Source organism: Mercurialis annua, linkage group LG1-X (assembly GCF_937616625.2).
Source record: "Mercurialis annua linkage group LG1-X, ddMerAnnu1.2, whole genome shotgun sequence".
In the NCBI taxonomy this organism is placed as follows: Eukaryota; Viridiplantae; Streptophyta; class Magnoliopsida; order Malpighiales; family Euphorbiaceae; genus Mercurialis; species Mercurialis annua.
This window is the reverse complement of record NC_065570.1, coordinates 52140569-52211960: the sequence shown is the minus strand read 5'-3', so window position 1 is coordinate 52211960 and position 71392 is coordinate 52140569. Positions and strand designations below refer to the sequence as shown.

The 71392-nt window shown below is 33.2% G+C and overlaps 8 protein-coding genes across 9 annotated transcripts; 7 read left to right on the top strand and 1 right to left on the bottom strand.

Moving 5' to 3' along the window:
- Positions 1-16700: 16700 nt before the first annotated feature.
- Positions 16701-18482, bottom strand: LOC126672925 (7-deoxyloganetin glucosyltransferase-like). Its single transcript, XM_050366877.2, has 2 exons — positions 17975-18482; positions 16701-17669 (listed from the first exon to the last, which is right to left on the bottom strand). The coding sequence occupies exons 1-2, from the start codon at positions 18480-18482 to the stop codon at positions 16732-16734; spliced, it is 1446 nt and encodes a 481-aa protein (XP_050222834.1). The 3' UTR covers positions 16701-16731.
- A 3913-nt stretch (positions 18483-22395) lies between these two features.
- On the top strand, positions 22396-22875 carry LOC126672917 (uncharacterized). Its single transcript, XM_050366868.1, has one exon. The coding sequence runs from the start codon at positions 22396-22398 to the stop codon at positions 22873-22875; it is 480 nt and encodes a 159-aa protein (XP_050222825.1).
- Positions 22876-43761: 20886 nt separating this feature from the next.
- LOC126665368 (7-deoxyloganetin glucosyltransferase-like) lies at positions 43762-46555 on the top strand. The gene is made up of 2 exons (XM_050358145.2): positions 43762-45251; positions 45556-46555. Exons 1-2 carry the CDS (start codon positions 44744-44746, stop codon positions 46491-46493), a joined length of 1446 nt encoding a protein of 481 aa, XP_050214102.1. The 5' UTR covers positions 43762-44743; the 3' UTR covers positions 46494-46555.
- Positions 46556-48832: 2277 nt separating this feature from the next.
- Positions 48833-53106, top strand: LOC126665706 (tRNA (guanine(37)-N1)-methyltransferase 1). Its single transcript, XM_050358583.2, has 11 exons — positions 48833-49158; positions 49241-49338; positions 49485-49589; positions 50066-50128; positions 50362-50435; positions 50694-51204; positions 51279-51398; positions 51540-51698; positions 52209-52315; positions 52482-52556; positions 52678-53106. Exons 1-11 carry the CDS (start codon positions 49049-49051, stop codon positions 52795-52797), a joined length of 1542 nt encoding a protein of 513 aa, XP_050214540.1. The 5' UTR covers positions 48833-49048; the 3' UTR covers positions 52798-53106.
- Positions 53107-54222: 1116 nt separating this feature from the next.
- On the top strand, positions 54223-56769 carry LOC126679595 (glucan endo-1,3-beta-glucosidase 8). The gene is made up of 2 exons (XM_050374656.2): positions 54223-54846; positions 55653-56769. The coding sequence occupies exons 1-2, from the start codon at positions 54500-54502 to the stop codon at positions 56767-56769; spliced, it is 1464 nt and encodes a 487-aa protein (XP_050230613.1). The 5' UTR covers positions 54223-54499.
- A 1853-nt stretch (positions 56770-58622) lies between these two features.
- On the top strand, positions 58623-61806 carry LOC126665929 (syntaxin-32). The gene is made up of 5 exons (XM_050358858.2): positions 58623-59176; positions 60290-60540; positions 60661-60836; positions 61026-61226; positions 61418-61806. Exons 1-5 carry the CDS (start codon positions 58927-58929, stop codon positions 61575-61577), a joined length of 1038 nt encoding a protein of 345 aa, XP_050214815.1. The 5' UTR covers positions 58623-58926; the 3' UTR covers positions 61578-61806.
- A 1277-nt stretch (positions 61807-63083) lies between these two features.
- LOC126666072 (uncharacterized) lies at positions 63084-66260 on the top strand. Its single transcript, XM_050359032.2, has 4 exons — positions 63084-64308; positions 64590-64808; positions 64899-64990; positions 65453-66260. The coding sequence occupies exons 1-4, from the start codon at positions 63217-63219 to the stop codon at positions 66132-66134; spliced, it is 2085 nt and encodes a 694-aa protein (XP_050214989.1). The 5' UTR covers positions 63084-63216; the 3' UTR covers positions 66135-66260.
- A 1809-nt stretch (positions 66261-68069) lies between these two features.
- LOC126665632 (uncharacterized) lies at positions 68070-70726 on the top strand. 2 transcript variants are annotated; one of them, XM_050358476.2, is made up of 3 exons: positions 68070-68652; positions 69317-69575; positions 70066-70726. In XM_050358476.2, exons 1-3 carry the CDS (start codon positions 68353-68355, stop codon positions 70449-70451), a joined length of 945 nt encoding a protein of 314 aa, XP_050214433.1. In that variant the 5' UTR covers positions 68070-68352; the 3' UTR covers positions 70452-70726. The 2 variants fall into 2 exon arrangements, with proteins under 2 accessions (XP_050214433.1, XP_050214434.1); XM_050358477.2 differs by having other exon boundaries at positions 68071-68652; positions 70069-70726.
- The last annotated feature ends 666 nt before the right edge of the window (positions 70727-71392 follow it).

Below are 71392 nucleotides of genomic sequence, written 5' to 3'. Positions count from 1 at the left end.
GTAATTATCTTAAAATATTTTGGGGTATTACATTCACCCCCCCTTAAAATAAATTCGTCCTCGAATTTAAAAGTTAGCCACGTACCTTGCGTAAATAGATATGGGTACTTCTGCCTCATATCCTCTTCTGTCTCCCACGTGCACTCTTCTATAGACTGACTTCTCCAAAGAACTTTCACCATAGGGATTCTCTTCGTTCGCAGTTGTCGTATCTGGGTATCGACAATCTGCACTGGCCGTTCTTCGTACGTTAGCTCTTCGCTCACGTCTACCGCTTGCGGTTGAATTATTCGAGAAGGGTCTGGTACATATTTCCTAAGCATGGAAATATGAAAGACAGGATGAACTTGCGACATCTCCTGTGGCAAGTCTAGCTTATAGGCAACTGAGCCTATACGCTCCACGATCTGATACGGTCCGACATATCTCGGAGCCAATTTACCCTTCTTTCCGAAACGAATTACTCCCTTCATCGGTGACACTTTGAGAAACACGTAGTCTCCGAGCTGAAATTCGATATCCTTCCTCTTGGGGTCCGCGTAACTCTTCTGTCGACTGGAAGCAGTATTCAAACGCTGCTTTATCAACGGAACTTTTTCTGACGTAATCTGGATGATCTCTGCTCCAGTGAGCTTTCGTTCACCGACTTCGTCCCAACAAATAGGAGATCGACATTTTCGCCCATACAATGCTTCGTAAGGAGCCATCTCGATGCTTGAATGATAGCTGTTGTTGTAGGCAAACTCGACTAGGGGTAGGTACGTATCCCAACTACTTCCAAAGTCTAATACGCAAAGTCGAAGCATATCTTCTAACGTTTGAATCGTCCGTTCAGACTGACCGTCTGTCTGAGGGTGAAACGCAGTGCTGAAATTCAATCGCGTTCCCAGCGCGTCTTGTAAGCTCTTCCAGAAATGAGAGGTAAATACGGAACCTCTGTCGGAAACGATTGACACGGGAACTCCGTGTAGGCTCACAATCTTAGTGATATAAATCTCCGCTAACTTTGCTGCAGAATAAGTCGTCTTAATAGGAATGAAGTGCGCTGACTTCGTCAAACGATCCACGATTACCCAAATAGAGTCAAAACCTTTCTGTGTCTTGGGTAGTCCGATTACGAAATCCATCGTGATCTGCTCCCACTTCCACTCCGGAATGGGTAATGGTTGAAGAAATCCGTAAGGCCGTTGATGCTCCAACTTGACTTGTTGACAAGTCGGGCATTTCGCCACGAACTCTGCGATATCCTTCTTCATTCCGCTCCACCAATACGTTGATTTGATGTCATGGTACATCTTCGTGTAACCAGGATGAACGCTATAAATCGTTCCATGAGTCTCTTCCATGATCTTCTGTCTTAAGTCTTCCACATCTGGAACGCACATTCGACTGCCGTATTTCAAGATTCCGTTGACGATACTGAAATCTTGACTTTTTCCTTGTTGAACTTCCTCGATTAGATGCGTCAATTGAGGGTCGTTTGCTTGCAACTCTTTGATCTGATCAATCAACGTCGATCGTACCGTTAACTGAGCCATTAGGTTTCCGAGAGATGAGATCTCGAACTCCACTCCTTGGCTAAACATCGTATGTATCTCGTTGATTAATGGCCTCCGCCATGTCGTTGTAACGTGCGCGAGACTTCCAGCTGACTTCCTGCTTAAGGCATCTGCCACTACGTTGGCCTTGCCTGGATGGTATTGTATCGTGCAGTCGTAATCTTTCAGTAGCTCCATCCATCTCCGCTGTCTGAGGTTTAACTCTCGTTGGTCAAAAATGTACTTGAGACTCTTATGATCTGTAAAGATTTCGCACGTAGCGCCGTACAAATAATGTCTCCAAATCTTTAATGCAAAAATCACCGCTGCTAGCTCTAGATCATGCGTGGGATAGTTCGTTTCGTGCTTCTTGAGCTGTCGCGAAGCGTATGCAATCACTCGACCGTGTTGCATAAGGACACATCCTAGTCCAACTCTTGACGCGTCACAGTAAACTGTGAATCCTTCCGTTCCTTCTGGTAACGTTAGGACTGGTGCCGTCGTTAAACACTCCTTCAATTTCAGAAAACTGAGTTCACACTGGTCCGTCCAGTTGAATTTCACGTTCTTCTGAGTTAACTTCGTCAAAGGTACAGCGATCTTCGAAAAGTCCTGTACAAATCGTCTATAATATCCCGCTAAACCAAGGAAGCTTCTAACTTCCGTAACTGATTCAGGTCGTTTCCATTCTATCACAGCTTCAATCTTCTTTGGGTCAATCTTAATGCCGCTTTGTGAAACCACATGACCTAAGAAAGCCACTTCCGTTAGCCAAAATTCACATTTAGAGAATTTAGCGTAAAGCTGATGCTCTCTTAGCGTCTGTAGTACCATCCGCAAATGTTGTGCGTGCTCTTCTTTTGTACTCGAATAGATTAAAATGTCGTCGATGAACACGATCACGAACTGATCCAAGTACGGTTTGAATATTCTATTCATCAAATCCATGAAGGCTGCTGGGGCGTTCGTCAATCCGAGTGACATAACGAGGAATTCGTAATGTCCATATCGAGTTCGGAAAGCAGTCTTCTGAACATCGTCATCGCGAATCTTTAGCTGATGATAACCTGATCTCAGATCAATCTTGGAAAAGTATTTCGCTCCTTGTAACTGGTCGAACAAATCGTCGATCCTAGGTAACGGATACTTATTCTTAATCGTCACCTTGTTCAGCTGTCGATAATCGATACACAGTCGAAGCGATCCATCCTTCTTTTTCACAAATAGCACTGGTGCACCCCATGGGGATACACTCGGTCTGATGAAACCACGATCAAACAACTCTTCTAGCTGATCCTTAAGTTCCTTGAGCTCTGCTGGCGCCATTCGATAAGGTGGTATCGATATTGGCTTCGTGCCAGGAGCCAATTCGATACAGAACTCAATCTCGCGGTCTGGGGGTAATCCAGGTAATTCTTCTGGAAAAACGTCTGTATACTCTGACACAACTGGCACACCACTTAAATTTATACTTTTCTTCTCTGTGTCTCGTACTATCGCTAAAAATCCTTGACATCCCTTCTTCAACATACTACAAGCTTTAATAGCTGAAATGATACTTGCAGAAGATTCCATTCTATCACCCTGAATTGAAACTGCTTCAATTCCAGGCGTGTTAAACGTCACCGTCTTCTTTCGACAATCCACATTGGCGTAGTGCTGAGCTAGCCAATCCATTCCTAATATGACATCAAAAGCTAATACTTCGAGTAAAATCAAGTCAACTAACAAATCTCGTCCTTGAACTCTCACAGGACAGGACGGATAAACGATACTAACTTCCACACTCTCGCCAACTGGGGTAGCTACAGATAAAGGGTTCCTAAGATACGCTGGTTGCACTCCTAACTTACTAGCAAAACTAGGTGAAACAAACGAATGCGTAGCGCCCGGATCAAATAAAATTAGAGCGTCTTGAGAAGCGATAGAAAAGGTACCTTGCACCACCGCATTGGAAGCCTGAGCCTCCTGAGGATTCAGTGCAAAGACTCTGGCCTGACTCCCGCCAGCCTGCGAAGTCTGACCAGTACCGCGTCCTCCGCCATTTCTTCCTCCACGATTTCCATAGCCACGGCCTCTCTGGCCAGTGAAGGTACTTCCTGTCTGATCGTATCCTGACGCTATCTGCTGCGCAGTTCTCTGCTGTTGATAGGAAGGTTGTACTACAGTAGTCATCGAACCTTGGGGCATCTGCCTTGGACAATCTCTAGCAAAATGGCCCCGTTGACCACAGTTAAAACATGCTCCACTAGCAGTGTAACACGCGCCATAGTGCCTCCTATTACAGTTCAGACATATGGGAACTCCGCCTCCCATGCCACTCATCGATCTGGCACTAAATCCAGTGCCTGAAGTACTGACTCCAGTTCCATATCGAGCTCTCTTATTTCTCTGCTGACGTGATGGAGGTCGAGAATAATTCCCAGCATATGATCGGGTAGGTGCGCTCTGTACGCTACGAAACGTATTATCTCTCACAAGTGCAACATTGGAAGGGTCAGGAATTCTTCCAAAACGAATCAGAGAAACTTCCATTTGCCTAGCACTATCAATCAGTTGCACTAGGGTTCTTCCGATATCAGACGTCAGACTCACAAATTCAGCTCCTAGACCCTCTACAAACCTCGAGTTCACTCTGACTGGGTCTGTAATCAGGTCTGGTGCAAACCTACTCACCCTGGTAAACTCCGTCACATACTCTTGCACAGACCGATTGCCTCTACTCAGGGTCAACCACTGGCTACGATAACTCTCTGTCACTGCATATGGTAAAAAGTATTCCCTAAAGTGGTTTGCAAATTCAGCCCAGGTCATAGTATCCATGGTTGGCTGAATATGCTGCTGAAACCAATCTTTCGCGGGTCCTTTCAATGACATTTCCACCATAATGATGGTCTGTCTCTCATTAGCTTGCAGGCGTCGAGCATTACGTTCTACTTCTTCGAGGAAATCGAGAGCATCACCTGTACTGTCAAATTTAGTTGGCTTAAGGCGCATATAAGCCAAAACGATATCTCGATCAGTGAAAGCCACATTGCGTAACTGTTGCTGCTGTAGCTGCTCACGATGCATATTCTGTACCTCAGCCTGATTGGCTTGCATAGCCACAATTCCCGTAAGAAACTGATTCAGATCAAAACCCACAACATTAGGTTGCTGGGCTTGCGCTTGCACTCCAGGTGCCTGCGCCTGGGCCTCTTGGCCACCACCTCCTCCCTGAACAGAAGACTCATCTTGAGCTTCTGGATGGACGTCATGCGCCCCTTCTATAACGTTACGTGCTGCAGCGGCAGCTCGCTCTACTTCTTGTCGTTGGTCAGACATCCTGACCAAGACAAACAGCGTTATTTAGCCACATAACCGCATAATATTGCAAACGCATACCGTAATAAACGCGCATCTCATCACAAGCGAACACACACGTAAGACAGACTCACATCCTAGAGGGAAAGCTGAAAGTTTGAAAATCAAACGAATACGCAACAAAGACAAGACAAGACTCGAGTCCTATGTGCTGCAGTAGATTCCTAAGGAAATCAATCACTCTTCTGACATAAGCAATGGTAACTGGACCATGCTCTGATACCAACTTTGTCACGACCCAATCTCAGGGCCGAGACCGGCGCTAGGGAATGGGAGTGGTTGCTCCGAAACCCGTAGCAAGCCTAAAAACGTAAAATAATTTTTCGCAATTATAAATGTAAACGTCATGCATGACATAAGCAAACACGTGTCATGCAGAAGCACACATGCCAGGCACACATATCCTCTGGCAGTCACCACATATAAATAACGCAGCAAGCGTAAAACGTTTAAAACTTTAAAACGTTAGAGTAATATTTACAGAAAACTATATATTACAGCTGACTCACAAAATACTTATCTACTGCAGCTCTAAGAGTAAAGTACTGTTTCTTTACATACTCAAAAATACAGACTTCCGGAAGTAGGATAGAAGTCCGTTGCTTCAAAGCGTCTTTATCCTGAAAGGAAATCTGTGAGGGGTCAGTATATTGGGATATACTGAGTGAGTTCATACATTTACTAATAAGTATTCAAATAAAACGTAAAAATCGCAATCAATCATATGCAGCCAAGTACAGGATCCGATTGAAACCTTAATCCTCAAACATACTAATAATCAATCTATCAATCCAATCATAAATATCAATTGCGAGTCCAACTCGCTGGTGGCCCAGCCACTAGATACGGGGACTTCCAGGCTACACCGTAGCCGAGTTCACTCTGCGTATCTAAATCATAACCCAATCGTAAATTTCATATTCATCATCAGCTCCCAGCTGAATCATATCAAAACTGGTGATCACACAGTCCTATTGTCGCCCAATAGGTAGCACGTTCCATCGGATCAATACTGGTTTCAAATCAACCATGTGCAATTCATAAAAAGAATTCGCATATAAAACATGCAATTCAAATATAAAGCAATATATAATAATTGCTTAAATAAATACTTTAAAAGTAAATCGTATAAACTCACAGAAAACGCTTATCCAAAAATACGTCGGGGCTTTAGAACGTCAAGCTTCCCGAACTCCTGGTCCAGCTCCTTCTTGCCTTGCTGGATCTAAAACAAATTTCAAAACATTTGACTGACATCAGAATCCTATTCTAAGATTGACTCTAGACTCAAGACTAGACACACTGAGCTTTATTAATCATCGTGCCTCTCACGTGATTATCCCGATAAACGGTATCAAACTCGTTTATGGATAAAATATCACTTTTAACTTCATTAGGTTAATGTCTCACATTAATCAATTACTAACCCATTTCACGTCTCGATATGCGCGTATAAAATTTCTCGAAGAACTAGGTCGATAGACGAAAACACTGTGCGTGCGCACGTCTGCCTGTGCGATTGCACAGGGGACTGTGCGTCTGCACGGTGTGACTGTGCGTTCGCACAGTCCTAGCAGACTGTGCGTTCGCACAGTCCATGACTGTGCGTTCGCACAGTCACCTGACTGTGCGTTCGCACAGTTGACTGTGCGTTCGCACAGTCCATTGACTGTGCGTTCGCACAGTCCTGCTGTGCGTTCGCACAGCTCGGCTGTGGGACGCACAGCCACGGGCTTTTGCCCGGAAATCGTTTTCCGACATGCTCCATCGTGCCAAAACGCTCAAAACGTAACTAAAACGTTATTTCTAACTTCAAAACACCCAAATACGATCCTATAATCGAATAAACGATAAAATCGTTTCGTGGCATAAAACTTTGAATCGACATAACTCAAAATATAATCAACGAAACGGTAAAACGTCAAGCTTACCGTGATTCGCCTCGTGAATACGATCAATTCGAGTTATTAAACGTCGAAAATGGACGAGAAACGGAATCGAGCGACGGAAACGGCGATGAACTGACGAGCGAAAGGAAATGAAAGGTATGGAGTGTCTGGATCCTTCATCTGAAGGGTTTTTATATATATATCTGGCTAACTTGCACTTTGGTCCTTGAAACTTTTCAAAAGTTTCAATTTAGTCCAAAACCTATTCGCGTCCAAATTTTAAACAGTCTCCGATTGACTTGAAACTTTTACCATAAATACTATAAATTATTTCGCGGACTTTGGCGAAATAAAATTCCTTACGGGATTTATAAATTATTTTATATTAATTTCTGAAGTTAAATCCCCAAATCCCGCTAATTGACTTATTAAAATTTATTCAAATTTCCCGATATAATTAAATTAAATTCTTCTTAATTTAATTTATCGGAAATCACGACACGTGGCACGACGTAATTATCTTAAAATATTTTGGGGTATTACAGTTCACTAAATGTAAGATAAATTAATAATTGATACATGCATAATAGTACATGCATCACGTGCATAGAGATTATTAGGGTTGGATGCAACTCTTTGGGGATGAGAGATGTCATCACCCTGGTGCACAATTATGTAAAATGGATTTTATCGATAAAGTGTTTTGAGAAAGATGTTTTGAAACAAACTCGCGAGTTTCTTTGGGGTAAATGTATTTATAAAGTTGTGAAATTTTAAATGATTTTGAAACTGTTACCGAAAGATAGCTAGACAAATACTCTGTGATGATGGTGATGGATATTGGACGTTTATATTGTGAGATATTGATCTGTAGAATTAGAATCTCGTGGTTATGAGTAAAAATGATTTTCAGGTTGCGCTCGAAATATAGTTGTGCTAAGTGCGGTATAGTGTATTTTAGAATAGAAAGCTTCATGATAATTAAGGATTTGTGGATTAAGAATGTTGGTTATGCTTCATGTGTGCTTATACACTATATATTTTTTTTTAACGAAACTTTATTTTTCCAGATTTGAAACTGTCCAAAGAATTTTGGGTGTATTAATATAAGGAATGTTTATAAACAAGAAATTTACATTACTGATTTTATCTTTCTGAGGAAATGGAGAATTTTTGGTCAAAATTAATTCAAAAGGGATAGTAAATTTTTCGCTTGAGCGATTTCTTCAATTTTGTTTTTGTTTGAGAAAATTTAGAAGCGACTTAAAATTTTGGAATGCTTGAAACATCAATGTGTATTTTGAATACGGAAAATTCTGCCACAGTTGCCTTTTAAAGTACAAATTATTAAAAAGTGTATTAACAAGTTTGAATTAAAAAGAACTTAAATTTTTGTTAATTGAACTGTTTTATAGATTTACAAACTTATTTGAAAGTAAGGTGTAACTGCGAAATCAAAATACGAATGTTTTGAAAATGTTAATGTGTTTACAAAGCTGGAAGTTTTCCAATGGTCAGAGCATTTATGTTTTTGTATGTAAAGAGAGGAATAAGATGCTAATGTCTTTAAAAAATGGAAAATATTAATTCAATGTTTTAGATTTGAAAAATTTTATTTCTTATAAGTTTGATTTTAAGCATAACCAATGAGCCGGTTAGTGTTGAATATGTTCTAAGTGATTTCTTGTTGAATATGAGGTTAGAGTTATATTGATGGAATATTTTTAGAAATTTTAGTTTGGTTTGGATATATGAGTTAGCTGGTTCGAGGATCGAGGAACGTGATTAGTAGGTTTAACAATAAGGGTGGTTAGTCGATACTTTTGATTGAGAATTTAATTGTTAAAAGTTTGGATGTCATTTTGTTCAATTGTGGAATTTTCGTTTTCCTTGTGTGGCCTAAGCTTGGTCTGTGAATCATGGTTGCGATGAATGTTGATGTTTAGTTACCATAGGTAATTACGGGCCGTATTCTTCTTATGGAATGATTAGAGAAGTCTTTGGGGACAAAATTGTTGGCTAAAAATTTGGAGATTTGGTTTCATGGGTTAAGTTTGTATACTCTGTGGAGTGTCAGTCTATCAGTTTCGTGATTCATGGTTTGCGAAGTTTGATGGTATCTTCGAGTTCGGTCCTAGTTGTTTGGACCGGGCGATTCTTGCTGTCTTTAGATTTTGGCTGATGTATTTGTGAGGGTGAATGTAATCGAGATGATTTATTGGATTGATTTATTCGATGTTAGACCAGATTTTATTGAGGGATATTCATAAGGGTTACTTGGTTTTGAGACCAATATAAGTCAAATAGTGCATGAGTGGTAATGAATGTTGAGTTTACTTCGGTCTCCAGATTTCAGTATTTTCGATACTAAGGCATTAGACTTGGGTAAAGTAAGAACGACGATTTGAGCCATAGGCTTGTTCCACACCTCATTAAGATTGTTTTAGAATTCGGTTACACTCGAGTTGTTTTCTGCTTCACCCGATTATATGATGTTTTATATCCTATGGTTATGGTATTTTGAGTTTTAAAAATATTGTTTGATCGAGTGAAATTTTGCGCATATGTGTGTCGTGAGCAATTGAGTTGTTAATTTATATGAGTGGTGGTTTGAGTTATTATTTGAGGTGCAACTTGTCGAGTTGTGGTTACACAAGTGCGTAGATTGATGTTGAGATATGCATATGGGTTCAATTCTTTTTCGGTTATAGTTGGGGAGTATACTTGGGAGACGGAGTCTGATATGCGGAACCGTTACCCTTTCCTCTTTCCTTGAGGTACGTTGGGTTTGTTATTGCTTTTAAGCTATGTTAGTACATTGGATTATATGATTGATTTGTTTTTACGTTTTGAGGTTCGTACCTTGGGATTGTGTTATGTGTTTTACGTGGGATGTTTTGTGCGTTTATATGTGTTTTTGTGTCTAGTTTTATTGTTTTAAAATCGAGGACGATTTTGTTTTTAAGTTGGGTAGAATGTAACACCCCGTATTTTTCCGGCTTGTTCCGAAGAACTTTCCGACGTGATATGTTTAGTTTTGTGTGCCTTATGGTTCATACATCATGTTTGTGTATGTTTGTTACCTTGTTGTTTCAAGCCTTAGAGATAAGAGCTTCTTTAACTCTTGTCTCGATCGAGACAAGGTTGTCTCGATCGAGACAAGAGTAGTTTTTGAGGCAGAGAGTTTCTTTTTACTCTTGTCTCGATCGAGACAAGTCTGTCTCGATCGAGACAAGGCTTTTTCAGCTTTTCTGCAGCTCGTCGTTTTTGCTATTTAAACCCCCTAAACTCGACCTAAACTGATTTTACTCTTTTTCTAAAACCCTAAAACGACACCTACTATCTGAATATCACCTCCTATTGATTCCTAAGCCTATTTTGATCATTGGTAAGTATTTTCCATCAATCTCTTATGGTTTAATCATAGTTTAATTGTTTCTAGTTGTTCTTATTCCTTTAGCTATCGTTTTGATTGATTGTAGGCTGATTTTGGTTATAAAATTTCTGGGTTTTCGTTATTGAACGTTCTTAATCCGTTCCAAGAGGTTAGTGGTTCTAATCTATCGAATTTATGTGTAGAGATTGTTAGGTTATGATTTGATTATATACCTTGGGTGCTTTGGCTTGTGTTTTCTGTGTTGGTTTGAAGTTAAATCTGGAAATTTATTAAATCAATGTTAATTGATCTCTAAACGTTGTTTATACAATGGGTGGTATGGATTTTTTGCCTTATTTGATAAGTATATCAATTTGTTGATGTTTTGGATTTTAAATTATGTTTCTCCTTGAATAAAAATTTGGAAATTTTATATTAGGTGGTTTAGATGCCAATTATACCTTGGGGATATTAGAGGATTTGGTTATAATGAATTGCTATAAAGAATGTGGTTTTAACAAGTCGAATTCACTGTTTTTGAATTATTTTAAGTGGTTGGAAATGTTTCCATAGAATCGTTTTAAAGAGCTAAAACAAGTACTTCGGGTATTAAATTTTGTGGTAATCTATTCGATGACTTAGAGTGTTTTACCTTAGCTATATGGCATGCTTAGGGTGATTTAATTAAATCACTTAGGGCTGGAAAATATTTTAGTAAATACAAGGATGTTAGTTTACCTTGGGTTATTTGGATAACAAGTTGTTGTTATGGCATTTAAGATAGCAATGTTTTACAATGGTTTTAAAGGCTATCTAAATGTATACTTCAGATCTGAGTTCATTGTTTCAATGTGTTTTTGAATCATGTATATCTACACTTAAAGTGTTTTATTTGATGAGTATGAACTCCGGGTGGAATTGTCAAGTGTTGACAATTTATTGACTTATTGTTGTTGTTTATGGTTTTGACTTGCTTTGGATTAAGCTTATAGTGAGTTCTTTGTTTCAAATACATTGGTTTGGTTTTTAAGGATTTAACTTTGGATTTTACTCTGGTTGGGTCGGGTTAGACATGTGTCGCCCGACATGTTGTGTCGAGCATATAGTTGATATATGGCTAACACATTACTCTGGGATTTCTTGAGTTTCGAAAGATGTTGTTTGAATTATATTACTCTGGATTGTTTTTAAAACGAGAACTCACGTAAGCTTAGCTAGCTATTATATTGGTTGGATGCAAGTACACTGGCTTTGAGATTACTGTGTTTTGAATGTTGATCTTTGGTGGTGTTAAGATGCTAGTCCTAAATGATGTCTAGTAATCTTAGAGTTAGGGGTTGTTCAGATTTTAACTTATATATTGTTTTAGACCCGTCGGCTGCTCGTGCTTTGGAGTCTACGCAGGGTTGGCTGTTTGCCAAGATTCACGTGGATAAGCAAGCAGTGAGTTTATATCGCTATTTACCGCTTTATTAAGTAAATTGTATTTTGTATATATGTATATATTGTATAAACAGATTTCGAACTGTTTTCGGCATTATGGATCTGAATTGGAACGGGCTACTCGATGGGCATCATCGAGACTGTGTGCGCACCGGTATGATCATATATGGTAATTGAGGTAGGTTAGAGATACGTCTCACCTAGTGAGGGCGCCGGTGGAAGATACGTCTCCTGGGACTCATATGTTTTATTCAAGTGACAGTCGGGGATCGGTTATTGAGATACGTCTCACCGACACGACAATGGATTTAGTATATTGTGGTTTAGGGTTTCAATGCTTATCCATAATGATAAATTTCTTTACAAATGTTTTAAAAGTGTTTTAAAGGTTTTCACTTAATAAATGTAAATAGTTATATGAACTCATCTCAGTATATCTGACCCCGTTGTTTTCCCAATTTTTTTCCAGGGTTATGATTTTGAGCGAGTCAGCTGGTCTCCGATTCTTTATTTCCTCGGAGGTCTTATTTTTATTAAAGTTATTAAATTGATTTCATTCTTAGACCGCAGTAGTAATTAGAAGTCTTATTTGTCTAATACTTGTCATACAATTATTCAATTGATTTATATATTATTTAGCATTCTTATATTAACTTGGGTCAATATGTATTTATGCCATGTTGGAGACTCGCAGTTGTTCGAGCACTTAATATATAAATGTGATTATTATATACTGCTAGAATTAGGCTGAAGTCTCGGTTTCCCCAGAGCATTGGTTTCTTGCAGGTTTATGTACTTATATGGTTATCCGCAAGGCTTGCTACGGGTTTTGGTACAACCATACCCATACCCTAGCGCCGGTCTCGATCCATGAAATTGGGTCGTGACAGTCCTGATCTTTCAATTTTGTCGATTTTGGCCAAAAATAAATTATTTGGTTTCAGTTGTCGCCAACTCTTAATTTGATTTCAATTTGTCTATGTGGCTCCTATGTGACGCCTATGTGGCATGGTAAATATTAAAAGTTCAGGACTTTTGTGAAATCAAATAACCCATTTTTGGCCAAAATTGACAAAATTGAAAGGTCAGGACTTTTGTGAAACCAAATAATCAGTTTTTGGCCAAAATCGATAAAATTGAAAGGTCAGGACTTTTGTGAAATTTTTGTGAAAGGTTTGGCCTTTTTATAACATTTGGCCATAAAAGTTTTACAAAAATCCTGATTTTTCAATTTTATCGATTTTGTCCAAAAACTGATATTTGGTTTCACAAAAGTTATGACCTTTCAATTTTATCGATTTTGGCCAAAAATGGATTATTTGGTTTCACAAAAATCCTGACTTTTCAACATATGTGCATGCCACGTAGGCGCCACATAGGCAAATTGAAATCAAATTAAGAGTTGGCCACAATTGAAACCAAATAATCTGTTTTTGGCCAAAATCGACAAAATTGAAAGATCGGGACTTTTGTGAAACTTTTATGAAAAGTTTGGCCTTTTTACAACATTTGGCCTTAAAAAAAAAATTTAAATTTTTTTTTTAAAAGAAGTTAAATTTTGTTTTTATGCAAATAAAATGAAAATGCAAACAAACAAACAATCATTAATGGGCTGATAGGACGTAGCATCATCCTCGTAAGCTGCCCCATTATGATTAGGATATGCATCACACACAACATAAAACTAACCAGAAATTCTAATCAGAAAAAACAAAATTTTACATGGACGAATGATATGTATCCGACTACTTTCTTTAGACTAAATAATTATTTTTTAATTCTTTCATACAAAAAAATATCATATTTACTCTATTTTTTTAAAGGCCTAATGTCTTACAAAACCCCGACCTTTTAGCCCCTTTTCAATCATACCCTGATGTTGAAAATTTATCAATTTTACCCTATTTTGCATTTTTGTGTTTCAATTGTACCCTGAAAAATTAAATTAACGTCTTTTGCGTTTGGAAATTTGTTTAAAACATTCTCCATGTCTCGCATATATTGATTGTATATTTTTAAAATTTATTTAAATTAATTAAGAATTTAAATTAGTGTTAATTTGATTATGGTTTTTAGTTAGTTTTTTAAAAATAAAGGACTTATTTGTACTTTTTTGAATAAAAAAATATAATTTCATGTTTAGACTTAATTAATTGAATGATTTCATCATTTAAGTAAAAAAATTAACAAAAATTAAAATATTGGGGTACAATTGAAAACAGAAAATTCAAAAGTGGGTAAAATCGACAAATTTTTAACGTCGGGGTGGAATTGGAAAAAAGTTTAAAGGTGAGGGGTTTTTAAGTGATTAGGCCTTTTTTAAATCATCCAGCTTTTCAAAAATTTGTAAACATATGTATCAGTCAGTGATAAAAATACCATAAGTGTTATTTTGATTATTTAATGATGTATAAACATATATTACTAAACTATTTTTATGTTAATCTAATTAAGAAAATATTCAAATTAATTAATAATGAATAGTATACAATGATAAGGATATATTTAATCTACAGAGTAAATATAGTATAATTTAAATTAGAATTAAACTCCTAACTAATTTATATTTTTTTATTAGAATAAATTATCATCTTTTGATTTTTATAATATACATAATACACACAACACACACCCACACATTGTGGATACAGTAAAATTGAGTGATCTATAATATCAATATAAATAATTAAAATGAGTTAATTATTTTTAAATTTAATTTTTTATTTAATTCATGTTAAATATTTTTAAATATATTGATAATTTTTTATTCAATAATTTTATCATATAGAAAATAACCCACCTTATATATACAATTTAATTTAAATATAAGTTCCTTTTGTTTTGAATAAAATTGTAAACGACAAATCAAAAAATGCATCTCAACTTTTCAACTTAATTAATACCATCTTAGCATATGCATTATTTGTTTTGCTATTTAAAATTAAATAAAAAAAATCCAGTACAAGTTCTAAAAACAAACACTATATGAAACATAAACTCCACAGGGTTTTTTCCTAAATAATTCCCCTAATAAAACATATTACAGAAGCCGTTCCTCCCACATGAATCCGCAAGTATGACTTGCGGATTCATGCATGAATCCGCAAGTCATACTTGCGGATTCATGCTAAAAGCCCTTAAGGGCTAATCACCCTTAATCGGATGATTAAGGACACCAATCATTGGGAGACATTTTTGTCTCCCAATGATTGGTGTATCATTGGGATTAATGATTGGGCATTTAATGTCCAATCATTAATTTGAATATATTAAAAAAAATAAAAATTTAATTTAAATATAAATTCATTTTAACATATATCTATTAATTGAAAATTAATAAAAATATTAAAAATTACTTACAAAATACATGACTATTGTTTACATGACTTGACATATAAAATACAACAATACTAATCCTGAAATCGTGCCGGTCTCCACAAATTATGATAGCAATTTCAAATGTATAGCATTTTTAACGACATTTTACTAACAATAAAAAATTATACTAACAATTATAAATTTATAATATTTTCCTATATTAGACTAACCCCTAACATTTTATTAAAATTTATAAGTTATAGCATTATTCTAAATTATAATAAATTTGTACATTTTTAATATTCCGACAATAAAATGCTAAATACCATTTTTAACGACATTTTACTAATAATAAAAAATTATAACAATTATGAATTTATAATATTTTCCTATATTAGACTAACCCCTAACATTTTATTAAAATACAACTAATTTATATAATTATACTAAATACCATTTTTAATGACATTTTACTCACAATAAATAATTATAACAATTATGAATTTATAATATTTTCCTATATTAGACTAACCCTTTATATTTTACTAAAATACAACTAATTTATATAATTATACTAAAATTTATAAATTATAGCATTATTCTAAATTATAATAAATTTTTACATTTTTAATATTCCGACAATAACATACTAAAAATTATATATTAATATTTGGTTTAAATAAAAAAATAAAAAAAGGATTTATTTTTTAATATGGAGAATTGAGGGGTTTTTTATTGATTCCCACACGGGAATTAATGACCACTGACGTCAATGGTCATTGATTCCCATGTGGGAATCAATTACTCCCCTTAATTACAATTAAGGGGAGTCCACAAGTATCAATTATGGATTGACCATGAATCCGCAATTGATACTTGCGGATTGGGGCGGGAGGACCGTAATAAGTTTTATTAGAGGAATTATTTAGGAAAAAATCCAAACTCCACAATTAGAAACAATGAAAAAGCCAGATGTGCTATAAACTAGTATTAAAAGACTAATCAACAAAACAAAAGTAGCTAGCTCGAGGTGAGGAGAGCCACTTGACGAGTTAGGAAAAGTCCCTCGAGACTGAGCAAGCAGAGCATACATCTTACTCAAGAATTACTCATTTACTCGACGAGATTGTTCGAGCCGCATCAGAAACAAGCTTAAACCGAAATATGCACAAATAATCTTTATAAATTTAGTTTTATCGGTTTTTTTTAAAATACCTTGTGAGAAATTTATCTTAATTTTTTTTGATGTGCCGGTCTTTTTTCCTAGCATATTTGACCGACTTTGAGAAGTGTTTCATATCATTATATAACACTGAATTCCAAAAGATAAAGAATCATATATATGGATAACACTAGCTGCCATAATAAGAGATGGATAATTATCAAAGTTATGTCTAAGAGGTTGTGTTGAAGATATATGCATCTGCAGGAATTAGTTCTTTCACTCAAGAACAAGTGATTGTAATTTACATTAGTGAAATTGCAGAAACCAGCATGATATCACAACTCTGAAATGTAATATTTAAAACCTATTTTTATGAACATGTTTCTCGTTTTTTCATTTCCGATATTTTTCGTTTTCTTGTACTAGATAGATTACAAATAAAGCGTATATCATTACAGACTACAAGGACAAAACATTGAATAAATTATAGAATCCAAATAGCGAAATAAATTGCTCACATATCGCATCCTGAAATGAAATAGTACACAAATTTTTAACTAAGACAATATCATAATGAGTTAAAGACAGAAACATAAAATAATTTACGATAACAAAAGTAAGAACCCTCTCGTAGGCAATTCAATTCTTTGACAGCAGCACTTCATTAACGAGGTTGTTGAAGTTGAATGAAGATGACCCATTACTATTCACACACTCCTCTGCTAATTTCTTCCATTCCATGGCCTTTTCCTTCATCTTTTTCCCTTTCTCTTCCTCCATCAATTCCTTGACAAGCTTCTCTACATCTTCTCTTTGAAAATTGGTGCCCAATTCCGTACCAATTCCCCATTCATTGCAGCTTTTTCTGCTGTTAACAAAATGCTCTCCAAAGAAAGGCCAGCCGATGATGGGAGTTCCTGACGAGATAGTTTCCAGAATTGAATTCCATCCGCAGTGAGTCATGAATCCCGCTGTTGATGGGTGGTTCAGAATTTCCTCTTGCGGACACCAGCTTGCTATAAAACCTCTTTCTTTAGTTTCAACCAGGAATTCAGGCGGCAGAATTGCTGATTCTCCCATTATTAAGTCTGGCCTTGTTATCCACAGGAAGTTATGGTTACTGTTTGCAAGTCCCCAAGCAAGCTCGACTACCTGTTCAGCTGTCATAACCGTAGTGCTTCCAAAATTTACGTAAATAACCGAATTGGCTTCTTTGGAATGAAGCCATTTGATGCATTCTGCCTCTTCATTCCACAGATTGCATTCTATGGAATTGTATTGTTCTTCAGGAATTTGGTCCAGAAGTAATTGTAGAGGACCTATGCTGAATACCTTTTTAAAGAATAGAGAGAGGTCTTTTAAAGTTTCAGATTCAAGAGCATCAAATGTGTGAAATATAACAGCCGATGCTTTCAAAGCTCTTCCGATGTCACCTTCAGTTGAATCTTCGACGGAGTTTACTTGTTCTTTCGTTTTGATGAACTTGGAAAGGTCCCTCAGTTTAGCTCCTTTCATTCCTGGAATCCATTCCATCATGCTCTCCAAATTCTTCTCCATACCTGTTTCACTACTAGGATCTGCAAATTGATAGGTATTTTAGGATAAATATAAAAAAAAAAATTATAGATTTTTCTGATAAAATGAACTAATTTATAAAAAGACAACACTTGCTCTTATTTAATGTAGCAGTAAGTTTTGTTTTTTCGTGATTCCAGTTGTCTTTCCATAATAATTCATAATGTGAGTAAATTTGATAATTACATAATAAAGTTATAATTTTGGAGGAAAAAAATTGAATATATCTATTAATTTGAGATGGAAGAAATAAAAAAAATGAACCAAACAAAACGCAAGCCGATTTGGGAGAAATTTAAAGTTGTACCTTTGAGAAAAGCAATACATTGTTTGATTTGATCACGAGAATGTTTAAAGCTCATAAATCCAGAAGCTCCCATATTCCAAAGCAACACATTAGGAATGTGAAGCTCTTCAGAAAGAGTCAGACTATAATTCAAAATAGCATCCGAGAGCATGCATGTAATTCGAGGATTGGATCCGTCGTTGTTGAGATCAGCAACAAGATGACGAAACAAACTCAAGAAATCCTTTCGACAAGTCTGACGTAGGGCATGCAAATTCAAGGCTAAACTAGTGTGAGAATTGGAAGGTGGGTGCTGAAGAGGTATAGTTGCAAAACGGAAATCAGGCAAGCCGTTTAACGAATTAGGACCTCTTGAATCAAGAATGCAGTCATGGTTAAACTCAGTGTTGACGAAGGTGACATGAAAGCCTTTGGAATGAAGTAGTTTTGCAAACTTGAGCATTGGAATAATGTGGCCTTGAAGTGGGAATGGAACACAAACTACGTGGGGTTTGCTAATTACTGCCATTTCTACTTTCTTTTCCTTTGCTTTTTGTTGTCTCTGTATGACTGTGTTATGGTGCAACAAGAGAAATTAGTCATACTTAATTATAAGGACTATTAAGCATAAAGGTGACAACTCTTGGAATATGTTTATGAATTCTTTTTTCTTTTGCTTGAATTATATTGTTGTTCTCTCCTTTGGAACTTTTCAAGGTCTTTTTTCTTTCTTTTCACTATACTTTGTGTTAGACTTAATCCAAACAAACAAAATAAATACTCATTTGTTCCATTCAGAAAGATTTTGGTGTATTTCGCACACATTCTCAAAAAAATACAAATTTAAATTCATCTTTTTTACTTTTTCTTATAAATAGTTATTTTATAAATTGTTTCAAAACTATTGTAACTTGTTTGAACAAATTAGTACATTGTAAATTAAAAGTGAAAATCTAACCTAAAATTTTACTTTAGATAGTAATATAACGTCAAATTGAGACATAAAAAAATAGGAAGAAAAAGTCCCCTTTAAAATAGATTAAAGGGAGTATATATAAAATTAACAGTGTTAGTTTGTTTTCTCCCTTAAAAAAAATTGTGTTACTATTAAACTCAAACAAAAACGACATGAAAATTAAACGATAGAGTATTTTAAGCATTTATATTGACGTGTTAGGGTCACGGACAAATTAAAAAGACCTTTAAATAATAAAACATGTGTTTCTGGGCATGTTTAAGTAAATAAAACTAGATGTCTAGTTATTAAAACTCTACACCCCACAATTTTTCATAATCTAAATCCCTTTCAGTTTTTAACTAATTATTGAAATAAACATAAATTTAAAATCTGTCCGTTTTTTAATATACTTTCGATCTTTTTTGGGTGAAGAAGGAAAATAGATTTTGAAGGAATTTAGAGGTTTTGAATAAACCGAGCTGAATATTTATTGTTTTTATTAGGAGAAGTATATATTAATGACCAATTTAGTTTTTGAGATCTCAAATTTAATCAACTAGCACAATCGAGAGAAATTTTTATATAGACTCAGTCTACCACGTCATCTATAGACTAAGCCTATCAAATAATGACACGTTATTAAAATGATGGCAATCTTATAAATTTGTTTGTTATTTATAATTTACACATTTGAATAGTAATATTATAAGATTGTCATTATTTTAATGACGTGTCATAATGTGATAGGTTAGTCTATGAATAACGTGGTGGACTGAGTCTACCTAAAAATTTCTCTAAAATCGATGTACTAAAAAAAATATAAATCAATATACAATTCTCTTTTTCAACAAAGTTTTAGTTAAATTTATTTCACTATGTAAGATTGTAAATTTTTTAAACGTGTGACATGTACTAAATAAAAACAATAAATCATTTAAACTTTCTTTGCTCTTTCAAAAGAAGGGATAATTAGAGTAAAACAAAAAATTGGATCCAATTATTAGAGTGAAACTTGGCATTGTTAGATAATGGAACCAAGAAGATCCCAAAAAAATGGTCTACTTTGTAACACTAGATCCACCGGTATTGCGTTTCTTATCAAATGAGGAATGCAATTTGGTAAGACTAACAAAAATGAGTGAGTTTTGAAAAGGAGCTTATGCTAATTACTTTAAATGTTAATTAGATGATGTTTGATAAAATTTAGAATTATATACTGAATATATTATGATGTAACTGTGTTTTCAAACCAAGTCTAAGGAGATACATAAAATTTTAAATTAAACAATAAATTAAATTATCAAATATCCTTATACTTGCAAATTCACTTCATGCTCCACTCTTCTAATTGTTTCTTCTTTTCATTTCTTTCTTTTGTCTCTGTTATTTTATTGATTTTTTAAGATTCTTTTGAATATTCAAATATAGCTGTATCTAATTGAATAAACATGTAAAATAAAATATATATTTTATTTGTAATATCGTACCTGAAACTTTTTTAATTTTTTTATAAAAGTTAGATTTTAAGGAAATTAATGATTTAATAAGAAAATTCAAATTAGAGAGCTCTTGATATATTTTTTTTTGATAATTTTTACTACCAGTGTCTCAACTTATCTTTTTATTTTGAATTCATCAAATCTCATTAAATCTAATATAAAATAATTATATTTGTAAGAAATTCGAGATAATTCGAAAACTAAACCCGATAACATGACATGGATTTCGCTAAATAAGTGCAGTTTTCAATCACTTTTCGATCAAACTTCTCCAATCACCTGCGAACTCACAGCATTTCATTCAATCACCACTTAATAACTTTTTCATATAAAAGAGACAATAACACTATAAGAATTTCCTTATTTGGCAACGATAATTTTTGCAGCTAATTTTTTTTGCTGATAAAAAATATTTTGCAGCAATAATTTTAAAAAATTTCGCCATTAGTTAAGTTATATCGGCATTTTATAGTAAATTTTGTTACCAATTACTTAAGACAACATTTTATTAGCAGCAACATGCCACAATTTTTTTTTATTGCTATATGTTAATAGTAACAATTTTACCACTATTAGCGGTAAAAATATTTTCTGCTAATTCTAGTATTTCTTGTAGTAAACCTTTCACAGATAAAGGACTACAAACTTTTATCACCACTTATCTAGTGTACATGTTTACAGGCATACTTTTGGCGAATTTGATGCATGGGGTTAAGATTTTTGTTCAGGCCCGGTTGAAACCATATTCAAGCATTATATTTACTATCCCAACCTGATCCTTATGATTTATTTATCTTTATGCTCAGGCCAGACTTCAACGAACCTACTTTAAAAATTAACCAATTATTTTAATCCAAATCCGCCCGGAAAAAAACACACTTAATGATAGGCCGAATGACGATCAAAAATTTAGTGTCAAATCTCAGCTCAAGCGGGCCGGAGGCTGACCGAACAGATATCGGGCTAGATGATCATGTATACACCATAGTCCCTAAATTATTCTTGTAACTGTGTTGAACATTGTAGTGTATCTTTTGGAATTTTATCTACGCTATATAAAAAAGCACTGATGGGACGGGACAAATACATTTATATTAATGTTCTTTTTATTTTATAAGGGTGGCGATATTTTCAAAGCAAATTTTAATACGGGCAGAGCAATTTTTAAGAATTGGACATTGCCATCCTTTTATAATTAGTTGGCTATTTTCATCTTTTTAGTTTACTATTTTTGTTTATAAAAGGTAGCACCCAAATTTTAAGGGTTTTAATAGGCAATATAAAAAAGGGTAGTAATGTATATATAAAAGGATAGTAATGTCCAAATTTTAAAAATTGCTCTGGCCGTATCAAAATTTGCTCTAAAAATATCGCCACCCTTTTATAAAATATACTTACTAATTAGAAAACTATTGAGATCATTATTAGAATTAGAGTTAGAGTAACACAAAAATAAACTACTCCTAATGATATGTCAAGACAATTGTTCAAATTTTAAATGTACCTATCAGTAATCGAAACGTTAAGGACAGGTGGTGGTGGAAGCTCGATCCTAAAGGTAAATTTTCCGTCAAAAGTTTTTATGGATTGTTGATTGGGGACATGGAGAGTGGCAGTGAAGGCATCTGGGCCGATATATGGAATGTCAAAGCACCTCTTCATATGCGGAACTTTTTGTGGCGGTTATGTTCGGGTTATCTTCCTACCAATGATGCCTTGGCTAGTAGGCATGTCTTTGTTGAGGAAATCTGTCCAGTGTGTAGGTCGGGGAAGGAAACAGCCTTGCATCTATTCTCGTCTTGCATTAAGGCTATTGATTGCTGGAGGCTTGCAGGGCTGGAGATGAACAGTGACCATTTTTCAGACGTAAAAACATGGTGCAGCAGTAGGCTTCGTCATCAGCTTGTCATCAGCTTGCTTGGTGGGCCTCAGCTAACTCAGGCCCTATTCAGCTTAGAGAAATGGTGGTTGGCAATCTTGATGGTATGATTCATTGGAAAGCTCCTCCTGAAGGGTGGCTCAAGGTAAATACCGATGCGGCGGTATTTCCAGGTAGGCAGCGGATTGGGATTGGTATTGTTGTCCGTGATTGGTTGGGTAATATTGTGCTAGCTAGGCAGTGTAGCATGTTCGGTTGTTACTCTCCCCGTCTAGCTGAAATTATGGGGATCCGGGAGGCTCTTAGTTGGCTAAAAGGCGAAGATAATATTATTGTAGAGTCGGATACGATGGATGTAATTCGGGAGATAAGAAATCCGAGTATTGTGGAGCTAGAAATGCTAGTGGAGGACTGTTTGGAGCTTATAAAGCAGTTTGATAATATTTGTTTTATTTTCGTGGGACGATGTGCGAATCAGGCAGCGCATGTTTTAGCGCAATATGTCAGTTCCATTTCAGGTCATCAGGAGTGGGCTTGTCACTTTCCTGAATTTCTCACAACTGTAACTGCTTCTGATATGATTTAATAGAATCATTATTTTCCTAAAAAAAAAAAACCTAAAATATACTACTTTAAATATTTAATAATTATTATTTTAATTATTATTTAATCGTTTATAATTCTAATTAAGATAAACTATTTCTAATAAATTACTGATTTAATTATTATTTGATATTTCTATTTATATTCTTTATAAATAAAATAAACTATTTTTAATTAACTATTATTTCAATAATATGCTATTTTATAACTATAGAAATAATTATTAACTAAACATATATATAATTTTTTAAACCATAATATATATAATTATTTGACGAGTCATACTACGAGTTACGTGTGAAATACATAAAGCGACACTAGTGTATACAAATAAGATGACTTTATTAATTATATTGCATGTTTAATTGTATTAGATTATATTTAAATTTTAAAGATAAATGTAGTCTACGACAACAAATTTTATCTAAGTTAATGAAATTCAAAGAGACGGGTCGAAGCAAAGCTACTAAGTACTAACTCATTCTACAAACGTATCTCCATGGATCTACGGCTAATAATCACCGACGGTCCTCGACCTTTGCCCTAAACTTCCGTAAACCCCCCAACCTTTCAAAAGCTTCCCGAAACCCCCCAACCTTTATGGCGGCGCTTATTCACGGTCCTTATGGACGAAAATACCCCTAAGCGCCGTCTTTTTTCGGCGGCTACAATTCTAAAAAAAAAAAGACGGCGCCACGTGTCATCTGACATGTGGCAAAATATCTAAAAAAAATTGATAAACCCAAAACACCCTTGCAACTATTAAAATTTAATTAAAACAAAAATAAAAAATCGAAGCAAATCAACCCATTCAAACCACTGAATTATCAAAACCGAACCGCCACAACCGAACCCGCCTCCGGTCATCTTCTCAGGTGAGAAAACGACCAAGCTCATCGTCTTCTCAGGGGGAAGACGAGCTGTTGGTCGTCTTCTCCAGTTGTGAGAAGACGAGCTGCTGCTCGTCTTCTTCGGTTGGGAAGACGAGCTAAGACGAGCTGCTGCTCGTCTTCTCTGTTTTGAGGAGACGAGCATCAGCTCGTCTTCTCCGTTTTTCAGAAGACGAGCAGCAGCTCGTCTTCTCTGAGAAGACGAGCTGCTGCTCGTCTTCTGCACATCTGTTCTTGGAGAACAGATGTGCATCTGTTCTCCAAGAACAGATGCAGATCTAACAGATTTCAGATCTGTTCTTGGAGAACAGATCTGAATCTGTTCTCCAAGAACAGATTTCGATTGGCTGGCGGCGGGCGCGGGTGGTGGTCGGCGGCGGGTGCGGTGAGTGGTTCGGTTTGGCGGGCGGTTGTAAATAAATTGACCGTGGGTTGGATTTGATTAAGTAAATTTGATTTGGTTTAATTTTTTAGAGGGTATTTTGGGTGTTTCAATTTTGTTTTGACATTAAATGACGTGTCAATTAACATGTGGCGCCACTATTTGTTTTTTCCAAAAAAAAGAACAGCCGCCAAAATCAAAAGGGTAGTATCGTCTATAAGGGCCGTGAATGGCGCCGCCACAAAAGTTGGGGGGTTTAGGGAAGCTTTTGAAAGGTTGGGGGGTTTACGGAAGTCTAGGGCAAAAGTCGAGGACCGTCGATGATTATTAGCCTGGATCTACGATCCTAGGAATTTTAAAATTTTAAAAATTGAAACTTTGCAGTCAGAGCTACAATCAGTTTATGATACGAGCGTAAAAAAGATAGTCTATGGCATAGACTGCGCAAATACTAAATATATTCTGATCCTTGAAGAGTTCACGACTGTAGGTGGCAAACATACAATCCTGGACTATGTCTGCATAATATTGAATAAAGAAATTAAATATGAGTAATGACTAGTTTCCTTCACAAATTTTATGAAACTTCGACAAACATTTGTGTTCTAATTTCATTTGTGATGTAAGAACAACTTTGAGCAAAATTTGTAAATGTAAACCTTTTCAGAACATTCTTTATATATTTTTCTTATCATTCAGAAGAGTTTGAGGGTGTAGTTCTTTATGAAGATTCAATTTTTCCATAAATATTTATTTGTGAGCCTTGAAAAAACAATTTGTATAAGTTTGATGTGGAATTTGAAACTAAGTTTAATCGATTTTCAATAAATGCTAAATTTTAGAGCAAATCATTATCACACTCTTCACATTTGACATAATTTACAGTTTAATCTCTTTTATTTGAAAATCAAACAATATGACCCCTCACTTTTATTTCTGTCAACGATTTAGTCCTTCTGTCCATTTTCAGTGTTAGTCAACGAAGTCAGCGAAACTATATGGTCCCCCACTTTTATTTTTCTCAACGATTTGGTCCCTCATTTTTGTTTTTCTCAACAATTTGGTCCCTCAATTTTGTGTTTATCAACGATTTGTCCCTCATATTTAAAAATTAATTTACTCCTAAATCCTTTAATTTCGTTGACTAACACCAAAAATGGACGGGGGAACTAAATTGTTGATGAGAATAAAAGTGAGAGGTCATATCGTTTAATTTTCAAACAGGATGGACTAAAGAGTAAATTATGTCAAATATAAGGGGTCTTATAGTAATTTGCTCTAAATTTTATAGTAGCTTTTTTTAGAGGGTAATTTTTATTTTAGCTTTAAAAACACTAAATTATCTATGAGCTTGAAAAAGATTTAAGTGGAAATTTATTTTATCAACTTGCAATAGTCAACGTACTTTAATTTTATAGTTAATTTAGCCATAAATTTGAGTTTCTTTTATCAATTTGCCCCATTTTTATCCCTAAGTCAGTGCATGTTTCTCACTTCCGATATTAACTTTTATGCTAAAACGGGCAAATTAATAAAAAAATTAAATTTATGACTAAATTGATCATGAAATTAAAATATATGCTAAATGACAATTGTTAGCAGGTTGAAAGGACAAATGCCTCTCTAGCCGTCTCTCTCTTTGAGAAACCTCTCAAACTCTAGTAAGTTTTATTCTTTTTGTCATTTGGGAGGTGGTTTTTGGCCATTCTTGGCCTAAAATCACCTCCCTAATCTCTCATATTCAGTCTATTTAGCTTTCTTCATAGTTTTTATCTTTAATTTTGAATAAAATTTCTTTTTTGGCCATTTATGGTCTAGATCTAGAAATTATTTTTTATTCTAGTATCTTAATTTCATTAGATCTGATCTAATCGAAATTAAGAATAGTTTATTTTCATCGTTAGAGATGAAATTGTTTTTTGCGATGCAAGCGACTTGGATCTCTAAAACAATTAGAGCCACCATCTTACGACGGATTTCATCAAAAATCGGTATGTTTTGCGTTAATATCGATGGTGTCTTTAATGTTCAAGAGAGGAGATATGTCACAGAAGATGTGATCAAAGACTTTAACGATGAAGTTATAGCTGCTAGTTGTAGCAGTCGTGCGATTAAAGGTAGTAATATCATGGCGAGCGAAGCTAATCTAATTCCCTTTATTTTAAAGGTTGTAATGGATGTCTTCAACAACAACTCTTTGCTTTGTAATATTATCAGTTTGATAGCACATGACTACTTTAGCTTAATTGAGATGCATAAATGTTGTTTTAATAGAAAATCTCATGTGGTAGCATATGACTATTTTAGTTTATCTAATTGGTTGGGGAAATGTCCCTCCGATTATCAAATTCTATGTATTGGCTGATCAATCAGCTTTTGATTAATAGAACTTTTTATCTCAAAAAAAAAAAAAGGACAAATGCCTCTTAAATTGCTTGAAAAATACACTTGTAACTCTCATTGTGAGTTAAATTGCTATTGCAAAGTGGACTTAGTTCACTGAGACCCTCAATTGCTATTGCAAAGTGGACTTAAATTTGAATTTGAATTGAACTGCTATCAATTATAATCAATAGTTTACTTGATTTCCAATTACGCCTTCACCTTAAAATTTTAACTTTTTTATCTTTAAACTAGCCTTAATATAAATTTTTAACTTTCACCAATTCACTCATTCTTTGCTGCACTTTGAATTTCATATAATATTGCCTCCGAAGTTTTATTTTATAACTATATTGTCTATCATTATTTCTTCCGACTCCATTATATGTTGTTCGAATATCATCTGATTCAATAGTTTAAATATCATAAAATTGAATTTTTAACAAAAATTCGACCTTATGATCCAAGTGGCATTAAATTAATTCTTTTGACATGTCAATATATTAAATCAATATGTGCCATGTACATTTCCTTCTAAATACCAATAATAAAACAATTAGTTTTTCCTCATTTTTTTCCGTCTCTTTTCCCCATCTCCATTCTCAATGTCTCATTTTTTTTCCTTCATGTCATCGTTTGTGACATTTTATATTTATGAATCAAGAAATAGCTCTATATGATAATAGGCATCTAGTTATCTTTGAATTTTTTTTATTTATAATTGAGGACGAATACGATTGTGGAAGGAATTGAACTTACGATCTCAACATAAATGATGTCAAACGCCTGTAACATTTGATTTATAGCTTGGTGGTAGTTATCTTTGACCTGTTGGAATGACCTTTCATGTATGTTTTTCTTTTTGGCAAACTTTTCCATAGTAACTATAACTTTTTGCTTCTATCCCATATGAAGAAAGAATGCTAATTAATCATGTCAAACGAAAAATTACTAATTTATTATGTCAAAATAATGTGATAGAAATAAAATAGAGTCGTGTCCCTAATAGCAAATTAATTCTTATGCGGGTACTTCTACTCTTTTCTTCTATTCTTTGTTTATACTTATTAGTGATGATTATAAAAGTTGGCATGTTTGGTGGGTTTAAATTGATGATAATGAAATTTAGTATGTTTGTTCGGTTTCAACTCTCACTCCTAATGTTTGAAAATGTTATTTATAATTTTATATTAGTGTTTGATTAAGAATATCATATGTATATATTTTATTTATTTATTTTAATATATATATATATATATATATATATATATATATTCGTAATAATAGTGAACTATTAGGCCTAAATCTTTATATCGAACTATATTTAAAAATTAAATTTTTGAACCATATTGACTTTATTTATTATACAATTTTAAAGATTTTATTTTATAAATCTTGGTTTTTAATTATATTTCTCCGACCGTGAATACCCTATTAGATGTATATTTAAGTGTAGTTGCGGATCCATAAATTATTTATAAGGTGGGTAAGGTTGTATTAAAAGTTTGCGCTATAGACAAAATTGATAAAATAAAAATTCTAAAATAGGTAATGCTATGAGTTTTAAAGCGAAAAAATTATATTATTAAAAATAAACTCTTTTGAGGTCCGTTTATGTAGAAGTGCCTACGTACACCGTCCTGCTTAATGAATTGATACAAATGTAGGACCTTTTGTGTGTGATGGAAATCCTAATCATAATTGGCCAAATATATGATTGCTTACGAGGATGATGCTACGTCCTATCAACCCCCTTAGTGTTTTTTAATTTATTCATCTAATTTGTCTAAACAACTTTTTTAGTTTTGACCTTTTGATAATTTCATTTCATAATATCATAGGTTAATCATTGGGTACTTGCAAAGGGTGAGATGATTAGAGTTCAATGATGCATGCTCTCTATTTTTTTTATAAATTATTTATAGGTTTTCTATCAAAAAAAACATTATAGGTTAGGTTTATTAAAATGGGAAATAAAAAATTAAGTGAATTAAGTATTTCACGTAAATTTATAAATTATCCATTTAAAATACAAAATGTAAGGTAGTTATATATAGTTTTAAATGATATATTAATTAATATAGTTTTTATTAATTGGTAGTTATTAATAATCACGTCATGTATTATAGTTTAAATTGATTGTTAATAATCTTACATGATGAAATTGGTTCATCAACGAATTTTCAGAAAATAATCACACATTTAAATTAAAGTAGTTAAATGAATAATATATAAATGGAATTCAAGATAGACATGCTTATTTTGTGCTTTAGGCAGCTGTAAAGCCGATTCTATTCAGGTGAACATTGATATTGAGAAGATATTCACAAATAGAAAAAAATAAAATAAATTAAAATATTATTTGAAATTTAAAGTAATATGTTTTTGATAATAATCCACCTTTTTTTTCTATGCAAATATAATCGAGTTGAACTAATTTAATTATTCAAAATTCAGTCAAAAAATATTTAAAATCGTATCATGTCAAATAAGCACTTGGGACAACTAGCGATTTAAAACACAACAATTTTATAATATTTGACTCGATAAACTCACCTAATTTATTATGTCGAATCCGAGCTGCTAAAAAAATTGGATTAACAGATACATGAGTCTTTGTATGATCACACTTTAAACGGTTGAATAATAATATTTAAAAAACGTCCGTATTGGGCCCCTATGTTATTAGTTTCATCCAAATTAAGTCTTTCCGTTCATTTCTGTCCATTTGTGTCCATACAAACACATTAAGTTAATCTCTAACGGAAATGGATGGAAATAGAAAGAAGGAATCAATGTGTTTGCAATTGATGGTGTAAGGACCCAATGTGGACGTTTTTTAATATATGTACTCAATTGGTAGAAGTGTAATAATGTAGGAACTCATATATGTGTTATGCCCGAAAAATTTATAACATTCTCGTAGTAAGAATCGAGTTGAAAAGAAACGAAATTCCATTTCAATACTTGTGATTTGCTTATGTTAGTCCATTTCAATCAGAACACTTGATTCTCAGTTTGTTTGTTTGATTGGAAGTTGGATATCTGAAATTATATACAAACAAACAGTCCACAAGATTTCTATCTCCGTGCGGCTCTATTTGATTTTTCTAACTACAAAAACTTCACAAATCAAAACAAACATCAATCCAAAGTCCCTCTTCCCGATCAGTTCGTTTCTTCTTCTCTAAATTCACCTCAGCTCTTGAATTTCTTGCTGCAGCGAAGCTTCAAAGAATGAAATCCATCGATGATCTCACGAGGATCAATCCGAAAATAAACTCCAGAAATTGGCGATTCTTGATAAGAATGAAGCAGTTTCAATCACGAATAGCATGATCGTTCCAGCAAAGAAGCATAGAAACGCAACGCCCCAGAATATAGAACCGAGTTTTTTGCTGCTTAATCATTAAGATACACCTTCTTTTCAAACCTTTTCTTCTGCTTCTTGACTTTTTGGGCACTGTATGATGGTACGAAATTGCCATATGATTATTGTTTGTTTTACCAGAAAATTGATGGTTAAGACAAACAAAATTTTGGATTGATGAGAGAAAAAACAGAGTTTTGATTAAGAAAAAGTGGACTCTAAATGGGTAGATGCTGCTTATATATAGATGGGACTCATGGGAGTAAGCACTAAAAGGAGATTATCCTTATTGGGACTGTCCTCCCACTTGCTCTTTAATCTTTGATTCTTGGAAGTTTACTTACTACTTTAGAATGACTATATTACCCTTTTCATTAATTATTGATTTATTCTATTTAATGTTTTGACTGTAATTTTTTTTTCTCACACAAACAAAAAAGAAAATTTATCTTTAAATTTCTTGTGACAATTTAGTCTACAAGTATATGAATGAAAATATGAAAATCAAATGTAGGCATATTTTGTCTAGCAAATAGAAATTGAAATGCTAGCCAATAGCCGATCCGTCTAATGATAACTTTTCTGTGAGGATATAATAGTTGTCGACTTCGATTTTTAGTAGAAGATTACTATATCCCGTTAAGCAATTCACTTCTTTTCTTATAAATTATAAATCGAAATAATATTTGAGACGAAGATCAAATTCAGCAATTGATTAAGAAACAAAATTTGACGAAAAGTAGTTATTTGTAAAATGAAATATTGAAGGTTACTTTAGTCATAAGTAATTAGAAAGAATGATGGTCAAATGGGCGTGGGCCCAGTTCAAAGAATGAAAAAGGAGACGACAATGGAGAGAAGCCGTGTGAAAAGCGAAATAGGGCCCACCATAATAACCAAACTAAGGGTTTTTTAGATAAATACCAAAAAAAGATAAAATATTCTCAAGAATACTACCTCAACGTTTTTTTTTGAGAAATACAATCTGTACTTTTTTTTTGCAAAAATAACTTTTGTTATTCTCATAAATATCTTTTTTAATCTCAGGAATACGATTTTGGTTATCCAGCGGTATACCAACACTGTTGGTTAACCAAAAAAAAAAACTATTTCAAATTCAAACCTACATTTTTATTAAACTAGTTGAAAATTCTATTACAAACCCCTCCCCTTCATCACCGCAACAGCAACCGTCAAATAAAACCTAAATCGTCTTTTTTAAAATCTAAAATTATTGATTAACCATTTGTTAACCAACATGGTACTAAAAATAAGGTCATTGGTGTACCATTAGTACAGCACTGGTTAACTAACAATAAACATAAAATTCAGCAACTGTTTGCTAATAATTTTATCAATGATATATTCAAAATAAAAATACAGGTTATCTAACAGTTTACCCAATGTTAACCATTGGTTATCCAACATTTAAAAATATTACAATTCTCACAAACATTTCTTCAAACACCTAGAGTGCAACATGCTGTGCAACACAAAAAAATCGAACCACAAACATAAAATTCAGTAACTGTTTACTAACGATTTCATTAATGATTTATTCAAAATAAAATTACAAGTTATCTAACGGTTTACCCAATGTTAACTATTGGTTACCCCAACACCCAAAAATATTACAATTCTCACAAGCATTTCTTCAAACACCTAGAGTGTAACATGTTGTGCAACACAAAAAAACCGAACCACAATTACATCAACATCATCGTTCAGAAAACAAAAATAAGAAATGGATTAAAACAATACACAAAATATTGATTCGATTTAAAGTGCAACATGTTGTACAACACAAAAAAATCGAACCACAATGTTTGCCTGCCTAAATCTAATTGCAGCAGCTCCTAACTTACAAGTTAACCAACGGTTTACCCAAAGTTAACCATTGGTTAGCCAACACCCAAAAAATTACATACATCAAGAGATATTCTCATAAGCATTTCTTCAAACACTAAGAGTGCAAGCTGTGCAACACTAAAAAAATAGCATCTGCTCATTTCTAAATTTCAAAATCAAAGTAAATTGCTAATATATCAAAACAAAAATCTCAAAAAAAACTCCAAAAATTATACAAAAAGCCCCACAATTCCCTCTAACAAAAAAATTAAATACAGGTGTATGTGGCTTTTCACTCTCTTACTCGCCCCATCCATACTTCATCAACAGTTCTCCATCCTCGTCGTGATACCTGCAAAATTATTATCGGGCTTGTGTCGGAGGCGGGCTTACAACGGCGGCAGCGGTAGGCTTGGGATTTTCTGAAAACCGCGAGAAGGCGATCTTGAAGGTGGCTTCTTTAGTGGTTGTTGCTTGGCAGTGACGGCGGAGAGATTGCGTCGGAGATTGCAGCTTGGGTGATTATGTTAGGGTTGCAGTGGATGTTTTTATTTTTATTTGAAGAATAAAAGACAAGATGGCATTTATCAAAAACAGAAAGTATAAAAATCAAAAAAAGAAGATGGAAAATGTAAATAGCTAAATGGAAACTTGGCAGCGTACTATTCTAATTACTTTGGGTAATGAAGGTATTATGTCTAATTAACTCCCAAACTAATAAGGCAGCCCAATGTGTCCTTTTTGTCTTATTTATATACCCCACGTTTTTTATTTTCACCTTCCTTTTCATCTCATCCTTCTACTTCTAGGTTAGGCTGCTACTTGGCGCCCCACATTCACTTTCAAATCTCATAACTATATTAAATGCCAGTTAATTTATACTTTTAATAAATAAATTAATATTTTAAAATTTAATAGAACTGATACATCATATACATCATTTATTTTCAAAATTAGAAACACAAAATTATACATAAACATTGGGTCCAAAAAAATTATACATAAACATCCAAACACGGAAGTACATGAAAGGGTGAGAAGGCAACCGCCCTCTCATATTTAATTTTTAATTTTTAATATTAGAAAAATATTTTAAAATCACATTTTAATATAATTAGTCTCCTCTAATTCTACTTCTAATTCCTCCGCTGCAAACACCATACAATATTTTATTCATTAGGCTTTAAATTATTTTAAATAAATTATTAATATTTTTAAAATTTAATGAAACTGATACATCATTATTTTTAAAATTAGTGACACAAACTTATACATAAACAATTAAACATCCAAAGGGGATGAGAAGGCAACAGCCCTTTCAAACCTATTTTTTTATAAATAAACTCCTTTAATTTTTAATATTTGAAAAATCTTTTAAAATTAAATTTTATATAATTAGCCTCCACTAATTCTAGTTCTAATTCCTCCCCTGCAATGCAAATACCATACAATATTTTATTCATTTATCATGATTCATGATAAATGGGGAAATTCCCGGGCCGACTTCTAATATTTACTTAAAGTTGTTAACAAGAAAGACAAAATTATTACCTAAATTAATGAAAAGGAATTTCTTATTTCTTTCACCGGAAGGAAAAACTAAATTTGTTAACGTCTCAAACATCATCAGATGGGTCCCATCTTATCTTTGATGACGTGGATAAGAGTTTGCTGGTCGTCTTTTTCTTGCAATATGACATATTTAAGCGTACACATCACCTATCTACACTTAGCTATGTCGACTATAGTTACCACTTACCAGACTAAATTTCCATTTCAGCCGGTCTTTACTTTTATTTATGTGTAATTTAAATAACAAAGATAAATTTAACCAAAGTAGACTTAAACAAAATTGTGTGTAAAATATATGATTTATGGAAAAAGGGAAGGAAATTTGAAAAAAGAAAATACTTCATTTTTAATTTTATTTTCTTAAAAACTATTCCGATTTTGAAACTTATTTCTTTTACTCTTATTTTAATATTTTTATATATACGTCATATTAAAAATGTAATAGTTTCTATCTTATATATATCTGGAAAAGAAAAGTATATTTTAGAAACTATTTAAAACTGCTATAAATCATTCTTAAAAACTGCTTTTAAAAAGATTACAAATTATATTTTAACAATTGTTTGAAACTGTTTGAGAAACAATTGTCTACAAACGATAGCAAACTGTAATTTTAAAAACCATTTTAAACTGTTTGAAAAACAAGATTTTAGAAATAGTTGTAGATTATATTTTTAATACTTTTTAAATTTTTTTGAAAATATTGAATATAAAAACATAACTCCAATGCCTTATTTTTATGTACTGTTGTAATTTTTCTTTTAAGCACGCTATAATGAAATTCGGAACAGTAAATCAAAGTGCAAAAATAAAAAAAATGGGTTACAATTTTGAAGTTAAACTTTACAAAATATTTCGCATCTCAGATACTTTTGTAAACATTCTAAAAATAAAATTCTAGTATAATTTTATACTAGATTAGAGATAATATTATGTCCAATAATTAGTATAAATAAGATGAGTATCAAATCAATAATTGAATAAATAACATATTTATTTGATATTTTATACAAAACAAGTCAATATCAGACACATGTCACCTACACACATTTAAAAAGTCCTTGCTAATAAATTTGTAAGATTAGAAGATGAACCTAGTCTACTACACATTCAGAAAAAGAAGCAGAGACGACTAGAATATTACTAAAGAAAAGATATACTTACATTAAATGAATGGATATTATTATTCATTTTCCTAGCATAAAGCATGAGATCAAACATCGAATTTATTCATAAGAATATAAAATCTGAAGTTTACGTTTTCAAGTGGTAATACTTGTCCAGCAGAATATTCTCCAAACTTTTTAGAACAATTTGCCAATTCAGCTGAAAACAACACAACAACAGAGAGTAGTTGAAGAAGTTATTTGCAATTTATAATACCCTTTTTTGGGACACTAAGCCAGTAATTTACATTTTAGAATTAGCAAGATTTGGTGTTTGACAGTTGAGAAAGAAGCATATGCATGCCGTGCAGGAATTGAACTTCTATATTCTATGATTTCAAGAAAGCGGCTCTCTCGCGGCGCCTACTATATACTTTTAGCAATTCCTTTTTATTTTTACCTCTTTGAGGATTAATTTTTTTTTCTTTCGTTTAAACTTTGAATATAATTTTCCTCTCAGAGACAAGCAAGGAAATAAACAGCACACATTCGTAGCATTATGCCCTAAAATTTTAGCAAAAAAGTTGGAGATCTCTATTAATCCTACATGGGTCCTTAAACTGCAATATCCTTTCGCATTACATGTTTTCTAACTACATATAACTTGTATCCATTTACGCGTTTAATCTTTCATTTTTCTGTTTAACTTATTTGACACTTCAATTTGTAAATTATATCTATATAACTTCTTATATTGTCATTTTTATAATTGTTTAAACCCTTATAGTCCAGGTGGGACAACGGTTCCGTTACGAATAAAAAAGGGCGATTACGTGAAGGAAACCCTGTGTTAGAAGACATTCATGATGGGGAGAAGCTGCAATCTGAACTTGATAGTTTGAAATTCAAAGGTATTATTTTCTGATTAATGCTATTTAACTCAACAAATTTAATTCACCTTATTATACCACCTGACGTGGCAAGTGGATCAATTTAAAGTGAAAAATTGAAACATACATTTTTGATAGAAATTGAGCAAATAAAAGCATGCCACGTAATACGGTACAAGAAGATGGATAAAACTGTTGGGTTAAATAATAAATATTTTCTTTATTTTCTTCTTTGCTCTTTGTATGTTGTGATGGACTACATGCTTTTTTTGGCCAAATGCCTCAAAAAATGGGCTTTTTATGTCAAATACGATATTTGGCAGATTGTTTACATTTATACAGCCCAACTCATTTCTTTACTTTCCCCACCATCTTATTTTATAAAAATAACCTAACATCTTAAAATTATTTCTTTTATACGACTTTTCTTTTCTTCTCTCAAATTAACAGTTATTTCTTCCATATTCTTCCATCCCATGTGCTCTATTCTTTTTCATGGTCGTTGCACTTCATCAAGTCTCAGTGCCACTCCACTGCCGCCTTCGTTGTGCCGCCACCGTTTTTTTATTTTTGTATTTTCTTTTTCGGATCCGAGTCGGAGTTTATTGTCGGAAGGAAGAATATATATCAGAAGTTTTTAACGATTTAAAAAAAAAATTAAAGGCATATGATCAGATTTTGAGACAAAAAGATTCGCCGTTCTTCTTCTTCTTCTTTTTCACTTTTAGATCTAGAAATTATTTTATTAACTGTTTTTAAGTCACAATATTTTTTTTTACCATTAAACATGTGTAAAGATTATCTTTAAGGAATGTAATACTAATTTTCATGTATATAAAATAATTTTATGATTTTATGGAATGAAAATATGTTATTTCTGCACTTTTACTCTGTTTGGTTATATTTCTGCATTTTTTTTATTCTGCAGCACGATTTGTTGATGATGGTAGATTGATAAAATTATTGTAATGTTTCAGTGTTGTTGATTTTATGTTAATTTTATGTTGATAATCAGTTGATATTTATTGATTTTAACATTGACAAATAAGATAATGATGTCCGTGAAATAAACTAAAAAAATAAAAATTTAACTGAGACTAGATAATGATATGTTAGCATTGGGAAAGAAGACAAATAAAGATGTTAAATTATTATAATGTTACAATGTTGAAATTGTGTTGATTTTCGGTTAATATTTTGTTGATTTTAACAATGGTGAAAAGGACAATAATGATATTGAATTATTATAATGTTACAATGTTGATCTTGTGTTGGTATTGTGTTGATGTTATGTTGATATTAACATTATTAAAAATATCAACATTACAATAATTTATTAATCAATCAAAAATTAATGGATCATTTTTTTTGTTTCAATTTAATTTTCATTATTTTAGTGTATTTCATAGACAATATTGTTTTTTTTCGACAATGTTAAAATCAACCATATATTAACACAAAATCAACATAATACCGACATAAAATCAACACTATACTATTATAATAATTTAACATCGTTATTTATATTTTTCAGCAATGCTAAAATCAACACTGTAATATTATAATAATTATATGTATTTTTCAATTTAATTTTTATTTTTTTAGTTTATTTCACGGACAATATTATTCTATTTGCCAATGTTAAAATCAAGAAAAAATTCAATTGATTATAAACACAATATTAACATAAAATCAACAATACTGAAACATAACAATAATTCAGCAATCAACCATCATCAACAAATCGTACTGCGGAATATAAAAAATGCAGAAATACAACCAAACACATAAAAAATACAGAAATAACCGAATTTTATTCGATAAACTCACAAAATTATTTTACATAATATGAAAAGATAATCTTTATACATTAATCATGAATATATAAAAACAGTAAACAAAAAAAAAGAAAATGTAGATCTAAAGAAAAGAAGAAGAAGAATAAGAAGAATAGTAAATTAGATCTGAAATCAAAATAGAAAAACGATAACAAGAAGCAACGTAAGAACAACAACAAAAAGTCATTTTACAATATCAAAAACAATGAAATTCCTCGCCGGAATCTTATGTGGATCTTCAGCTCCAACAATGGTGAAAAGAATAACAATACGGACAAAGTTTGTAGCGATGTTGGACGGCGATGTTGAGAAAGATGAATGAGGACAACAGATCTGAGAGAGTTTGAAGAGTTTGTGAGATTTGAGAGAGATTGGAAAAATGAGTTGAGAGAGATGAGAGAAACTGATAATGATGAGAGAGAAAATAACTTTGTTTTTTAGGGTTGATTTGAGAAGAGGGGTATATATATGTTCGTATAAAAGTTATAATTTACAGAGTGTATAATAGTTTTGATAATGAAAACATATGTGCGTATAAAAGTAATAATATGATAAATGTTGGCTGTTTGTGAAAAAAGCCCAAAAAAAAAATCCCGACCTTTTACCCCTTTTCAATTCTACCCTGACGTTGAAAACTGGTCAATTTTATCTTATTTCGTATTTTCTCGTTTCAATTGTACCCTAATTTTTTTAATTTTTCACAATTTTTTTATTTAAATGAGAAATCATTTAATTAACTAAGTTTAAAGATAAAATTAAATCTATTTTCATTCAAAAAAATATAAATAAGTCTTTTTTAAAAAAAAACTAACTAAAAACCATAATCAAATTAAATCTAATCTAAATTCTTAATTAATTTAACTAAATCTAAATAAATTTTCAACATATACAACCAATATATGCTAGACATGGAGAACATTTTTTAATTTTTTTTCCAAACGAAGAAAACATCAATTTAATATTTAAGGGTACAGTTGAAACACAAAAATATAAAATAGGGTAAAATTGACCAGTTTTCAACGTCAGGATAGGATTGCAAAGGGGCTAGGGTTTTTTTGAGGCATTAGGCCTTTTTTTTTTTTGTTGTCTTAATTGCAAAATTTGAGTAATTGGTGCTATGATATTTGGCAGGAATAAAAGTAGAGATGGAACTTAAGAGTGGAATGCCAAAAAGATAGGAACAGGTAGAGGAAAAGGCGGGTCTCCATCTTCAGGAAAGAAGCCTGCAGGTAGAGGAAAAGGAGGTTCTGCATCAGCATTCAGCAGTGAAGAGCGGATCTAAGAGAAATAGATAGCACCGTAACACTTCTTATTGCTAAGTATCTCTAGCATTAGCACAACTCTTGGTAAAATATTTTGAAAAGGTCGTTGCCTAGTTTTAATGCAATTGCAGATTGTATGTTTATATTTTCTTCTACTATTCTGGCTTCCTTTTATGTTGTAAGCTTCACCTTCACATGCTCTGCCCAAGGAACAAAATAGGTAAGGATTGTTTTGATTTTATTCCAATATATTCTCTAATTTAATTTCTTGATTTTTATTTAATATTATTTTATTTTTTAAGTGTTTTTTTTATGTTGAAAATTTTTATTAAAAAACAAACTAATTCATTTATTTTAAAATTTATAATGTTTATGAGATATGAAATAAAATATAAAGTTTGACTTTTTATATGTAGAGAGTCAAATTCGCTATTCTTTTTAAACAGTTCATTAGAGATGTTTTCAGTATTGCATATATAAATAATCCTAATATGTTTAGCAGAATGGGTTTCAATTTTTTTTTTTTGACATATCATCTTAAGGACCCATTGTCAAAAGTTTGAGAATATGAGTGATATATTGTTTTAGTAAAACTGTTCTAAAAATATTTGTGATTTTAGATGTATGCATACAAGGTCCAACATACATTATAATCTAGGAACTACGTACTGTGTATGCATGATCATTTAGCTGGGGATCTGTCTGGTGCACCCAAGCCCGGCCTATTTGTGTCAGGTTTGTTCACTAAATTTTCGTAAGACATTCGTCCCACATTAAGTCCGATTTTATTACTGCCAGATTTAAACTTATGCAATTGATTAATTTTTTGACGTATTTTAGACCAATTCCGACTTGAGCCCAGATAAAAATTCTAGGATAAGGATCAGACTTAGATAGAAAAATATGTGTTTGAGAAGTTTTACCACTTAATGTGTTTATTCGATTTGATATAACCTGATCAGATGCAATGGAAGTTAAATCTTAGGGAAAAGGGTCAAATGAGCCCTTCATGTTTGGCCTGAGGAGCAGATTGACCCTCTACGTTTAAAAAGATGCAAAAACACACTTAACATTTAAAAAACAGCTCAAATAATCCCCTCTTCTTAACACCGTTTTTAAAACCGTCATTTATTGCTTAGGTGGAATCCGACGTGGTTTAATGAACTTGAGTTGGTTCAAATATGCCCTCAATCTTTAGCATATGATTCAAGTATGCCCTTCATGTATAAAAATATTCAAATATGCCCTTTATGTATAAAAATATTCAAATATGCCCTTCATGTATAAAAAAGTTCAAACATACCCTTTATATATAAAAAAAAGGATCAAATATGTTCTTCATGTATAAAATGGTTCAAAGTGAATTTGAGCATCAAAATACTCTGCTTGATAAGCCTGCGAGCCTAGTTGAACTTTAGTAAAAAAATTATTCTTAATTATTATGTATATAAACGCAATAAAATCTTTATTTTTGTGCATAAAATTTCATTTTTAAATATTTATACATATAATCAAGTCGAATCAAGTTTGAATTTCAATTATTTTATCGAGCTTGAGCTCGAACTTCTAAAATGATATTTTGTCAAATTAGGTTTTAAACTTTAAATTTTAAAATCGAATCGATCTCGAAAGTGATTATATTTTTCTTAGAATCAACTCTATTATTGCTAATATCTTTTGATACGAGACAAATTTTTCAAAACTTCAATAGGCCATCTTATTCGGTTAATTTGAATAATTTAATCTCAAACCGAACGCAAAATTAAAAATCTACATTTTTTTTATCAAAACTGAACTAATAAACTGAAACTTATAATCAAACCGACCGAAAATCATCGGTTTGGTCGATTAATTTGGTCGATCAATAATTTTGCTCACCCTTACTGGTGATATTTGAACCTATTCATACATGAAGAGTGTATTTGAACCTATTCATATATGAAAAGGCGTATTTGAACATTTTCATACATGAAGGGTATATTTGAACCTTTTCATTAATAAAGGGCATATTTGAACCTTTTCATATATGAAGGTCATATTTGAACCACATGTCAAACATTGAGCGCATATTTGAACCACCTCATGTTCAAAAAGCCACGTCAGATTCCAGTTAGGCAAGAATTGATGGATTTTCAAACGGTGTTAGAAAGAGGGGTTTATTTGAACATTTTTTAAAACGTTATGTGTGTTTTAGCACCTTTCCGAACATAGAGGGCCAGTTTGATCCTCAGGCTAAACTTGGATGGCATATTTGATATTTTTCCCTCAATCTTATGGTGATTCTTGGGCTAATAATCACCGACGGTCCTCGACCTTTGCTCTAAGCTTCCGTAAACCCCCCAACCTTTCAAAAGCTTCCCTAAACCCCCCAACCTTTATGGCGGCGCTCATTCACGGTCCTTATGGACGAAAATACCCCTAAGCGCCGTCTTTTTTTGGCGGCTACAATTCTAAAAAAAAAAAAAAAAGACGGCGCCACGTGTCATCTGACATGTGGCAAAATATCTAAAAAAAAATTGAAAAACCCAAAACACCCTTACAACTATTAAAATTTAATTAAAACAAAAATAAAAAATCAAAGCAAATCAACCCATTCAAACCACTGAATTATTGAAACCGAACCGCCACAACCGAACCCGCCTCCGGTCATCTTCTCAGGTGAGAAAACGACCAAGCTCGTCGTCTTCTCACCTGAGAAGACGACCGTCTTCTCAGATCTGAGAAGATTTTCTCGTCTTCTCAGGGGAAGACGAGCTGCTGCTCGTCTTCCCAACCTGGGAAGACGAGCAGCAGCTCGTCTTCTCCGTTTTTGAGAAGACGAGCAGCAGCTCGTCTTCTCCGTTTTTGAGAAGACGAGCAGCAGCTCGTCTTCTCCGTTTTTCAGAAGACGAGCAGCAGCTCGTCTTCTCTGAGAAGACGAGCAGCACATCTGTTCTTGGAGAACAGATGTGCATCTGTTCTCCAAGAACAGATTTCAGATCTGTTCTTGGAGAACAGATCTGAATCTGTTCTCTGTTCTCCAAGAACAGATCTGAAATCTGTTCTTGGAGAACAGATCTGAATCTGTTCTTGGAGAACAGATTCAGATCTGCTCTCCAAGAGCAGATTCCGATGGGTCAGCGGCGGGCGGCGGGTGGTGGTCGGCGGCGGGTGCGGTGAGTGGTTCGGGTTGGCGGGCGGATTGACCGTGGGTTGGGTTTGATTAAGTAAATTTGATTTGGTTTAATTTTTTAGGGGGTATTTTGGGTGTTTCAATTTTGTTTTGACATTAAATGACGTGTCAATTAACATGTGGCGCCACTATTTATTTTTTTCCAAAAAAAAGGACAGCCGCCAAAACCAAAAGGGTAGTTTCGTCTATAAGGGCCGTGAATGGCGCCGCCACAAAGGTTGGGGGGTTTAGGGAAGCTTTTGAAAGGTTGGGGGGTTTACGGAAGGTTAGGGTAAAAGTCGAGGACCGTCGGTGATTATTAGCCTGATTCTTGACATAAAACATACTTTAATCTTTTAAAAAAAATCAAAATTGACAACTCCATCATGTTAAAAACGCAATGAAAAAATATAAATTTGGTCTCTGAATATATTAAAATAGATTAAGTTGTCAAAACTTTTTATTATTTTTATAAATTAATTCAATATTTTTATTAAAAAGTTAATAAATTTGAAAAACAATTTTTATACACTTTTTTCATTACTATTTTCATTCAATAAATTGTTTTAAAACACCAAAGGTACAAAAAAAACTCTAAACTTTTTCAGAAAGAGCATATAAACCCTTTTAGTTTTTTCTTGTCCATTTGAGCCCTTAATATTTTTCAATGGTGCAAAAAAGCTCTTTAATATTTTTAGAAAGAGCACTTAAGCCTTTTTATTTTATTTATTTTTGAGAACTTAACCTCTGACATTTTTAGTTATTTTTGTGGGTTTTTTTTCAAACGTTGGGTTTTTTTTTCACCATTTAAAAACATTGAGGGCTCAAATGGCCCAAGAAAGAAGAAGAAGTTATGTGTTCTTTTTGGGTAATTTAAGGTTTTTTTGTACTTTGTACCTTTAATTATTTTTATAATATTTAAATTGTATAAGTCAGGTTTTAATTAATATATTTTTTAAATAAAATACAAAAAATTGAGACATTTTATATTTATATTATAGTAAAAAAAAATTAAATCCATAAATATGTATATATAGTTATAGTTACATAACAATTAAAATAATTAAAATAATTATTTTTAAAAATTTAAAGTACCCGAAATTAGTAAAGATGGTGATACGAATTAGTAAAATTGAATAACTTTGTGGCTTGGTTATATATAAAAATAATAAATCAGATTACTTATATTTTCAATATTCTAATATTGTTACGTACAAAAGAAGTTGTTTTACTATAATTCCGAAATGGGGCATTTTGAACTCTAAATTAAATAAATTAATGCCTCAAAGTTGCGTGTTTAATTAAAAAAATGATTAAATTAAAATATTAAAAAAACACAGTTCTATGTTTATAAATTTTATTAGATGAAAATACTATAATTTTACTTTCTAAAAAATCTATAAAAATAAAATTTTAAATTTATTAAATTTTAAATAAAAATACAAAATTGATTCATAAAAATAATAAGAATATCAATAATTTAATGAACTTTTATAAAATTCAGGGACCAAGTCAACTTTTTTTAAGACTGTTAGGGATAGGGGTTTCTATCTTGAAATTTTTAGAAAGGATGAGGTTTGTCTTGTACCAAAATTATCATAGGGTTTAACATTATCTAGGTTGGAGGTTATTAGTAGTTTATCCTAAAAATTTAAATAAAAGACAGGAAAAATAAGATATAATTAGAAGAGAGGATCATGAAGTGAATTTGCATATATATTGAAAAATTATTTGATAGACTTAGTCTACTACGTTATCCGTAAATTGAGCTAATCACATTATAACACGTCATTAAAATGATAATAAAACTTACTCATTTTTGTTAGTATTTTTCAAATTGCATTCCTCATTTGATAAGAAACGCAATGCCGGTGGATCTAGTGTTACAAAGTAGACCATTGTTTTGGATCATCTTGGTTCCATTTATCGAACAATGTCTTCTACTGGTTGGATTCAAGTTTTTGTTTTACTCTAATATCCCTTCTTTTGAAACACTAACGAGAGACTTGTTTACATTGGTTTTAATAAATGATTAAATCTGAGATCTTAATTAGAATTGGTCATCTAAATCTACTTTTATAATTAATTAATAAAATAAATACTCACCTCAAGTGTTCAAACCTCTAAATTTCTTTAAAATATAAGTTTCTTCTTCATTCAAGACGAAATTAAATAAAATACGAAAACTGATTTTAAATTTTGTTTTTTTTCTACTCTTTATAATTAGTTGAAAACTGAAAATGATTTAGATGATAAAAGAGAAGAAGTGTAGAGTTTTCATATACCTGGACATCTACTTTTATTTAGTTATTTACTTTTTTTTAGGGTTAAATAAGATTTTTATTGGAAATCTAAAATAGTTATATTTGTGAGAAACTGAGAAAAGTGATAGAACCACTCCTGATGACCTGAAATGGAACCACTCTTATTTAGTTATTTACTTAAACATGCATACATACATATTTTTTATTTAATTGTTTTTTTCTACATACTATAACATGATAGTGTAAAAGCTTAAAACTTTTTATCGTTTAATTTCTAAGTAACATTTTAGGTTAGATTTGCACTTTAATTTACATTATGTTAATTTTTCAAATAAATTACTAATTTTTAACACATTTTACAAAACAATTATAAGAAAAATAAATAAGAAAAAAATGGATATAAATTTGTATTACTTTTTTTTTTTGGTAAGCCCATCCGGTTTCTAAGGCTTCGCCCTGACTAATCCGGATCCGACCCGCGTCGCGCACCTGGCATGGTGGGTGAGTCTGCCAGTGGGAATTTTCTGCATTCACAAGGACTCGAACCCGAGACCTTGCTTAAGCGATATCAAGCCGCTTACCACTTGGACCAACCCCCATTGGTTAAATTTGTATTACTTTAAATGTGCGTACAACACAAAATATTTCATAATGAAACAATATTTGTTGTTTGTTTGGACTAAGTCAGCACAAATTATAGTGAAAAGAAAGAGAAAAGACCTTGAAAAGTTCCAAAAGTGAGAACAACAATATAATTCAAGCAAATAAACATATTCCAAGAGTTGTCACCTTTATGCTTAATAGTTAATACTCATTATAAGTATGACTAAGTTCTCGTCTTGCACCATAACACAATCATACACAGAAAACAAAAAATAAAGGAAAAGAAAGTAGAAATGGCAGTAATTAGCAAGCCTCATGTAGTTTGCATTCCATTCCCACTTCAAGGCCACATTATTCCAATGCTCAAGTTTGCAAAACTACTTCATTCCAAAGGTTTTCATGTCACCTTCGTCAACACTGAGTTTAACCATGACCGCATTCTTGACTCGAGAGGTCCTAATTCGTTAAACGGCTTGCCTGATTTCCGTTTTGCAACTATACCTCTTCAGCACCCACCTTCCAATTCTCACACTAGTTTAGCCTTGAATTTGCATGCCCTGCGTGAGACTTGTCGAAAGGATTTCTTGAGTTTGTTTCGTCATCTTGTTGCTGAGCTCAACGACGAAGGATCCAATCCTCGTGTTACATGCATGCTCTCGGATGCTATTTTGAATCATAGTCTGACTCTTTCTGAAGAGCTTCAGATTCCTAATGTGTTGCTTTGGAATATGGGAGCTTCTGGATTTATGAGCTTTAAACATTCTCGTGATCAAATCAAACAATGTATTGCTTTTCTCAAAGGTACAACTTTAAATTTCTCCCAAATCGGCTTGCGTTTTGTTTGGTTTATTTTTTTTATTTCTTCCATCTCAAATTAATAGATATATTCAATTTTTTTCCTCCAAAATTATAACTTTATTATATAATTGTCAAATTTACTCACATTATGAATTATTATGGAAAGACAACTGGAATCACGAAAAAACAAAACTTACTGCTACATTAAATAAGAGCAAGTGTTGTCTTTTTATAAATTAGTTCATTTTATCAGAAAAATCTATAATTTTTTTTTTATATTTATCCTAAAATACCTATCAATTTGCAGATCCTAGTAGTGAAACAGGTATGGAGAAGAATTTGGAGAGCATGATGGAATGGATTCCAGGAATGAAAGGAGCTAAACTGAGGGACCTTTCCAAGTTGATCAAAACGAAAGAACAAGTAAACTCCGTCGAAGATTCAACTGAAAGTGACATCGGAAGAGCTTCGAAAGCATCGGCTGTTATATTTCACACATTTGATGCTCTTGAATCTGAAACTTTAAAAGACCTCTCTCTATTCTTTAAAAAGGTATTCAGCATAGGTCCTCTACAATTACTTCTGGACCAAATTCCTGAAGAACAATACAATTCCATAGAATGCAATCTGTGGAATGAAGAGGCAGAATGCATCAAATGGCTTCATTCCAAAGAACCCAATTCGGTTATTTACGTAAATTTTGGAAGCACTACGGTTATGACAGCTGAACAGGTAGTCGAGCTTGCTTGGGGACTTGCAAACAGTAACCATAACTTCCTGTGGATAACAAGGCCAGACTTAATAATGGGAGAATCAGCAATTCTGCCGCCTGAATTCCTGGTTGAAACTAAAGAAAGAGGTTTTATAGCAAGCTGGTGTCCGCAAGAGGAAATTCTGAACCACCCATCAACGGCGGGATTCATGACTCACTGCGGATGGAATTCAATTCTGGAAACTATCTCGTCAGGAACTCCCATCATCGGCTGGCCTTTCTTTGGAGAGCATTTTGTTAACAGCAGAAAAAGCTGCAATGAATGGGGAATTGGTACGGAATTGGGCACCAATTTTGAAAGAGAAGATGTAGAGAAGCTTGTCAAGGAATTGATGGAGGAAGAGAAAGGGAAAAAGATGAAGGAAAAGGCCATGGAATGGAAGAAATTAGCAGAAGAGTGTGTGAATAGTAATGGGTCATCTTCATTCAACTTCAACAACCTCGTTAATGAAGTGCTGCTGTCAAAGAATTGAATTTCTTTGATGGAAAGAGGTTTATTTCTTTTGTAATGATATTTTATTATTTGTTTCTTTCTTTAATTTATTATCTTGTTTTTTTTTTAATGGAATTTATTATCTTGTTAGAGTTATAAACTATGTACTATTTCATTCAAAATGTTATATGTCAGCAATACGCCAATTTGGCTTCTATAATTATAATACTGTTTTTTTTTTTTGAAATAAAAACTTCTATTAATCAAAAGCTGATTGATCAGCCAGTACATAGAATTTGATAATCGAAGGGACATACCCCAACCAATTAGGTAAACTAAAATAGTCATATGCTACCACATGAGATTTTCTATCATAATTAAAACAACATATATGCATCTCAATTAAGTTAAAGTAGTCATGTGCTATCAAACTGATAATATTACAAAGCAAAGAGTTGTTGTTGAAGGCATCCATTACAACCTTTAAAATAAAGGGAATTAGATTAGCTTCGCTTGCCATGATAATACTAACTTTAATCGCACGACTGCTACAACTAGCAGCTATAACTTCATCATTAGAGCCCCTAATCACATCTTCAGTGACATATCTCTTCTCTTGAACATTAAAGACATCATCTATACTGACGCAAAACATACCGATATTTGGTGAAATCCGTCGTAAGATGGTGGCTCTAATTGTTTTAGAAATCCAAATCGCTTGCATCGCAAAAAACAATTTCACCTACAACGATGAAAAAAACTATTCTTAATTTCGATTAGAATAGATCTAATAAAATTAAGATACTAAGATAGAAAATAATTTCTAGATCCAGACCAAAATTGGCTAAGAAAGAAATTTTATTCAAAATTAAAGACAAAAACTATGGAAAAATGCTAAAAAACTGAATTTGACAGATTGGGGAGGTGGTTTTTGGCCAAGAATGGCCAAAAACCACCTCCCAAATGAACAAAAAGGTAAAACTTAATAGGGTTTGATAGGTTTCTCAAAAGAGAGACGTGGGTTATAGAAGAATTGTTTTCTTATAATACTGTTTTTTGTTCTTATGATTCGTTATAATGTTTTAGGTAAAATCACAAAATGGACTAAAACGTCTAAAATTTTCAAAAATACATTTAAAAAAAATATATTTTTACTCAGCATTTAAATAGTTTCTACTTTATTTATTCTGTATCTGAGATATCTATCGAAGATCTATTTTTAAGGTATCATATATATATCTACAGTATATTTTCTTTGTGGGTGAATGTAATATTATAACTCTAATATGTATAACATTTGTGCTCACTCAGAACAATACATGTATTTCGCTAGGAAAATCATTTTTCTAATAAAAAAAAAATCTTATACCCTACTTCTCGAAAAATGAAAAACATAATTTGAACTAAGCAAAAAGTTATTACTACTTCTCTAGAAGTTGTATTTTCCTAATCTACTTACTTCCAGCTAAACGAGACCTATTTTTATTTAAAAGGTCCTTAAGGACTTTAATTATATCGCGATTTCTTTTTTAGACTCTAAATCACCTTTATCAAATTCCGTCCAAATAAGGACCTCACTACTATAATTCTGTCATTTAGCGACGGATTTTTCCGTCTCGATGCTAAATTATTTAGCGATGGAAACAAAATTTAGTGACAGATTTTAGTTATTCAAATCTGTCGCTATATTTTAAAATTTAAAAAAAATAAAAAAGTACTTTTTAATTAAATTGTAAAATGAATTATTATTTAATCTGTCACCTATCGTCGCTCGGATACCCGCGATAGTTCACCCGCGTATTTTTCTTGCTTGTTTTTTGAGCAAATTATTGTGACACCTTCATATTTGACATAATTCACAGTTTAATCTTTTTTGTTTGAAAATCAAACAATATAGCCATTCGCTTTTGTCTCTGTCAACGATTTAGTCTTTCCGTCCATTTTTGGTGTTAGCCAACGAAGTCAACGAAACTATATGATCCTCCATTTTTATTGTTTTTAACGACTCGATCTCTCATTTTTGTTTGTCAATTCCATTCCTCATATTTGAAAAGTAATTTACTTTCAAATCTTTTAACTTCGACTGACACCAAAAATAGACGGAGAGATTAAATTGTTGACGGAAATAAAAGTGAGGGTCACATCGGTTAATTTTCAAATAGAAGAGACGAAAGTGTGAATTATGTCAAATGTGAAGGATCTCGTAGTAATTTGCTCTTGTTTTTTTATAAAAAACTTATTGCACGTTATTATTATGGCATTATCTGTGCTACAAACCAATATAGAAAAGTTAACGATGAAAAACAATTAAAAGACTTCTATTCTATGGGAAAAGATCATTAGTTTTACTCAACTCTGTTGTTCTCACTCAACTCTGTGTCCCAATTAATTAGCCGACAAAACGACAACGTTTTTAGTGAAAAAACCTGCCCATTTTTTTTATTAATTTTGAAAGTAAAATACCTGCCGATTTAAAAATTTAAAAATTCAATATTTAGGGTTTATTTGTGGAGTTTTAGAGCTGAAGTCGAGGGTACTATTCTGGTAAATCAAATTTTAAAAAATCATTATTGTTTCTCCTTTAATAAATCTACGATGGATTCAAATTCAATGTTGGACGAGAGTAAATTTGATGTGCAATTGAAGCTATATGCATTGAGAATCCCTCGTGAACTCTGCAGCAAAGCCACTCGCTCACTTAATGGGTACGTCTTTTAGCTTTATTACACCTAATTCCCAATATTTTAAGTTGAATTACTTATAACTTTTGTTTTGATACACGCACAGATATGTACTTGATAAACCCCGCGTTAAACCTATTATTGAAGATCCTAATTGCGAAAAGAACCGTTATTTGATATTATCTGAACGTGTTCAAAATAATGGTTAGTGAGAGTTTATTTATTTTTAAATTCTGGTTAATGAAGTATTATAGATTGTTGCATTATGAAATTTATTTATAATAGTAATATAGTGAGTTTGTGAATTTTTATCAGTTTTTAATTGTAAGTTTACTGGTGATGTGGCACAGATTTGAGTGATGTTCCAGCTGAAAAACTTGATGAATTAAAAAAAGTATGCAAGATTGAAGTAGTTCCTTATTCAATCACACTTGGATATTCCTACTGGACTGCAGGTTAGTTGGCAGTGTTTCTTTTATGCATATTTGCAGGTTATATTAAGATTAATTTTGGTACTAAACATTTACGTAAGTGTCGCTATTTTTTCTACTAAACATTTCGATTATGCATTTAAGAAAATGTTGATCAATATTTATATGAAGCAATGCTTCACGTGCATACTTTTTGGTTGTTCGAGTTGCTACTAAATCTTTTGGGCAGCAAATACTATAGTTTAACCACATTGATTTATAGATAGCATCATATATGGAAGATTGGCATGCTATACTTTTCCTGCAATTCCTGCATCAGGTGCTCCAGTGACTGTCTGTACGCAGTCATATATCAATTTCTTATGATTTTCGGAATAATACTTGAATATTATCATACTCCATGGACTAGTCTTAGATGCTTGTTAACCTTTTTTCAAGAGCTCTATCTGAGTCAAATTTGCTCGCTGACAAATGACTTTTGGCTACTTTTTTGATTGCAGATCACATATTGAAGCAGATCCTGCCTCCTGGAGTTGAGGTCCCTTCATCTTTCGAAACAATAGTTAAGTCATGAGTGTAACTATTTATGCTGTATTCATTCTCAGTTTCCATGCATATGGACTTTCTTTCTAAGCATAAATTAGCAAAAGAGTCTTGCAATTTTTATGTTTGTTAATTCTAATATAATATGGCTATTACTCGCACCATGTACATTATGAATTTATGAGCATGATCAAATGCTAGTTTGAGATCTCAGCATTGATGAGTGAATCGTTTTTTTTTGTTCTTCCTGCAGGTCATGTTGCCCATCTGAATATACATGATGAATTGCTTCCTTACAAGGATGTCATTGCTAAGGTTATTTATGATGTAAGTTTTCATCAACTATGGCCATTATCGCCAAATTCTCTTAGGGTGTCTCTCCTTATTTTATGTACCCTTTCGTCAATAGTCATGTATCAATTTGTGTTTGTGAGGTAAATCATAATAGACTTTTCAGTTTTTGAATGCTTATCATCACTATTTCACGTTCTTTATATTTTAATATCCTTCACTTTAAATTATGATTTAATAATGTTTCTTTTGTTAAAAAAAAAGGTTCTTACATGTTTTTACTTGTATTGGTAGAAAAATTATCCCAGGATCAAAACTGTTGTTAATAAAGTTGGAACAATTACAAATGAGTTTCGAGTGCCAAAGTTTGAAGTATTGGCCGGAGAAAATGATTTTATCACAGAAGTGAAGCAATATGGGGCTACATTCAAGCTTGATTATGGTTTGGTTTACTGGAATTCAAGGTTGGAACATGAACATATAAGGCTGGTTTCTCAATTTAAACCTGGTGAAACAATATGTGATATGTTTGCTGGTATTGGTCCTTTTGCAATTCCAGCAGCACAGAAAGGATGTGTTGTTTATGCAAATGATTTGAATCCAGATAGTTTTCAATATTTGAAGATCAATGCAAAACTCAATAAGGTTGATAATCTTGTTTTTGCACACAACATGGATGCTAGAAAATTTATTTCCCATGTGATGACAGCACCGTCTTGTGAAAGTCATTTAGAATCTGATGCTTCAACTCTTAAAGCATGCGGGATTCAGAGGATACATGCCAATGAGGAAACAGAGGTTGCAGGTAATTTTATTGTTGAATCTACTTTCTGTCTATTAACATATAGTTTTTAAATTGATCTTCTATTTTTCGTGCAGCCGCGGTGACGGAAGCACCTCATGAGATTGCAAGTGATCACATGCTTGCACAAGATCAATGTAGGCAGGCAGATGCGCCTGTAGCTGCATTTAAAAGGCCTTCAAATTGCAGCCAGGAAGGTACAATTTTCATCAAAATGAGAAATTTGTGACCTTAAAAATAAATGTTTCAGCATTTTGAATGGAACTGGATGGATAAACAATGATTTTTGTCGGTCAATTTTCTAGAGTACATAAATTCTCAATTCATTTTATGAACAGAAACTGAAAACGCCCATGATGCTGCTATGTCCTCTACTTCTAAGAAAAAAGGGAGTGCAAATAAGAAGATGAGAGTCACTGAGTTGGCAAATACTAGGCCTTGGGAGCATGTCGATCATGTGATAATGAACCTTCCTGCTTCTGCTTTGCAATTTCTAGGTATGATTGAGACCAACCTCTATATCCTTTATAGGTGGATACTTCTATGTCCTTGTACATTTGACTGTCAATTTTCTAGTCTTTAGCACCAATAACATCCTTTCATCTGATTTGCCTCGCCTTTTTTCTCCCATCTAAATTGTTTTTACAAGGAAAATCTCAACGCCCTCGACTTATCTAGACTGAGCCAGAAGTCTTATTTTAGTTGCTGACTTTGCTCATTTCTCTGATGTATATAATTCAGTGTAGCATTTTTTCGTACAATGTCAAAATGTCTTTTTATTGTCACTCCAGTCAGCATCTTTTTCATCTACTGAGGTGGATCTCTTGCTGATCCAATGTATTACATTGCATCTTTAGCTTGGTAGGCAAACTTACTTTTAATTGTTACTTTCCTCTCATTTTGTTTCAAAACTGTTTTTTAGACATTTTTGCCACCATTTTTACATCCTGTTTTGTTTTGTATCTGTTAATAAACGAATACTAACTCTTTCAATTTCCATTCCTCAGATTCTTTTAGGGGCATTAGTCAAAGGGAATATTGGAAGGGAAGTCTTCCCTGGATTCACTGCTATTGCTTTATACGGGCAACTGAAACCCAAGAATCTATTATCTCGGTAAATTTGTTGTTTCCTTCCTTTTTTATTTTTTGAATTTGTTTCTCAGGCAATGTAAGTTGATTCCGGTGAATTGGTCGTGTAGCCTCCTAAAATATATTCAATAACTACCCTATTGCAGAAACTGATTCTCTTAATGTTCCACTTTTATATTTTTTGTTTGCAGGAGGCATCGTCTACAATAGGTGCCCCTATCCAAGATCCTGTTTTTCATAGGGTTAGGGATGTTGCTCCGAATAAGGTATATACTACTTAAATTGACGGTTGCTTACAACAGCAATTTTGTTTTTTTGTACATTTTTATATCTGCTTAGGGATACATTTAATTATGCAAACTTAAGGCTTTTATTTATATCATGCAGGCAATGTTTTGCTTAAGCTTTAGGTTTCCGGAAAAATGTTTGAAAGATGCTGCGGGTAGCCATCAATCTACTAATGGAGATTTAGAATTAGTCACAACTTATGTGAATGATTATTTCTAGGCCGGACTTTTATCGATCTATTTGTTTAGTTTATTTGTTTAGTTCTTCGGCGAACTTAGTTCCTTTTACTTGAAACATAAGTAGAAGCGTGAAGGAAAAGCTTAGCAGCAGAGAGCCAGAGACACAAACAAATGTAATGTAAGGTACAATTTTATTTTTGATTGAATTTTGTCCTTAATTCAATGTAAATTAACACTTGTAACATTTGAGCGATTTTTGATCATTCTCTACATGATCATTAAGCAGTAGGATATTTTGGATTTATACTACTTATATTTGTCTTTTATGAAATGATCTACAGTTTATTAATTTTGGGTCAATTTACTCTATAATTTGATGGTCTTGATAATTAAGGGGTGTGAACTGATCCAATATTAACGAACAGTTAGTTTTGTCATAAAATTCAAGTTTGGAAATTTTTGATAATTTTGAGGGGTTAAGTGATCCTTGTTTGAATTTTAATCTTAAAAGTTCCTTTCCCTGCGAATGTGATTTTTGGGGAAAATAAACTAGTGCTGATTTCATGAGCGGCCACAATGCGTGATTTTGAAATCCTTTAACTCACTGAAAGAGCAATTGCAAATAAATAGAGACAATGAGAGCGAAACCCGTTGATTTAAGGTGGAAAGGTTGCACTTATACAACATTCTTTTCTGAAAATTAAAAGTGGTCATTGCCTTTCAATAGTAGAAAACTTAGAAAATCCTATCCGATTTTGTGCATCAATTGTACCTCTGTTTCAAGAGTGTTTATCCCACACAACCGTTGTGCCACGTCATTTTTATAACAAACCAATGAGAGTTTGCGATAGAGAATTTTTTAATTATCATTTATTTTTTTTATAATTAATTTTTCCACATACCTAGCGCATGATTGGTTTGTTGTACGAATGACATGACGCAACGGTTGTACCCAATAATTATTCCTGTTTCAATTAGTTTCAATGAAAACTATGCACTTCCTTTTTTATTTAACGGCATTATCACTCACGATTATGAAAAGACCACGAGTAAGTAAAACTGAAAATAAAGAGATTCAAAATATGCTAATAAATTTATAATTACGCGTGTAAAAAAGTTGTCATGCTGTATGAGTTTGGCTTTAAATAAATTTAGCTTACACCAACTGCTAGAGCTTACAATTATTTAATTTACATGTATATCATGAATAACGCCCTAGTAAACTTATACATAATATTCAAATAGAAAACAGCATACCTATTCTATTTCCAAATATTGTTATGATGGAGATACTTGGTGGATCATGGAATTTAAATTTTGTTTTGGAAACAAAAAATAAACTGAACTTGACATTAGAAAACACTAAATTTTAACTCAAACCAGTCGAAAACAAAAATGAAAATTAACAACATTAAGACACGTGTTGGCATATAAGGGCTGTCATGCACCCATAACCAAAACTAAATAAAAAACTGAACTAGGATCTTCCATTCATTTTCAAATTCTTTCCCAAGAAATAAATCATTTACTCCCAGAAGTATTTCCTGATAGCCAATCACCAAAAGAAAAATTACTCACTCTCTCACATTATAAATTCCGCAGCACCCAATCAATAAACTCGTCTTCTTTTTCTATATCTTTCCATCAATTCTTCTTCTTAGTTCCTCATTCTTGATTCTTGATTCTTAAAAGATTCATATATATCCTAAATACCCATCAAAGACTCTTCAAGAAAAAGAGAAATGAAAAAACAAGAAGCAGTTATTACTTATACTTTATTCTTGTTTGTTCTTGGCGTGGGTCTAAGTAGAGCCAGTAATGGTATCGGAGTGAACTGGGGAACCATGACTACGCGCCTACTGGACCCGGAAAAAGTTGTGCATATGTTGAAACAAAATGGGTTTCGAAAATTGAAATTGTTTGACGCTGATGAAAGAATCATGGCAGCTTTAATTGGAAGCGACATTGAAGTGATGCTGGCGATACCCAATAACATGTTGCATCAGATGAGTGCAGATCCTGATTCTGCTGCTTCTTGGGTTGATTCTAATGTTACTACTTGGATGTATGATGGTGGAGTCAATATCAAGTTGAGTTTCACTTTTTCTTGAAATCTTGTTTTTTATTTCCTCTCCTAAATTTTGTGTTCTGATCATGATCAATTTTCTGTTTGGTTGTCATTTTTCCTGCATTTTCTCTCGTATGTTTGAGTGGTGGTTAATTTGTTTCTTTGGATTCACTAATTAGGAAGCATTACCCATTTGGGTTGTGACTCAGAACTTTTTCTTCTTCGGTTGGATTGTTAAGGTTATTGAATTTCAAGTTTTAGCAGTTGATAAGGGTATATGACCCAAAATCTGACTGATTCGCTGCTGTGCTACCAAAAATAGCATCTCCATTACTTTAATCATAATCTTAAAAAGTTTAGGACAATTATTATTATTGAAATTAAATAAAAATTATTATTTTTTTCACTGCATCTTAAAAATCACTATAATGTCCGCATTTTATAAAAATAAGTGTTACTGAACTATAGGTTTACATTTCGATTAATGTCGTTTTTTTTTACTTAACTTCAATTTTTTTCAAAATGGAAAGTTCCTGTAGCGATTTTGGTTAGTTGTGTAGCAGCAACGGAAAAGGATGCTACATAATTTGTCGTCAGCCATATATAGAAGTTGAGTTACGGAAATATAAAACTAAAAAGGCGATAACTGAAGCGTGAAAAGCTTATACTTCCGTAACCGAAAAAGATTTAAATTCAGAAGGATAATTTTTAAAAGTGCAAGGAGGAAACAGTAATTTTGTCGTAATAAATTATCTCAAATATTTAACTGTATCTCATTGCAGAAGCCACAAACTGAAATTGCCATGGCAACTGATTTTGCATTGCAGGTATGTTGCAGTAGGAAATGAACCCTTTCTTCAAGCATATAACGGCTCCTATCTACAAGTCACATTACCAGCTCTCAGAAATATCCAGCAAGCTCTCACCCATGCAAATCTTTACTCTCGGGTCAAAGTTACAGTACCATTCAACGCCGACATCTACTACTCTCCAGATTCAAATCCAGTTCCATCCGCCGGCGATTTTCGACCCGAACTCGCCGATCCCACCATAGAAATCATCCAGTTTCTCCATTCAAACGACGCTCCGTTCACTGTCAATATCTACCCGTTCTTGAGCCTCTACGGAAATGCTTATTTCCCATTAGATTTCGCATTCTTTGAAGGAACAAACAAGCCGGTCAAAGACGGACATTTGAGCTATCAGAATGTGTTCGATGCAAATTTCGACACTCTGGTTTGGGCGTTAAACAAAGCAGGTTATCCCGAAATGAAGATCATAATCGGAGAAGTCGGTTGGCCAACGGACGGTGATAAACACGCTAATCTCCCATTAGCTCAGAAATTCAATCAAGGATTAATCCAACACGTTCTCACCGGAAAAGGAACGCCGGCGAGAAAAGGTAAAATCGAAGCTTATCTGTTCAGTCTCATGGACGAGAATTCAAAAAGCATTGCTCCGGGCAGCTTTGAACGACACTGGGGAATCTTCGAATACGACGGTAAACCTAAATATAGTTTGGATTTATCAGGATTCAAACACGATAAAGGACTAATTCCAGTTGACGGAGTCAGATACATGGTGAGGAAGTGGTGCGTTTTAGACGCGGAAGAGTTAGAAAATGATTTAACGGAGTTATTGGCGGAGAGCGTTACCTACGCTTGTAGTTTATCGGATTGTACGGCGTTAGGGTTTGGATCGTCGTGTAATCATCTGAGCGTTGAAGGGAATGCTTCGTATGCGTTTAATATGTATTATCAGGTGAATGATCAGAAGGATTGGAGCTGTGATTTCTCTGGTTTGGCGATGGTTTCCGATAAAGATCCGTCAGAGGGGGACTGTGAATTTCCGATTATGATTGCGTATGCTTACTCGTTGGCGATTGGTTTTGATTTGTTGGTGAGAATTGTAGTAGGTTGTTTGGTGTTCTTGGTGTTGCTGTAATGCTTGGAAACTCTGTAACTATGCAAATTTTTCATTTCTTGCGACTCATATTCTTTTCTCTTCTCATTATTTGGGTTGACTCTCCAAATAAAGCCGTAGTGATTGGTATGAGAAATTTTTGTGTCAACATAGGATTAAGAACCATCTATTAAATACTCCCTCCGTCCCACTCTAATTGACAAAATAACTAAATTACAATAACCAATATAAACTAATAAATGACATAGATAGTTACTTATATACCCCTCTATTGATAATGGAGCTAATTAATGCTATTAGTATATTAGTCAATTCTCATTAAATATTCACCATTTTCCCATAAAAAGTTTAAATTTAAATGAGGGTAAAGATGGTAAGTTAAAGGAAAAAATTATAGTTATGTTAGTTTTGTCAATTAGAATGGGACACCAAAAACTCTATATTTTGTCAATTAGAGTGGGACGGAGGGAGTACATAATAGATGGTATAAATAAATATTACATCCAATTAATAAATAGTATTTATTTCTAACTAAACTATCACTAATTAATGTTATATTTATTGATTAGATATAATATTTATTTATGCCACGTGTCATGCATTCAATTGATCGTTTATAATTTTATGTGGTGAATTAGGTTCACACAAAAATTTCTCGCGTTAAAGATACATCTCAAGATGAAATAATCAAATAAAATTATAAACGAGGCAAATTAAACATCATAAATTCGAATTAAATTTATTTTTCTTGACATATTTTTTTAAATTGCGAGGTAGATGATAAATGATTTATAGAAAAAGAAAGAAAAATTTGAACTCAAATTTTTTAGATATGCAGTTGAAAATCTATTATAAACACGAGTTAAGAAAAATATAATAAATTTGAGGCTTCATCATCAAAAAATGTCAAACCTTTGCATGATGTGTCAGCTATAGCTAAACCTTTTAAAACCACCAGATTAGGCCAATTTTTCTATATTATGTTTTCTCAGCCATTTTTAAATCGAACCGAATTTATTGTCCGCATGTCATCCATGTCAATTCCAACTCATTAAATTAGCTAACATGGCAACATCCCAAACCACTAACTCAATTTAATCAAACCACATACTAAACTAAATAAAACCAAATCCAACTAAACAAATCAACTTCAATAAATTCAGTTCGATTCAAAAATGGCTGAAAAAGAAATAGAATATAGAAAAATTGGCTAAATCTAGTGGTTTTAAAAGTTTTAGTTATAATTGACACATCACACAAAATGTTTGACATTTTTGAATGGAAAGATTTTTAGGTAGGCTCAGTCCACCACGTCATCCGTGAACTAACCTATGACATTATGGCACGTCATAAAAATAGTGGCACTATTGTAATTTTTTTATTACTTTTTACACTTTTGAATAGTAATATTACGATAGTGTCACTATTTTAATGATGTGTCATAATGTGATAGGTTTAGTCTACGGATGACGTGGTGGTTAAGTATACCTAAAAATTTCTCTTTTTAGTGACTAAGCTTAAATTTGAATCAAATTTAATTTTTTAATTTTTTTTAATTGTAAGTTAGATGATAAATGTTTTTAGAGAGAGAAAATATTTTGTTTGAGAGGGGAATAAAAAATAAAATAAAATAAAATAAAGAAATATGAAAAAATTTATTTTTAAAAAGAAATCTTTTACATCTTAGTAAAAATATAAATTAGAAAACTATAGATTTTTTAAAAAACAATTGGAAAGTTTTTTTTTAGTGAGGTATTGTTTAGTAATATGTTCCAATTATTAGGAAAATTATGTAAATATTCCTTAATTCTTTTGAACCATACTCACCGAGTCACCCCTAATAAATACGACTGCAAATGGTGCGTTTAGAAGAAAGAATAGGAAACAAAACAAAAATTGAATTAAAAGAGCCAACAAAGAAAGGAAAAGGAAAATCGTAGATCTGGTTCTGCTCTCTTTCATCTTTATTCATATCTCTAATTACCCTCTCAATTGGCCCCTCAAGATCTAAAACCACACCGTTTTCAGCTCCCAAACCCGAACCAAAACCACCATTTCTTAATTTAGGGTTAACAGACCCCTCTCTCTTGTATATATTTCTATCTTTGATTTTATTCACCAGTTCAAACATTCAATCATACATCTATTCGTTTTCAAATAAAAAATTATCGGTTACAAATGTCGGTGGCGCCGGGAAAATCGTCGTATCGGGATCGGACGCAGGAGTTTTTTAGCGTAGCGGAGAGGTTAAAGAAGTCATTTTCGTCGGCGAACAATGCAGCGGCATCTACTAGTAGTACTCATTTCTCGTCGAAGTCAGATGCGGCACGATCTGTGGTGGCGATTCAATCCGAGTTTAATAAACGAGCGTCTAAGATTGGATTTGGTATCCACCAGACTTCTCAGAAGCTCTCGAAACTCGCTAAATGTAAGTTTTTCTTTTTTCTTTTCGTTTTTTGTAATTTGTTTTAATTTTAATTAGAATCAAGAATAAATTTTATCTATAGGATACTTATTTCGGTGTGTAGGATTTATAACTTGATCGTGATTAAGTTGAGGTCTAATTTGTCTTGTATATTTGAAATTGGTTTATACCTAGATTAAAGGTTATTTGGCGGTGAAACTGGCTTTCCTCTTAGCAGTTCTTATCTTTCAAGCTAACAGATTATTTGCTCTTGCATTGGGCATTTTGGACTTCATTTAGAATTAGGTCGCCTTTATGTGTATATCACTTTATGGTTTCAGATTGTTTGATATACTTTGAATGAAGGTAAATGGAGTAAAGTATTAGTTCTCTGAAGTGCATTCGCGATATGAACTATATTGCTGTGGTCCGGTACGAGTCATAATTGAAGGGAATATGTAACTACTAATATCTGGTTTTTAAATTACGGTTCCTTTCTTTAAATTCAAACAGAAGTTGATGAATATATTTTCATATTCCAGGAAGGTCGCTTGCTAAAACAGTCGTATGATATTTGACTTATGATTGATTTTTTCACATTGCAAAATGATTGTTGAGTTTTTTAATGAAAACTACAGGCACATGGATTAGATATTTATGTAGATCTAGGAGTGCCAAATATCTTTTAGGATTACCTGTAACTGCGAGCTTCATGGAGATGTGAAATTGCCTTCTAAGTTAACCTCCCACACTTTTGGTTAGTTTTCCTTCTCATTATGTGCTCCTTATGAAGACAGTTTACCCTTTCACCGCCATCGGGACTTTGATATCATATTGTTAGCATCAAGGAACTCAATTTTGTATGAGCTGTTTTACCTTTATATAATTATATGGTATAGTTTCTCTATATGTCTATCTCTGTTGTTTTCATTTCAAATTTATTTTTTTCACTCGATTTCTTTGTGGATGTCTAGTTTGAATAAATTTAAAAGAACAAATGAGGCAATGAATTGATATCTGAAAAACATATACTATGAAAAATTGTTGGTCATTCTCCGACTGGAATGTGCTTTGCAGTTGTGTGATGTATCTCCCAAAAGATAGTATTGTTAAATTTGTTCACTTCGTTTTTATCAGTGGCAAAGAGAACATCAGTGTTTGATGATCCAACTATGGAGATCCAAGAGCTTACAGCAGTTATAAAGCAAGATATTACTGCACTCAATGCAGCTGTAGTAGACCTTCAGCTTGTTTGCAATTCGCAAAATGAAAGTGGAAACATCTCAAGTGACACCACAACTCATTCAACCACTGTTGTAGATAACCTGAAGAACCGCCTGATGAGCGCCACAAAGGAGTTTAAAGAAGTTCTTACAATGCGAACAGAGGTAAATTAATTTTTTTTTTTGGCTTTATGTTTGTCACAGCTTAGCTCTAAAGAACTTGACATATGTATTGTTAGTGCACTGTTTTGAAATGTTGGATTTTTTTTTTTGGTATGTTTGCAGAATTTAAAGGTACATGAAAACAGAAGGCAATTGTTTTCTTCAACTGCATCTAAAGATTCTACAAATCCTTTTGTCCGACAACGTCCATTAGCTTCTAGATCTACTGCTGATACATCTCCAGCTCCTCCCCCTCCATGGGCCAATGGGTCTGCATCTTCATCCCAATTATTTCCCGGGTATATAACAAAACAACTGACCAGTGTTAAGAATTTATTATCAGAAGCTTCTGTTTCTTCCAGTCATAAATGAGACACTGATATTATTAAATGTGAAAAGTGATTTTTTTGTACAGATTGCAATAGCATTTCTCTGGTTAGAGAGTGAAAATACATTCCACTAAATTTGCATTTCTTATCTTTTTCCAGCAAGCAGGCAGATGGTGAGTCAGCGCCACTGTTGCAGCAGCAGCAGCGTCAACAGCAACAGCAGATGGTTCCGCTACAAGATAGTTACATGCAGAGTAGAGCTGAAGCTCTGCATAATGTTGAGTCAACCATTCATGAGCTGGGCAATATATTTACACAACTAGCAACCATGGTTTCTCAGCAAGGAGAGCTTGCAATCAGGTTTGTTCTTTTAGTAGGATATTCATCATCTGAACAAGCATATAGTCTCGAGAGAGTTGTGATTGAGCACTGTTGGAGAAACAGATCTAGATGGGGGGAAAAAGAATTTTTTTTTTGTGTTAGAATTGTTTCATCAGTTATGAGATTGAGCAATGGTCTTCAACTGACAAGGAAAACGCCATGATTTGCAGGATTGACGAAAACATGGACGAGACACTGTCAAATGTAGAAGGGGCACAAAACCAACTGGTGAGGTATCTTAACGGTATTTCATCCAACAGATGGTTGATGATCAAGATATTCTTTGTATTGATTGCATTCCTCATGATTTTCTTGTTTTTTGTGGCTTAGTGATAATATACGTAAGAGAATGAAAAATAAAGGACCATATCAATTTTCTCCTTGTCATGCAATTCTATTCCTTTTTACTTAAGTTGAGAATGTAAAGTATGTTTTGTACTTAAAATGGTGAAAGATAGGTGCACAATTTTTGGCGTAAAACTGTCTTAATTTATTGAGAAATCGTCTTTGTATTGTTTCTTTAACTGAATCTAGCTAATCAAATATGGAATTGTTTGCAGCCTTCTATTTAAGTAATTTAAAGAAACTAGCTGCCAGAAATGTCTGAAAAGGAATTTCTTGTATCAAGAACAATCTGGCCTTTGTCTATTTGTTTATTTCTATTAAATTAATTATTGGAAATTTGACTTTGCCTTCAATAAGAGTGATTTGTTGGATTCAATTGCTCAGATATCTTCATCGGTTCCACTTTCCAGAATAATTTGTTTTTCCTTCTCAGTTAATCAAATCTATGCGGTTTCCATGGCTAAAGTAGCAAGCACCTGTAATGGTATAAAACTATAAATTACTGGTAAATTTGTCTATTTTCATTGTCAAAAGTGGCCTTGATTATAAAAATAAAGGGAAAAGGGTCAATTATGCCCTTAACGTTTGCCTCAAGAATCAAGCAAGTCCTCAACATTTAGAAAGATTCAAATATACTCCTAACGTCTTAAAAAGTGAACAACCAGGTCCCCATTTTAACTTATAAATGAAACGTTGGGGCCTGATTGTCAAAATTGGAGGGCCTGATTGTTCATTTTTCAAGACGTTGGGGGCATATTTAAATCTTTCCGGACATTGAGGGCTTGCTTGATCCTGGAGGCAAACTTTAAGGGCATAAATGACCCTTTTCCCAAAAATAAATTATATCCTATCCTTTCAGTTTTTACATTTAATGAAATCACATGTAAAGTGACAAGCAAACAGCCTAATAACCAAAATTTCTAAAGTTTAAAGTATTATCATTTATATCCTAACCTTACATTTTTAGAAAAACCATAAAATTAATAGAAAAAAATCGCTTAATTTATCAACTCTCTAATAATTGATATATACAGTGGATTGAAAATTTATTAATTATTAATTTATAGAATTTGTAAAAATATTTAATTAAAAATTATGAAATTAACATATTTAAGCCATTTGCATTTATGGACCTAATAATATTATATTACAAAGAAAAATCAAATAAATATACTTTACAATCACTAAAATTTCTTTATTTATTTGTAGTGTTCTTCACCAAATTGATAAATTAAAGAAGCCTTTTATTTTAGCATCTTAATAAAACAAGTGTGAATAATTTAATATTTTCCTCTCATATATATATATATATATATATATATATATCTATCTTTTAGAAAAATCTCTAATAAATATATCTATATAAAATTTATGAATCAATTGGGTCAAAAAGTCCGTCACTTAAAAATTCAGGAGGTAAATTGGCATTTAAGCTGAACACAAACGAGAAATTCATAACGGCAGTGTAACACCCGACTGTTAAAGGCACCGTCAATTATTCTACCCACACAATTCAAATCTTAAAATAAAAGCGGGAATTTGAATTTGAATTTAGTAACGGCCATCTCCTTCATTCTCTTCTTTTATCTCTCTCTGTCACTCTCCTTCACAAACAAACACTACAATGGCTTCTCTTACACCAGGTATCCTCCTGAAGCTTCTCCAGTCCATGAACTCCACCACTCGCGTCACCGGCGACCACCGCTCTCCTCTCCTTCAAGTCACCGGCATTGTCCCTGCCCTAGCCGGATCTGACCTCTACTCTAGCCAAGGCTTCTACGTTCAGCTCTCTGATTCTCTCAATTCCACTTACATTTCCCTCTCCGACCGCGACACCGATCTCATTCTCTCTAATAAACTTCAGCTAGGCCAGTTTGTTTACGTTGAGCGTCTCGAATTCGGCTCTCCTGTACCTAGGGTTTGCGGTATCCGCCCGATTCCCGGACGACATACTTTCGTTGGGACGCCTCAGCCGTTGATTGCGCGTATTTCTGATTCCAAGAGAGAGTTTGTTGTTCAACCAGTGGATAATTCGGAGTATACAGTAGATCCTATTGCTGTTTATTTGGCCAACAAGAAATTTAACGAGTTCTCAAGAGCTGAAAAAACAGAACCAAAATCTGATTATTTTGGTATCAACAATAAGAACAGCAAGACATCAGTTAGGCAACCACTCGCATCCCGAGACAATGTGGCGGATGAAAATAGCAAGGTGCCGCAGAGATTTTGTTCCCCCGGTGGAGCCAAGAGATCTGTTTCTACTGGGAAGAAAAATGGTGGTGTAGAACGAGATCCTTCTCCGGCTGGAGCGAAAGGGAAGAGATCGTCGTCTCCTGCGCCTTCTAAATGCGTGGTTCCGAGTTTGGCGGCGGCTAAAGAGGAGAACAGGAAGGTGTCCAGGGAACCGGCTATTATAGTTCCTTCCAGGTATAGGCAACCATCGCCTAGTAGGAAGCAGGCGTCTCCCAACCCGCGAAGGGCTTCGATTTCTCCTGGGAGGAGACTGTCTGGTGGTGTGAAAGTGTCGCCTGTTGTGGGTGATTCTGCTACTAAGAAAAAGATGGTGGGTATAGCAGCTGCGATTTCGAAAGCTTCTGAAGCACTTGTTGGGTCTGCTAAGAGTAGTAGGAAGAGCTGGGATGAGACGCATGTGATTGGTTCAGGAGAGCAGAGAGAGAAGAAGAAACCCGATCTACAATCCATTTTGCGGACTCAGGTGAATTCCCTGATTCAGTGTAGCTATTTCATACTTAACAGGCATGTATATGTATATATATGTTTGAGCTGATTCATATTAACTGTTTAACTCTTTGATCGAGGCCTAAACATGGCTAGTATTCTAATTCTGCATATTAAATGTAGTTATTGAATGTATTTGGTAAGTAGAAATCAACAGCTAACATGGTCAGCTTTAATTCTGCATATTAAATGTAGAAATCATAAGTCGAATCTTTTCTTGTATTTTGGGATATCTGATCTTTTCGCTGAATGTTTCAGGCTGCACTGTCTAGGCGTCTAAGTGATGCAAATAGTCGACAGTCCAATCACGATGATGACTCCTCAAGCAGCGAGACCATAAAGGGTGATTCACCGGTTTGTTTAGGCAAAGAAAAGGCAGGTTATGCAGCTCTGGGATTCACCGTTCATGAAAAGAAATGGACTGATGGGAGTATTCCATTGGATACAGTCTCTACAGAACTTGGTAAACTTGGAAAGGTGACAACACAAAATTGGAAATCTGCATCAGCTTCAGTTAATAGTTTTCATTCAATGCTAAATGGACTTTTACATGTTGACAAAATGCAGGAGGCAATGCAAAGGAGGATCGTCGCTTCTACGGCTGCAGCTGAAGCATTGGAGGAGGCTATTGCTACCGAGGCTATTGTAAGGAGCTTAAGGTATGTATGTTATTCAGTAGTCAGATGCAGTTATTAATTCTATGATCTAATTTATATATAGCATTAGTATCAATGTAGACATAATAAGCCATTCATTTACACAGTTAAAAATGAAGAGAAGCGTCATTTGGATTCAAAAACTTCTATGGCATGATCAATTACATCTAATTTTATTCACTAAGGTCAAATATCCTCAGAAATTTATAATTTCAGGAAAAATGGTTCTACATTGTTCATATTAATCTATCTCCATTTGAATCTATTTAATCCAAGTCTGAAAGTTTTAAAACTACTTGACCTCAATTGATTTAAATTGGATCTATAATCTATTTAATTATGTGACACAACTTTACCGAAATTAATTTTATCAAGCTATCTTGCATTCAACTCTAAGCGATATTTTCTGTAAAGTAGTGATTATCATGGACATAATTGTGTTTTGGTCCCATCTATGACTTGCAGTGTATTTTCAGAACTTTCCTCTGTATCCAAGGCTGGAAATCCTTTACCAACCATAGATAGATTTTTCTCAATTTATGACGACGTTATCAAATATACCACAACTGCTGAGTCAGTTGCTGCTGGCCGCTCAGAGCAATTAAAATCTTCCTCTCTTTGGGTTGAAGCTGCTTTAGCTACTGATCTTGAGATTGTTTCTCTACTAAACACAAGCAAAACCAATGATCATCCTCCGACCAGTCTGCCAAAAAGTTTGTCCAGGCGGCAATCTCTAAAGGCTGCTGCTAGTTCAACCGCAGCGGTTGATCCTATAGTCGGAGTTTGGACAAGAGGCAATGGAATGAAGGAAACAGTAGAACTTGCAATGAAATTGCAGGCTGAAATGCAAATTTGGTTTGTAAAATTTGTGGAGGATTCGCTGGATGCGGGTTTTCGGGCACTCGGAGGAGGAGAACGTAGTAGTGGTGGTGGTGATGGAGTTAAAGCAATGCCGATGAGCTCGAGCTCCGTTGCAGCTATATTGTCTCAGTTGAAGAGAGTAAATGATTGGTTGGATGGTATAGTGTTAAAAGGAGATGATGTTGTGATACTAAAGATTGAGAAGCTTAAGCGAAAAATCTATGGATTTGTGATTCAGCATGTTGGAACTACCTTTGATAACTCTTCACAGGTTGCTTCATCTTGATTTCAGTCTACTTCTTATCCTTGTTATTCTCTATTTTTTTTCCGACACTATGCTTCAGGAAATTTGTCAATTTCTTAGTACAAAATACTTGAGCTTCTTACATAAAAAGTTTATCATTTATTTTTATTCTAAATTATGCAGGTAGGAGTGTCAAAATATATTACGGATCATGATCGTATAGAGTAACCTACTCTCTTGACACGATTAAAATTTACACGAACACGGTCTATTTAGCTAATTGTGTCAAAATTCTCAACCCTAATACGACATGAATTTAAAACAAGTAACACAATATGACATGTTTAACATAGTAACACAAATAACATGATTAATGCAATTAACATGACTAAAAATGCAAACACGATACGAGTAACACATCTCATTTAACCTATATAAATATGATTTTAAATTCATACTCAAATTATAAAATTTTAATATAATTATTTTATTTATATATTACTGATATATTAGACTTAATTTATTTAATAGTTTTATGTTTGTATCTTATCAAATTATATAGTCTTTTATTTCAATATTACTATAAATAATATAATTTATAGGAAGATTAGACGGATTCGCGACTAAACCCGTGATGCGACCATTTATTATAAATGGGCTGGCACGTTAACGTTTCGACATAAAACTGCTAAAATTGAATATGGATTCACCGATTTTATGTATTTGACGAATTAGGTTAGCGCGTCATGACCCATTTTGATAGACTTACATGCCAAGATTTTTTTTAACAATGAAGAGAGGCAAAGTCTAAAACAAATTAAGACACAATGTCTCTAACGTAAGAGATCCCGTACTGATCATGTATGATCCACGAAATTAAAGTAGAGGGAGGACTATCATGTTGTAATCATCATTAAACCACGCTAAATGATCCGCGGCAAAATTAGCTTCTCTATAACTTTGACGGATATCAACCACCCAATCTCTTCCATCAACTCCCGAATAGCAGCAAGCCAGGTGAGGTGGAAGTCTTTATGCATTTTAGCCATGCATGAGACCTTTTATATTTTAGCCACACCAAAGACTATGGTGAACAAATACGTCGGCCTACCAAATTAACCGACTAAAATCAATACCTTTTGCTCAGTTTGTCTATTATAAATTTGAATTTAATGGGTTTGGTTTGATAATAAATTATAGATTTTTGGTCATATGTTCAGTTTGAGGTTTGAATTATTCAAACTAATCGAATCGCACTGAATAAACCAAACTTTTGATTTTTTTTAACTTTCCTTGTATTTCTTGTTGGTTTTAACTGAAATACATACCTATTTGGTTGGTTCAGTTTGAAACTTTGTTTTTCCTTTTTCTTTATCCGGCTAGTTCTGTTTCGGTTAAATTTTTTTATTTATTGGTCCATTTTTCAGCATTCTGTCAATCAATTAATTCAGATTGGAATTTTCAGTTCAGTTTTGACCGAATGCTCACTCTTTCAAAAACCACACTAACGTTGGGCATATTTTATGAAACCATATAAAACCTTATGCAACTATATGAAAATATTTGAAACTAAGTTGAATTTAACTTTTACGAATTTACATGAGACCATTTAAAACGAACTGAAATCGTATCAAAAACTTATGAAACTAATTTAAATTAACTTCTATGAATCTTGAAATATTTGCAAACCAAGTGAAACTGTAGTTAAATTTATACTTGACTAATTTTAATCACTTCATTATAGCATTGATTCAATTACATGTGTCTCTCAAACCAACAGTATAGGGATTGAAATGAATTAAATTGGGAAAATTATGGATTAAACTGTCAGAAAACAACGAAAATTCTTTTTGAAAAATTTAATCCAAATAAAGGAGTGAATTGGTCTTTTATCCATTTTCCCACTGTATTAGGATTAGAATGAAATAAAATTCCAATTATAACCTTAGCAGTTTATAAATTTGATATGTTTACACATAGCAACCCTAGTACCGACCACTTACGTTTTCCCCACATCTCTGTCCTTTCTTCTTCGCTCATCAAACCGCAAACCAGACCAAACTCAAACAATTTAATTTGTTTTTCATTAAAACGAACCGCTTTTGTCTCTCGTTTTGATTTCTGTCATTCGTTAGTAGTTTTACCGTTTTCAATTTTTATTAAAACTTCTTTGATCTGTGTAAATTCTCAATCTCAGTTGAATCCTTAATAATTACATTTACATCTCTAGGTTTGTTTCGATTGATTTTGTGGGTTGAGAATGGGGAGTAGAAAAGAGGAGAGTTTGAACAGTAAAAACGTGTTTGCAGCGTTGGGTGTGTTGAGGAAGAAGAGGAAACCTTCAGATACCAAAAAAAGTGATGATTCTGAGAAGAAAAGTTCCCAGGAAGATGTATTTTGGGCTCCTGCCCCTCTTAATGTCAAATCATGGGCCGATGTTGATGAGGAAGATGACGACGATTACTATGCCACCACTACTGCTCCTTCTGCTTCTGGTTGGGCTGCTTCTCATACCTTGGATTCTAACCACCAAATTGAGGGGGACAACGCTGATGATGAGGTATTATGCTTAATTTGGATATGTTTGATTGTTTAATTTAGGTTATTTTTTTTAGATTATAGTGTTGTGTTGGATATAAGATCATGAGGAACCAAATCTATGACTTTGTTGGTAATATGTTTGTCTACTTTTCTTTTTGTGGTTGATTGAGCGAATGTTGATGTTTTTTTTGGACTCAATTGTGTGTATAAACTAAATTGTTGTGGTAGATTAGTAAGGTGTTTATAAGTCTTTAATACTCGGCTTGTAATTGTTTACGGTTATGGATATTTGTTATGCCGAGATGGGTTTTGTCCTTTTTATTTTCGGTTCGATTGCTGTAATTTTATGTGAGTCTTATCTGAGTTTGGTTGTCTTCTTTTTTCTATTGTCGCAGCGTTATGCTGCTTATTTGGTGATGTCGAGATTTGTACTTGCTAGCTCACTGCTGTTAGACTTGTCATAATTGGCATTTTTATGTGTTATTGTTATATGACGATGTGGTTATCTTTTGATATGATTCTGAATCTTGTTTTTCATCAAAGTTTTACTCAATTCATACTGGAAACAAATGAAGTTGGATATCCTAATGACTTTTTCCAATCCTCACCGTCACTGTCTTTTAATCTTATATTCATAAATTTGGTTATTTATTGCTAAATGTACAGTGCACTATATGTTGCAGGAAACTGATAGTGAGGCAGAAGGTCTTGATGAAATTGATGATAATGTTGAGGAGGAACATGAAAGTGAACATGAAACCGAATCACTAGTAGTAGTGGATGCAGTTATTAAGAAGCCTCCTGAAGTTCCGGTGCAAAAGGAATCTGAAAGGCAGCTGTCAAAGAAGGAGCTTAAGAAAAAGGAACTCGATGAACTCGATGCAGTTCTTGCTGAGTTGGGATTAACCAAACAGGAGAATGGCAGCCAAGAAAATTCCCAAGGTAACCTGGCTTTAGTTTATTTCATGTCTCTTTCTCTCAGATTTCCTTGTTTCTTTTTGTTGCCAACTGTGAATGTGTTAATTGAACTCTTATTTGATGCCATTCAATTTAAATTTTAAAATATTTTATTTGTCTATCTAAATTTTATCATGTACTTATTTCAGATTTTAAACAGTAAGAATGTTAGAAGTTCTCTTTTCTTTCGTCTCCCAGCAGCATACTTTTGCTGTCTTCCTTGACGTTTAGTTGTTCTCTTTTCTATGAAATCACTGTATCCCAGAAACATACTTTTGTTGTCTGCATTGACGTTCATGTAATTACTCATCCAACTATGTAAGGGCACTTTTCTTATTTTTTGTAAGCATTGTGGGAGCATGACGAGAAATGCCATTCAAATCACAGTTGCAATTTGAACTTTGATGTCCATGATTCCACTCTTTTCGCTTTATTTTATGGCCAATGTTTGCTAAATAATCTTTACTGCATGCAGCAGTTGTGCAAGAGAAGAAAAAGGAGAATGACGGGGAGGCGGAGAAAAAGGATAATGCCCCTGGAGAGAGCAAAACTTCCAAAAAGAAGAAAAAGAAGGAGAAGTCGTCAAAGGAAGCAAAAGAATCTCATGATGAGCCACATGGTGAAGATGTCGGAAATGGGACAAACGACACGGCTGAGACAGAGCAAGCAGCAGATGATACATCTGCTGTTGATGTGAAGGCGCGCTTGAAGAAAGTAGCATCTTCAAAGAAGAAGAAATCGAGTAAAGAGACAGATGCTGCTGCGCGAGCTGCTGCTGGTGAGGCTGCTGCGCGAGCTGCAAAGCTTGCTGCTGCAAAGAAAAAGGAGAAGAATCACTACAATCAGCAGCCGGTGCGGTAAGCCAGCTAAAATTTTGTTCCCTTTTATGTCACTCTTTTTTCTTTTCTCATCCTTGGACATGTACTTGTTAATTTTGCCAATGGGCAATAAAGATATAAGGTTCTTTATTTTGTGAAAATGACTTTGAACAGGGTTCCTGGTTTTAAATTTAGGGTTAGGATTCTTATAATTATGGTTTTTCTAGTCAATTCACAATATCTAAGAAGAGCCAATTTTGGGTTCTTGAACTTCTATTGTTGGAATGATGAAAGAGTACTATTTTTTGGTACTGTGAATTTGAGAAATGTCATATTTTATTTTTTAAAATTTGGTAATGTCTTGCTGCATCATTTATTTTCACAATTCACATTTTAGTCCCTCTTGTTTGAAAATCGAATGATATGGTCCTTCACTTTTATTTTAGTCAACGATTTAGTTCTTGCGTCCATTTCTGGTGTTAGTCAACCGAGTCAATGGATTGACAAAAAAAAACTGAGTTAATGGAATTATATCGTCCCCCATTTTTGTTTCTTTCAACGATTTGGTCTCTCATTTTTATTTCTGTTAACGATTACGTTCCTGATGTTTGAAATTAATTTACCCGCAAGTCCTTTTAACTCCGTTGGCTAACACCAAAAATAGGCTGAGGGACTGAACTGTAGGCGAAAATAAAAGTGAGGGACCATATCATTTATTTTTTAAACATGAGAGAATAAAGTGTGAATTATGACATGTGAGAAGCTTATAGTAATTTGTCCTTATTTTAAAATATATATTTTTCATCACGAGAATTTACCATGTTTAAGTTTCATTGATATTACTGATAGTTTATTTTATTTTTCTACGTTGAAGATCAAATTAAGTTTTTCTACCCAAAAAGTTAGTACCAGAATATCATTTTATTTAAAAAATGCGTATTGTTCTAAGAGAGGTTGAATGAGGGTATCGAAATGTAATCGGTA

Bases quoted from the DNA above. Each gene is read 5' to 3' on its own strand.
- LOC126672925 (XM_050366877.2), bottom strand. From the start codon at position 18,482: ATGGCAGTAATTAGCAAACCCCACGTAGTTTGTGTTCCATTCCCACTT. The intron at 17,670-17,974 runs GTACAACTTTAA...ATCAATTTGCAG, and splicing joins ATGTATTGCTTTTCTCAAAG to ATCCTAGTAGTGAAACAGGT.
- LOC126666072 (XM_050359032.2), top strand. From the start codon at position 63,217: ATGGCTTCTCTTACACCAGGTATCCTCCTGAAGCTTCTCCAGTCCATG. The intron at 64,309-64,589 runs GTGAATTCCCTG...TGAATGTTTCAG, and splicing joins AATCCATTTTGCGGACTCAG to GCTGCACTGTCTAGGCGTCT. The intron at 64,991-65,452 runs GTATGTATGTTA...TATGACTTGCAG, and splicing joins GCTATTGTAAGGAGCTTAAG to TGTATTTTCAGAACTTTCCT.
- LOC126665929 (XM_050358858.2), top strand. From the start codon at position 58,927: ATGTCGGTGGCGCCGGGAAAATCGTCGTATCGGGATCGGACGCAGGAG. The intron at 60,837-61,025 runs GTATATAACAAA...ATCTTTTTCCAG, and splicing joins TCATCCCAATTATTTCCCGG to CAAGCAGGCAGATGGTGAGT. The intron at 61,227-61,417 runs GTTTGTTCTTTT...CATGATTTGCAG, and splicing joins CAAGGAGAGCTTGCAATCAG to GATTGACGAAAACATGGACG.
- LOC126665368 (XM_050358145.2), top strand. From the start codon at position 44,744: ATGGCAGTAATTAGCAAGCCTCATGTAGTTTGCATTCCATTCCCACTT. The intron at 45,252-45,555 runs GTACAACTTTAA...ATCAATTTGCAG, and splicing joins ATGTATTGCTTTTCTCAAAG to ATCCTAGTAGTGAAACAGGT.
- LOC126679595 (XM_050374656.2), top strand. From the start codon at position 54,500: ATGAAAAAACAAGAAGCAGTTATTACTTATACTTTATTCTTGTTTGTT. The intron at 54,847-55,652 runs GTTGAGTTTCAC...TTTGCATTGCAG, and splicing joins GATGGTGGAGTCAATATCAA to GTATGTTGCAGTAGGAAATG.
- LOC126665632 (XM_050358476.2), top strand. From the start codon at position 68,353: ATGGGGAGTAGAAAAGAGGAGAGTTTGAACAGTAAAAACGTGTTTGCA. The intron at 68,653-69,316 runs GTATTATGCTTA...TATATGTTGCAG, and splicing joins GGGACAACGCTGATGATGAG to GAAACTGATAGTGAGGCAGA. The intron at 69,576-70,065 runs GTAACCTGGCTT...TACTGCATGCAG, and splicing joins CAGCCAAGAAAATTCCCAAG to CAGTTGTGCAAGAGAAGAAA.
- LOC126672917 (XM_050366868.1), top strand. From the start codon at position 22,396: ATGATTCATTGGAAAGCTCCTCCTGAAGGGTGGCTCAAGGTAAATACC.
- LOC126665706 (XM_050358583.2), top strand. From the start codon at position 49,049: ATGGATTCAAATTCAATGTTGGACGAGAGTAAATTTGATGTGCAATTG. The intron at 51,205-51,278 runs GTAATTTTATTG...TTTTTCGTGCAG, and splicing joins TGAGGAAACAGAGGTTGCAG to CCGCGGTGACGGAAGCACCT. The intron at 52,316-52,481 runs GTAAATTTGTTG...TTTTGTTTGCAG, and splicing joins CCCAAGAATCTATTATCTCG to GAGGCATCGTCTACAATAGG.